Below are 72,089 nucleotides of genomic sequence, written 5' to 3'. Positions count from 1 at the left end.
GTCAGAACATCTTTGTTTTTGTTTCACTGATTGTGTCCATTTGTTTTTAATCTGTCCTTCTCAAGACTCTCAGTATACATGTACAATATTAAATTGCCGCTTTAAAGAACAGACATGCTCCCATTAGTATTTGGCTAATAACTCAAGGTCCACTTACAAACTGTTTCAGGCAATTTCAACCACATCTCATGGTCTTCATGAGTGAAAGAATTTTGCTCATTTTGTTGTGATGTTTTTACTTCAGATTTACTCCTTTATCATGTGATTCCTCTGTTATTTTGTGCAGGCGCTAAACGCCGCATGCTTCCTCATGAACCATCACAGCTCTTTACCTCTCTCTGTGACCTAGAATAGCCCTCCCCTCCACACGCTCAACATGAGAATAAACAGTGATGTATGAAGCACGCTGTGTCTCCATCATCCGTACAAGTTGCTTTTAAACTGGGACTCTGATCCCTATTCATTACGTCAAAGAGTGGAAGAGACGTTTCTATTACCACACCAGATGTCCAAATCAGCCGTGTTGTTTCAGCGCTTACTGTGCCTAGCCTCCCCGGTCCCACCGTTTATTTACATAGGGGAGCTCTGGTGGCCGGGGGGGAGTCCTGACTAATTGTGAGCAGCTGTAATATCACAGGCCCATCATTAAGAGGGCAACGGCTTTGCACACGCATTCATAATCCAGCCTGAAATGGAATAGCACCGACGTCCGCCGACCGCTACTGAATTACCAAATTGTTAGTGTGGCCTAATTTTTACACTTTGTTTATGAAAGACTAAACCGCTCAACATGATTAGCACCCACAATGGTGTGACATTTCTCCAGAGAGGTGGTCGTGGGCAGGGTGGCGGGGTTGGTGGTGGGGGGAACTCAAACTGAACCATCAGAGGGATCCTCAAGTGTGGAGTGAAGAAGTACAGAACTCTAACGGTGTAGAGTGGTTCTGTTAGCTGTGATGGAGGCTTCAACAGGTGGTTAAAAAAAACTGCACTGAATCATTTTCAAATTCTGTTTGTTAGGTGTGAACCAGAAAACAGATATTCAGCTAATTAAAAGTTAAAGCAAAAATAATAAAAATTGATTTGATGAAAAATTCAACCTCACATGTAAACTTATAATAAAGATATGTAAAGCTGGTAAAGTCCATTGCAGGAAGAGAACAGAATAACCTGGAAACTCCCCACCTTGGTTCACTCCCTGGAATTCCAGCTGTTTATAGAACAAACCTGAAAATAGAATGATGAAATGTAGACAAATAATGTCACAATAACCTTCGATTCATTTACTAATGTTGTTTACACGAGCATTGGCAGAGTGCTTTGGGTGCCCTTTTTGTCATATCTCCTTGTTGATATTTGAATTTGTCAGTGCATGTCGGGACTCCAAAATGTTTTCATAATCTGGTTTTATTATAAGCAACACTGGCCAATGTTGAAAAATGAAGTCAAAAAAGACAACAACGCAGCCACCGCGGCCATCCGCTCGGCAGGGCCGGACCGAAGTGGACCACACACAGTGTTTCAGTAAAGCTTTGCATAAAGGAGATATTAGAATACAAGCAAACTGCAAACAAGGCCCCACCACCAGCCACACAGTGCGCTCTCTGTGCGTGTTTTGATTTTTCTAAACAACACCGTCATTGCAATAGCGTGATTGAAAGCGCTTTTTTTTTTATATGGGTTTTTTGGTATTGTATGTAGAGAAAAAAAACAAACTTTGGTTTGTGGAGCGTCAGGAGATTCACATCCTGTATTTCAAAGTGTGTTTTGTGAGTGCAGTCTGTGTTTGTGTGTGTGTGTGAGAGGGTGGAAAAAGAGATGCTACAGCAGAGACATAAAAGGTTTCAATTTCATATTATAAATATTTAGAGTAACTGATAAATACTGTAAAAAAAAAAAAAAAAAAAGTCTGATGCTTTGGAATTTAATTTCTGATGTTGTTTCCTGTGCCCATATTTCTGGTACTGCCAAATAAGCTCTAAGTCAGGTTTGTACTGAGGCATCACCTCACTTTTCCAGTCACACTTAAGATATCTGCCGCTTTTCTGTTTATGCCAAAGGTTTATGCAGCCAGACATACAGGGTTATTTCAAGAGGGCCCTTCTCCATTTTCATGAGAGAACATATGCAGATTATCATCTCTATCAGCGTCCTGATCTCAAATCAGCCCTCCTCATTACCGGAGCTTAGCTAAGAAGACACAGCATCAATATTAGATGACAATGATGGGAAGAGGTGGAGGGCCACTCATAAGCTTATGGGTCCCCCCACCCTCCCTCACAGCACGTTGTTCACAACAGGGGACGAGAGATCCACGCAACATGAGAGGATATGAATCATGACAGGTGACCTGTATGTTCACGGCACCATAGATGAACACTTTAATCTCCAACAGCATTTTATAATATGGACCTGTCCGCCCTGTTCCTCTCTGTAACACAACAGACTGAATATTAGTAGTTCAGTAGTTTCACAGCCTTGACTCCTAATACCACAATGAGGAATCATTTATATTGAATGTATCTGCAAAACATCTGTTGTCTTTGATTATAATTGTTTTCCTGTCTATTCTTGGCAACTAAAGCATGGCCATGTGCTAGTGGTACTTTGATAAAGTTATGGAAAGACTGCGGTCTGGGTTAAACATTGAGAAAAGTCAACACTGAACTGAAGCATCAGATGAGATGTGTGGCTACTTAACCAAACCTAAAATCCTTCCCTACCCTTAACTGTAGTAGAGTGAACCTATGAAAGAAATGGTTAAGGAGTCACTTATTACAATTCATCCTAAAGAGGATATTAATGAGTGAAGCAAATTTTATGGCTATCCTTCCAAAAGTTGTTTAGATGTCTCACTCAAAACCATAGCTGTGAACTTTATGGCGGCACTATGGTGGCACCGATGTACCTATATTGCAAAGATGGAGGTAACTCAGGGTACATAGAACACAGACTCTGTTACCTGTATTTTTAATATGTTTAAAAGAAGTCATTTACTTTTGCCCACTACAGAGACTAAACTTTTAGGTCAGTATTGTGCATAAACTCTGACAACGTATGTTTGTTCATCAGCTGGAGGTCAGAGCATGAGCACTTTTTTGTTTCATCACTGCACCACCAGTTGCAGTATTCACAATACTGCACACTGTCCAGTGGAAGGAATGATCCTCAGCATGACTTTGGCATTAATCTGTCCCTCTTCTCTCTCTACTTTCATCAGAGTAGTTATGCTTCTGTCTGTGTGCTCAGAATGCAGCTACAAAGTGCTTCTGCTGGGTTCTCCAGAGACAGATCAAGGTCAGGCCAGGAGTTGCACGGGCAGTGGGACAGTACAGTGTGTGTGTGTGCTTGTGTGTGTTGGGGCTGGGGGAGGTAGACGGTGAGAGGGACACCTCAGGACCCTGACGGCTCCGGTTGCCTGAGCCATGACCGCCGGGGTGGAGGAGGCTAGCCGCAGATCGATCGTCGCAGAGCTGGATCCCTGCGATAGGGGGGCGATTGGATGCAGCGCGCTGGGACTGAATGACATAAGCCCAGACGTCTAAGTGTCCCATTAGCAAGACAGCCGCCCATGTCCTGGTGCTCTCCTCTCCCCACTTCGCCGATGCTGGCATCATGGAAAATGGCTCAGGTGTTCCCCTCAATTGCTTGAGGACAACTGCAACGCAGAGGGCAGCAGCTGACACTGGGACGGCTACAGCTCTGTGCATGTGGCACTTCTGATCCTCCATATGTAACCAAGGCAATTATATCTTTATGGCCTTTATAAATCAGTTGAGGAAGCGGCAACCCAGAGTGCATGTGTGTATATGTGTGTGTTTACATACATGTGTATCTCCGTAGTTGTGCGTTTGCATATGTTTACAGCTAAACGGAGCAGGGGGCACCCGGGCCAAGTGTGCGCTTTCTCCACATTCAGCTCACAAGACGACACGCTGCGGTCAGAATGTTGCCAACGATTCCTAAACACATAAGAAATGATGACAAAACAAGGAGGCCACACACAGAGAAGCTGCTGTGACACACTGCCTGCTGAGCCCAAACACACAGGCTGAGCCAAGCTTAACTAGGCTCTGGTGAAGGAAGGGCCCGCATGTTTTATTACTCTTCCACCCTCTGCAAATGAGCATATTTACATGTCCTCAAAATGAGCTTTGGGGCTGGGATATCCTGCCCACAGTGTCCTTCAAGCTCTCTGGCATCCCCTGATTATAACATAGTCACCAATATTGCGTCAAACAGGGGATTTGCAACTAGTAATATACTCTGTCAAAAAAAATTACGCCAAAAACTGGTGATCTACATGAAAACAGGAGGCCTTTAGCTGAGGAGCCCATCAAGTGAGTCTAAATTCATTTTAGCTTTCAGCTTAATCTGTTTTTAAAACTGTTTAGCTAAGAGTGCAAGTCTGTTAACCTGTTAAGGGCCACTGCCCAACTACCATACACAGTGCACTGTCTCAGTTCCTCTGCTGTGATTTGATGTTAACAGCCTGCCACAGTTTTTCTAATGCTATCTGTAATAAATAAGTGTCAATTCTCTGTCTAGACTCAAGTTTTGTTTTACTGTGAAGTTTGACGTTAGTTAGTTATAATTATGTTTTTGATTTAAGCAGCACCCATAGCCCCCCTTTCGTTTTGTTTTTTCCCCACACTAATTTGTCATTAATTATCAAAACCAAATGATCTGAAGTGTTACTAGGTCTTTTAAGACCCCTGGGGGTCTGGGCTCCCAGGGTAGTTGGCCACTTCATACAGTTGGTTTTCCAGATTGCTGAATAATCTTGATGATCATTGTAGCTATCTAGCTGTTAGCAACTGTTTCCCCCTCCTTTACTTTTATGGTACGGGTGATTCATACAGTAACTACAGAGATCAAAAAGATAATAATCTTGCAACATGAAAAATGCCAATGAAAAATCCTTCATGCATGCAGCCACAGACGTATTTGATGCTTTTTGTTAACAGAGATGTGAGTTACACAATGACGGAGTGCAGGATGAATCAGTACAGGAAATGCTCTCTTGCTAAGCCTTGCGTGTGGCCAAGAGAGACGGCCATAAACAAAGCTCCTCTTTGTGACTCCTCTTCACTCTCTAGTGCTCTCTTTCTCCCCCTGTCTCTCTCTCTCTCTCTCTCTCTCCCTCTCAACTAATACCCAACTGTTGGTCTGGTTACTAAGAAGTCTCTCACTTATCCTAACAGTCTTATCAAACTACAACGTATTATTAATTGCATTAAAATCACTATTTGCGTATTTCTTCACTTTGAAAGTCTCGTGGCATCAGCGCCACATTGAAGAGGAATCATGTGTTGGGACAGAAATGTGGGACATTTGAGGAAACAAAGTGAAAATAAATACTGTCTGCATCTGAATTATGTAAATAATAAATACGCCACGGAGCATGAACTCCAAACCTCTGAGCAACTGCAAACACCAAAATAGTCTCACAGAACTCTGATCTTGGGAGCAGATGTTCAGGAAGTCATTCTTTTTGTCTTTTGGAGGTCCACAGATGACTGTGAAGAGTACACTCTGGAAGGCTGCCATGCATACAGTAGGCTTGTGCTTACTGGTAATGTAATAATGTAAAGAGTAATGAGTGTATTTAATGGTGGGAGAAGCACATAGATCACCTTTATATACTACTAGGTCACATGATCTGTAATGTGGCATCATCAGTTATTAGCTGATTATATATTCTGCAAAGTAACTAGTAACACTAACTAGCAACTAACAAACAAGAACCTCAAAGTTGTATTCAAGTACAGTACTTGAGTTATTGTACTTAGTTACTTTCCACCACTATGTGCAACTGTACAGCAAAACTTACAGGGCCATGTTCCCACTGACAGTTTAAATCAGCAGTTTAAATGTTAGAAAAGTGCATCCATGAAAGTTTTATTATTTTTAATGTTCATCAATTGACAAATATATTATTTATTTTGATGAATAAGTAAATACACCAAAATACACATGGCAAAGCCATAAGTATATTTCTGTTGTACTGATATTTTACAGATATTTCATCATTATTAGAGAATTTTTTAACTGGATTTTTTTCATCATTACCATTTGTTTTCTGCATTACAATGCATGTTAAAAAAAAAAAAAGGAAAGAAAAGAAGTGAAGCTAGCCAGCACCAGGCTGGGAGACAAAGAGATAACATTGCCTTGATCCTCTTCCCACAGTGCTGGCCTAATGCATTCTCTCTCTCTCTCTCTCTCTCTCTCTCTCTCTCTCTCTCTCTCTCTCTCTCTCTCTCTCTCTCTCTCACTGTAATTGCAATGCAATGATGTCAGCATGACAGGTGAGACTGAACGCGAGACAGCGTTGAATAAGCTGCCGCCACAGTATCAAGAGCACAAAAACGTATCTGAGACACTCTATGGGGTGTCAATTTAATCATGCTTAAACCACGTATCACCTTCCTCCATGATTCCACCATTGACAAAGAATCCTGCATACTGCATTGCACTGAGCGGAGCTACGGCCTCCTGCTTGATAAGGTATCTGTGACTGACACGCTCACTGACACACACACACACACACACATACTCACACTCAACACTTCCCAGCAAGCCACTGACGGATGGTGACTTGGAGGATGTGGACAAGCTCTACATCAGCCCATCCGATGCACGTGAAGACAGGGTAATAATTCATGTTAAAACTTTCTTTGGAAACTGTTTTGAATTAAAATCAGAAAGACTCTGGACTTAACAAAAAAAAAAAAATTATGGGATAAAATATTATAAGAATTCAGTGCAGAGTATAAAGTAACACATATGACTCACTTGTAATCTTGGATGTGCTTTGTGCTCCACCCGCTCTACCTGTAAAGTCACACTGAGTCATAGCAGTGACGCCCCCACCACCCACCCCCCGTCCACCCATCACTGGCCCCCCAGCCCTCATAGACAGTCTGCGGGGCAAACAAGAAATAATTCATACGGCTTCCCACACAGGAGTGGGTGTCCTGTATCGCCTGTCCGCTCCACTGCCTGTCTGTTATCACCTGCAATTGAGGTAATCCACCAGACTATTATACTGCAGCTTATTGTAAAGGAGAATATAGCAGCTGAACCACCAGCTCCACCTCATCAACCCCCACCTCCTCCGTCACAGCCAAATCATACCTCCAGAAAGCTGACACCTACTAGACCAACACACTCGGCACACATTTGCACGGATACTGAATGCATGTGTAGTTAACGACATATCTCATCTGTATGTACTGTGTGTACAGGACATCTGAATACATCTTGTCCCTCATTTCAATACAGATTTATCAGTATGATACATTTCCATCACCCAGAATGAGAACTTTAACTTCAGTAAAAATAGCAATACCAAACTATAAGACCCTCCACTACAAGCAAAACTCCTGAATTAATAAGAAGTAACAGCAGAAAAAGGACTTAAACATTAAAAGAACTCATCAGGTGGCAGATTGGTACTGTCTGTGCTATACTGGCCTTCCTCACTCTGTCTCTGTCACTGTGTAAATAAAGGCAAACCCCCCCAAAAAATTTTAAAAATATATATTTTGTACTAGTTTTGTTCTAACATGTATGTGCAGAATATGCACATACATGCTGAGGTATAAGATGTATGTGCATATTTAAAGAAGAATTGTTATTTTAAAAAGTTATTTAAAGAAGAATTTGTGGTTGTTTTTCTTTTTAATGGCAACAACAAATGAGTTAAAGCAGAAATACCTCAATAATGATCCCTTACAAGAAGAAGTGTTGTATTCACAATTTTACTAGTATCAAAAGTACTCATTAAGCAGCAGTTTGCCTACTTACAGAGGGCTACACTGTTGGCTTATAACTGTATTATTGATCTGTAAATGTGTAAATACCATTTAATGGTCCGACACAGGAAAAACAAACAGATAACCACCTGAAAACGACTGAGCACAACTAACTTTTCAACATATCACAGCTCAAAATGTGCCCTACTGAGCGGTTTAGAAGACCATTAAAAGTTCATCTTGTTGCTGAACATGAAGCGTATTTTGATCAATTTATGTACTGAAGAGCCATTAAACTGACAACAATATATCATGTCTGATCATATGTTACGTAAAAGAAAATCCTTTCTTTTTTACAACGCTTTATCTGAAAAATTCCGATAAAATAGTGCATAAGTAGTAACGCAAAGAGTACAATTTTTTTTAGATAAACAAACTGACTCTTTTTTTAAAACATTTACTTTCTTCTTAGGTCAAAATGTTTCCAATGCTGCACTGGAAATCTAATTTAAATCTAACGTGTCCTTACTGTGTGTTTACCTGACAATAATAAAATATGGATAGTTTCAGAATGAAAAAAAAAAGATCTGCAAATTTCTTTTGAGCCAGGAGACAGAAGAAATTGTCATGCTCTCATTCTGCAATAAAATAGCATTTGAGGGGTTTAATAATTCAACATACTAAGTTGCAAACTCACACAAATATCCATGCTCCCACAGCCTCTCATGTTGCCACAGGGCCAGAGAGTGCATTGTACAGGGAATTGTCAACATTCCCATGATGAGCCTGCAGGCCCTGTGGTCCAGGGAGGTGTCGAGATGAGGTGGGGGCCAAAATTGATTGTAAATGCTGAATTATTCAACCAAGCCCTCCGCCATTTGAGTGAGTTTCTTCGGTTACGTTCAGAAGAGCTTTCATAGCAAAACAGGAGAAGATTATCTTCCACAGGCCCCTGTGGAGGCCCTGAACGCCTCTCATTAATGAGACAAAGCATCTACAGCACAGACACACAGATACAGACACACTGACACAAATTTACACACACACACACACACACAAAGAAATTCTGACACACACACACTCATGTAGACACGCATGCCAAAAGTGCTGCTGACATTGATATCTCATATCTGTACACATACACTGGCAAACCTCCAAAGCATACAGAGCCACTGCACAGGATTACAAAGAAGAGGCAAAAATAAATGAGCGTGAAACTGCTAAATTATCCTGTTTTTGAGTTGTTTTTGAGCATAACAAGTCTCTCAACACTAATCCCGTGGAACACATAAAAAGCTCATCAAAGTGTTGCTAGTTTGATATGCTCCATTCATCCAAGTGTAACTGAGAAGCCCCTCGCTCACTTGAACAGCAGATACGTTTTCAAAGAACAAAAAAAAAAAGGAAAAAGAAAGAAAAAAGAAGGAAAAAAATCGAACGAGAGATGCCAGCTAATCCTTGGCCTTAAGCTGTTAAAATATCCCCGAAAATGTCTGTATTTACATATTTACTAGATTCTCAGAGCGCTCTCACCATCTCCGTTAATAGAAAGACATAAAAAGAGATATGATGAACCCAATCTGTCAGTTCAAGGGCAACATTTGTTCTTCTTATTTAAATATCATTATAATCTCCCCTCAATCACAGCATGTGCTTCATTACAAATAAAATGAGCCGGGGCTCGTGAAAGTAATTAAATGTAAATGATTCTGCTTTACGGTGTTGTGGACCTGTTAATACAATTCAGCCTGACTATGGTTACAGAAAATCCCAATGACCTCATGGCCCATAATAAATCTATCTGATCACATTAAACAGGGACACGGAGCGGGGGAGGCATTCAGGAGGGCAGTAATGTACTCAGCATGAAACAAAATGAGAGGGCTTTGGGATGCCAGAGATATGACTGCAGAACCGCAGGAAACTCTAGCTTGGTGTTGCAGGCCCTTTGGCCCAGGCTATCATTAAATGACTCGCTGAAATTTTAATTCTCTGATCACATTAAGTGCTTTGGGAAGACAAACTCTGCAGCGCAGATCTTGGCGGTGTCATCTCTTCGTGCAGAGGGATATAAAGGTCCTTTGGTATAAGGATGCTCCTTTTTTTCAGTGCTGGTGTCTTATGAAGGCTTAGGTTACACCTTTGCATAAGATGATGGGTGTGTGTGACAGCTCGTTTCACCACCCGGACATCCTCACTGTCCTGCTCATCTCTTAGCAGCATGAAATCAAACAGGTGACAGGTCACCACAAGGAGATGCACACGGGAGTGTATCACTATACTTCTGAGCACATTCGTTCCCTAATCAGAAGCCTGATTCAAACCCCAAAAACTACAAGCCTTAATGCTTATTCTAACGTTAAATTCTAAACACATTAAACTCAAGTCAGCTCCCTAGAGTACTGCAAGTGATCAAAGTGACTTGTCTTTTCTAGTTAAAAAAAAAAGAGGTTTAACGTTGTTTTGTTGGATTTTAGGTCGAGTTTAGCAGCTCTTTAAACAGGCCTGGCTGGTTCAGACACACATCTCTAAAAATCAACCATCCAACCTCAGAGCTGCTATAAGTTTTCTCATCAGGTATGTGGTCAGGTGATCAAACTTCTCAAATATCAAAGCAAGGACAAACTTTAAACCTGCACTACACTTAGGCTGAAAAGTGTTTCCTCGCCTTTCTATCCATGTGATGACATTTTGGCCTGCTTCACAAGGCCATTCAATAACCCACACACACAGAAAATGTTAAGTATTAATAAAAAGGTAATATCTTTTAGAATAGTATTAAACACAGCTGAGATATCTCAGGAGCAATATCCTGCCACAACAGCCTTTCACTTACAAATCCGCGATCTTTAGATAATCACAGTGTACTTTAAGTACAATTTAAACACATCTACTTATTCACACTCTTACTTGCAATACACCCAATTACTCATCCAGATCATGCACATCAACAGGCCTTTCAACAACCACCCTGACCTCATCAGTATTTACAGGTCATGCATTATGGAAACTGGTTTTGAGTATGTTTCACAGGGTCAGTCTTCTGACAGTATTTTTGATATTTTATCATTTAAGATCTTTCTGTATTTCACCCCACTTCCCCCAATAGTCTCACTCATATGAGGCTGAACTCACTACAGCCGACTACAGAAGGTGAACTCCTCGTCGTCTCCATATTCTGCTGACAACAAATGATGCTTGGCAACGGCTGCCAAATCAAACATAAACAAAAGAGAGACCTCTTAACCCCCTGGCAACCCGATGAAAGCGAGACTAACTGAGGTCTGAAGTTTTGGATACTTCATTTGTAGGAAGAGTTTTTTTTCTGGGCCTAACTGATACTAGTTTTATCCTGCTTCAACCCTCTGGGAAGCCAAAGGTGATGTTTTCATAAGAAGATTGTGTAAATAAAGGCTACATGAGGAGAGGACCCCTACCAGCAGAGCATCATGGGAAGGGGCTACAGGCAGAGCCCACACAAGATGCTGATCATGACACCAAAAGGTTAAACATGGACATCATGCTTGTACTAGACGTCTCTCTGACGCTCTAAGTGCAGTGAGATTACAGAAAATATGCCTCTGAAATGTGTACTGCTGGTTCTTTACAATAACATCTCAAGGGCTTTTGAGGGGAACGAAATGACATATGAAATATTTAAATCTCGATCAGAAACAACATAATTTATGCAGAAAATATTTCCATCCATTAATAAGGGATGATGTTATTTATTGCAACTTATGAACAACTACTAAACAAAACTACTACTACTACTGAGTATTAAGCAATAAGCAAACGCTCGTCCTTAACAGCCAATGAGACTAGTCCTTTCGGAAAAGAGGCGGGGCTTGCCTCCGTATATACCCCATACCTTAGCAACGTTTGCTGCCTTGAACCTGAAAGCCGGCTGTGCTAACGTTTGTGCTAACGTTTGCGCTAACAGGGAAAGGCAGCTAACGCCAGTGCTAACTTGGCTCGTAGTAAAAAACAGACAATAAGTGAAGTAACCGGTTACAGATACAAATCTTCAAAACTTACTTGCTTAGTCGGTCTACGCTGATATTCCTCCAAGCACTCTCCTTTTTTATCCTGTCTCTGTAAATTACAGAAATGGTGCGGTACAGCTGGGGAAGCACAGTTCCGGCGGCGATAAGTTTATCCTCCATTTCTGATTGTCGGTGACGTCAGGAGCATCTCAATGCGTATAGGCTTTCGCGACGCTAATAATCGCGTCGCCTGATAAGAATTCACGTATTGCACTGACTTTATATGTAATTGAGCTGCGGGCAAATTAAATAAATAAAAAATAAAAAAACGCTTCGTGTTTGGTCTGAACACACCTTAAACAATGCAGGGTATAGGCCTACAAGGTTTACAAGTGCATATGTATTGTCTTGATACAATACTCTTGTTTCTGGACTATCAAGTGTTACATATACCAAAATCATATTATGTAATTATTGACCTTTTAAAAGTGATAGAACTACAGCAGAAATAGATTTTACATGTGGACATCTTTTTAACATACATTATAATGATTGTTGATTTAACTAATTACATACACATACTAGCATCTTTGTTAAGATGTACTTAGGCTCAGTGCTTTGAGCTAAATGGTAGTGTTAGCACATTAACATGCTAATGTGTTGCAGGTAATGTTAACCGTTATCACCATCCTGCTTCGACATGGTAGCATGCTAGCATTTTCTATTAACATGGGTTTTTCGTTAATTTTTCATATATTTGGTCATGAAGTATTAAATCAATAGAAATTTTGACCTAATGATTGCACTCGACGAGTTTAGGGATCATCAGAGTTATTACTCTTATTATTCAACCTGTGAGGACGTGTGTACCAGATTTCTTGACAATTATTTTTTGAGACATTTTGACTAAAATAAAAAAAAAAAATTATCAAAAATTGATCAGGAAATTCATTAATGCATGTAATTTTGTGCCACTCCATTAAGTTGAACTGTTTGACTGGATGAGGTGCTGGTGGTGCTATTAGAAAAGTCAAGTCATTAGGATTCATCCTCAGGGCACCATGCACATTTGTACCAAAAGTCACCACAATCCATCCAACAGTTGTCAGGGCTCTTCACTAAAAATTAAAACTGTAAAAATGCTGAGTGAGGGGTTCACCGAAGTCAGTAAGTGGCTTCATCCTCTGGGGACCATATGTATATGTACACAATTTCATGGTAACCCATCCAGTTGTCAGTCTGGATCAAAATGATGGACCAAGCAAGAGGCCGGCCAAATGACCAGCAGACATTTCCATCAGTTTCTGTGAGTAAAAAGCTGCACGTTCCAAGAGTTCACATAATGAATCATGCAGTATTGTAGTTTTAGTGATAAATATACAGTGAAAATCTATTTTCAAAGTTACTGAAGACTTTTCAAAGTTCACTTATTTGTACCTACAGTGGGGTACAAGTACTTTTTGAAACGGGTCTTTTTGTTGTTTTTGTAAAAGGTGACAGAAATCTGAAGCTAAAGCTTGCAGTGCTTTTGACCTCTCAGTGGTATTATCTGATTACACTGCTGGCAGCCAAACAATACTATGCCACAGAGGAGCCAGGACAGGAGCTAGACATACTGTACACACATTCACTAAGCTCAGCTGGTGAATACCTTTCTGGCAGCATGCACACTGCAAAGCCCTGTCCCATGTAGAAATAGGTATGAAAATATAAATGAAAAAGACAGACTTTATATTTACATATCTTTAAATGGAAACAGAGCATTGATCAGTCATTATTTTTTAATGGTGCAGAATAAAAGAGGAAAATCCATCTGAAAAGTGATCGTGTTTGAATGAAATGTTACCTGTCTCTACTCATCACTGTACAAACTATGGGAGGAGAGTTGCCAGAAAAGGGGTAGGGTATTATAATTTTTATTTTTGCTGAAGGGAGGACAGACTTCAGAAGATTTCTTTCATGTGTGCTATGACATATCTCTTTACAGTTAGGAACATTAGTAAACAGTTCTGCAGGCATGTTTTCAGTTGAAAACACTGTATGAGCTACTCCTCCACTGCCACCAAGACACTTAAAGTGTAACTAAACTTTCAAAGACGTGACCACGTAGTCTGTGATTGTTGGTTAGGGAGGGGATAATAATAATAATGATTAAACAAAATAAAAATAGAGTATACTTACACTTTAGATCTTTCTTTACTTTGCACCTAAAACCAGATTCCCGAATGTGTAAAAATCCTGGTTGGAATATTTCATAAATGTGTTATGTTATTCTTTTGCATTAAATGTGACAATGGCAATTATAATATGTTGTTATATTTTTATGTTAAATCATTAGAAAATGAGTATGAGGAGTTTGCCATTATTACCCTTAAGGGGAAATTCCATAGAAAACATTGTTTTTTTTTTTTTTTTGTGAAAAACCAAATTGAGCCCCCTCTAATTTTGCTTAATAAAACTAATAGTGTCAGAATTATTCAATTAACCGAGTGGCACGCTACACTGATGTAAGATATATGGAGATATTTTAAGCAAACTGTACAGACATTTCTGCTTTTCCTAAAATATAATTACTTGTGTCTTATGGTTGTTTATTGCTTTATGGAGATGAGGGTTAACCACTGTGTAATTCCCTACTACATGACCTGTCATTACTGTAATAAAGACATTGCATTGCCCTATGAGCATATTGAGAATGAACTAATTGTCACACAGTTGGCAGCTGAACAGAGCCAGTGAGTTTCATCTGACCACAGTGACATATTTGATTGGTCAGAGCTGGGGTTGGTACAGAGGGTGGGGGCGCGGGGGGGCTTCTCCTGTGGCAGTGGAGAACAAACATAAATCTTCTTCAACAATCTATTTTCCATCATACTTATTCACAGGGGACATCTCAAAGTGGTCTTTACCCTTTCTGTCAATGGCTGCCCTCATCCATCAATTTCATAGAGAATTATACCCCAGATCAATGTAGTTCACGACCGCTGAGCATTTGTCGGGGGGTGGTGGAGGTGGTTGGGTGTAGGGGTGAGGGTCGGGTGCATGCGTCACTGCTTATTCTCAGAGGTCTGATAGCTACTTCTTGCTGGCCACCCGCTCATGCTCAGATAATTCACACCATGTAGTGCTAACAAAATAGTGTTTTTCCTCCCCATTAAGCTCTTTTTTCCCTGCAGTTCAGAATGAGAAGCAATGCTGAGAGATCAAGCACACACAAAACGACTCATGGAAATGGCAACGACTGAATTAATGAATGGAGCCACTCTCACAAAAATGTTTTAGCTTTACTCTGGTCCCGTGTGTGCAGGAATTTATGTTTAATTAGATTAAAAACACTTTGGTTGCCATTTTCCACTATGAGCAAATGAAAACACTATGTGAAATGGATCACTGAAATTATGCATACTTACAACAGCTCATACACCAGCAGGCAGAGACCACATCAAACAAAGCTTTTATTTTTTATTTATTTATTTATTTTTGCAAATAGCATATTTGTTCTTAACATGAAACAAAAGGTCAGAACAAAAAAAGAAAAAAAAAAACAACTACATGTCATCAAATAGTGAACACAGTGTAGTTCTGCACACTCTCTGAAACTTCAGTCATGTCCTTGTTATCTGCTGTTGTCAAAAGCCATTACTCAAAAAAAAGAGGTTCAATTTGAGGAGAAGGACACACTAATAATAGGTGTGAGGGACAAGGCCCCGTCTAGCCATTATGGAATATTTAGCAATACCATTACACACCCTCTGACAAAGATATTCAGCCTGGATAATGGATCTATGAAGAGTTGTAGCACAATGTATAATTGCTCCTTCTGAAACATTGATGAATTAAATTAGGGGGTGGGATCAAATTCATAAATCAAATTACAGTACCTTTTCTTCTGCATGCTTAAACAGGACTCAAGAAGTCGCTTTTAGATTGAATGGAGCTAAAGTAAATGAAGTAGACATAATTATGTGTATCTTCTCACTCCTGCATTGTCTTCAATGAATTTTTTACAAAGGCAACCATTAGCTACAAACTAATACCAGTTAAGCCTCAGCAAAACTGAATTATTAAATCTGTCAGCCAATATCCTATTACAGCCTACTTATGAATAGTTGATTTTATTTTGTATAATTGACAAGGCTTATCGTACAGTGAGGCCTTCTGTGGCAGCTTGGGTTTTGAGATGCAGCGATATGTGTAGGCCTGTGGTACAAAAGGCCAGCTCACGTCAGGTTCATTTAGTGCGGTTGGTTGCTTTCCTTACAGGTGGGATCTTATGACCTGTCATAACTGCCTTATGTATGGAGCAGTGGAATATCAGGCTGTATAGGTGCGTATAGTGTGCTTGTATGCTTGCTGACAAAGACTGAATACATCAAAGAGCATTTTATCGTGATCTTTATGCAGCAAAAGGGAAGTTACAGACAGTGAATGTGCGACGCAGGATTTGAATAATACATTTTTTTAAGGTCAGTCCTGTTTTGTAGATTCATAAACTTTATTTTGTTAGAAAATAAGTATAAAGTAAAATTAATTTTAAAAAGTAATGACACAAGCACACATATATAGACCTATTTTCTGCCTAACATTCCTTCCTAATATGCAAATCCCTTTCTTACACACACACACCCACATACACACACTTAAGACATTAAGTCCTCAACGTGGACTGGGCTTGTGAGGGATATTGGCATGTACACGAGATTGATGAAAATTACTTCCAGAGCATTTATTTCTTCTAATACCACTGAAAGAAGAGTGTGCACTCAGGAGATATTTGATCTGAATTAGGGAAACTGATGAAGCAATTGATTAATTGGAATTTAAGCCATCAGTCACCGGAGCCATCAGCAGCATCATTTACATTCCAAACAATCAGCTGATAGCCCAATAGGACACTGAGTATTAATACGCAGGAGTCAATGTGATACTGCCACGTCGCCACCAACCCTTATTGACAAGTACAATGACACTTTTAATTCCTGCTTGATCAAATTGCATATATTTTGGGATTTCCACACCAATTCAATCTATCTTATGAATTTTTAATCTGTAGAAGGAGCACAGGGTTTAAGCAATAGAGATTTATCTTTTTTTTGTGGTCAAACACACTGAAGACAGAAAGGAAAAAAAAAATCCATTTATTAATTCCTATTCCCCATCTTTTGTTTTGTTGTTGTCAGATAAATTGTATCATTAACTGTTTTTAGTCAGTCAGTTTTATAAATGCTCCACAGCACTTCCAGATGAACACAGCTACCTCTTCACTAACACAACCCATCATGTTTCTACTATGTTCTTGCGAAATTTAAGTTGAATGTTATTTGCATGTATTATTTATGTAAAGCAATAATGTTTTTACACAGTTCAACAGTTTGGTCAAGATTGTATTAGATTGTACTAAAACTACCACTTATAGTAACAGACTCTGGACATTTCAACCATTTCTCTACTCTTTTAACTAATTATTTCAACAGTTTAATATTTATAGCTATTATTTGCTAATTTAGCAAGCTGTTTCACTTGTTTATCCATTGTTGAGCTATTTCACCATTACCCATTAGCTATCTTTTCTTACTGTTTACCTAATAGTTTTAGTGAAATATTTCAACCATTGCTTTTATGCATCTGTTTCATCCGTTCATCCATTCTTGATAACTGTTTAAACTTCTCTGTGTAAGCTAACTAGATAGTCTACAATCTTTCCCCAGGGGGGAGCTACTGCCTCCTGGAAAAACAAGTTCCCATCACCTGGCAGGGTATGATTGTTCTGTCACATGCATGCATGCATGCTACTGAATTATCTCATAAAGAAAACATTTTTAATTTTACTTAAACCACAAAGTACCAAATGTAATGTAGTTCAGTTTGCATCCTACACACATACACAAACACACAAAAAAAGAATTAAAAAAAGGAAACGCAGGGTCCACAGGTTTTTGGTCTACATGAGTAAGCTTTTGATGCACTGGCAGTGACATACACTATAGGTGGTGGCTAATTTTAACAACCACCCTAACAAGACCAAAATGTTCTCATTATAACGTTATGATACTGTAAATAAACGGCTTTGGAAACTGATACTTCCCGGTGTGGGCCTGCAACAAAATTTCTGACAGTAAAACAACAAAGTCATGTAACAGGAAATTCTTTGCACAAAAATAGAGACTCTATAAAGAAGCCAGCAAAAGGAAACAACAGCACCAAAAAATGTCAAGATCTACTATGAGTCAGACTATGAGCCACGGTGCTGAGACTCATAAAAGGACACACATAACCTTTAGCTTAGTTAGTACAGACTACAAATAGTTTTTGTTCTCATGGGCTGGCACAAATTCACAGATGCAAACATGAATTACATGCCGGGCTATATGATTCACAGAAGGCACTGATTGTTCTTTCAAAGTGCCCATTACAGAGGCCTATCATTGCAACATCAAGCCCTCCTTCCCATTGACAGTGCTGACGTTTTCCCACTTGGCCTGAACCCCCTACTGACAGCAACGCCAGTAATGCTCCCTCCCTCCTTGCCTCTCTCTCTCTCTCTCTCTCTCTCTCTCTCTCTCTCTCTCTCTCTCTCTGCTGCAGCTCTCACAATGTTAGATTTTGCTGAAGAAGTTAGTCATTAGTTGAAACAGCAGAGTGTTGTAATGAAATCTGCCGGCCACATCAATAGTGTTTACTGTTGCCAGTTTGCTTTGCCCCATGCTTTTTTAATTTATTTGTTTGGTGTGCAGCAGTACAGCATCACTGTAATGATGTTTGCCCCCGCTGACGTGTAAGGGCAAATGACTCAACCCCATGTAATATCTGCCTGCACGTGGATCCCATATCTGTAACATTTAATAAGCGGCTTATCATGAACCCTGTAGGTTAATCATTTATCAACACCTCATCAGATCACACTGATGGATTATTCTCAATAAAAGCACCTTCCTCTGGTTGGTTAGCCACATGGCTGGCTGGCTGACTGGGAGAAGTGCTCTCCTCTGACTGGATTTGTTTTCCCCAACTTAAAGCTCTAATTAAGTAGCCAGGGCGCTAAGTTACAGAGAAACAGCCAGCGGGAACCACAGTAGACAGGCTACACTGCTACAGCAGCAGCAGCAGCAGGCCCACTCACTGCGATCGTTCCTTCAGACGGGTGTCAAAACACCCCCGGTCTGCCTCCCATCAAGTCCCCTGCGCAGAAATAGGAAGTGAGCCCCTGAAAGGAAAGATTAAAGTTTTCTGGAAGTACTGTTGGCAGCTGCACATGCCCTAAAGATAAACTTTATCCGGCCGCATGTGCAAAACTTTGCTGGAGCCATTTGTCATTTTCGAAAGTAATACATTTCCAAGTGGCTTGGAAGAACATGAGACTGGCCACTGCACTGTTGTCTGCTAGTGGTCCACTTTTTTGATGCAGAGGACAGGAATCTAAATTATACCCACTTGTCAAAGGAAAAAAAAAATTGCACTTTCATACATTTGCAGTGTGTCCCTGTGTGTTTTAAGATTTTACCTCAGTAGGCCTTATCCAAAACCTTTTTTTCTAACGTCTTTGACCTCTTTTAACTGCACAAACATGTCATAAATTGCTGAAGGTCACTTACTTATGATCAATATTCTTAAATATTCTACATTAGGTGATGTTGTGGAACCTCTTGGTTAAATGAGCACACCATGATGACTACAAGTGCTGCAAAAAATATAAAATGAATTAATATTATTTTAAAGTTAAATAATTTAATTTAGCAGGTTTTCATCCTTATTGTAATTGTTTTCAGTATCACATTCAAACTCCAAATTCATTGAGATTTTCAGTTCCACTCTAAAGAATTTGGAGAGAAAATTTTAAGGTGGAGGAAACTGATAAATGTGACATATTCTCTTAAATCACTTGTATATGCCACTTAAGAACCAATCTGTTTGTACAAGTTGTTCTTGCATGAAGCCCATTGTCTCTGAGTGCATATGTGTAGAGTTTCAACATACGAATCCAAATGAGCAGTCACAATAAATTGTGATTCCTAGCCACTTAACCTCCCCCAGAACACACACACAGACAGACAAACACGCACACAAACGAACGTACATATACACACCCAGCCAATCCAGACTCTTGTGCCAGCTAGCCATCTGGTCAGAACATGATCATCATATGCAATCTGCCCACCCAGGCTGGCACTGATTCACCAGACCAACACTCCAATTACCCTCATCATGCCAACAGTACAGCAGAAAACCAAACAGTACACATACGCCACAATGGGACCCACCTGTGCAGGGGTGGAGCGACTGCCAAACCGACTTGTAAAGAGAGGTCAGTGTGTCATAGAAATTGAAATACTCAGCTCCACAATTAGATGCATTTGCAAACATAGCACAAGACTCGATTAGCCTTTATATTGTGAGGTGGAAAATTTAGATTGTATGTTACGAGGTTGGATTTGTCTCACTCCAAATCATCTGTCTACATCATCACAATGGATTAGACCTATAAGGTCATGACCTTTGAATGATCAATAAGTAAACATAGTCGATGCCCACCCAGGATGCATATGTGGTTGCTAATGCACAAACATACATGAAGAGAAAGAACATTAATTCAACCATTCATGGAGTACCTGAGCAAGCTTTTGGTAAAGTTTGGTGTGAAATTAAAAGCAGAAGTTTCTAAATGATGGATTTTGCTCTATTATTGAAGACTGACCACTACTTCTGTGGCCCCTATCAGCTGATAAGCCCACAGGCTCAACGCTGATCCATCCCTCAGCCCATCTCCCTTTTCTTAATTTTAATTTTCCCATTCCTAACCCATGCTAATTCATCCCCTCTGCTGTATGATCCATGGACCAGAGGCCTCAGCAGTGCAGAGTGCCAGGAAGGGTCACTGTCAATTATATCCATTTAATACCCACTTATGTCTGCAACGACGTCTTCCTCCTGGGGTCACGCAGACTTCACCCTGCACTTTATCCAATAATCTCACAGAATATAGGCTTGGATATTCCAAAAGATCAATGTCATTAACAAGGAGACACAGAATGCATTTGATTATGGATGTAATTAGTACAGGCTTGAGGGGACTTGCTCCTATGCACAAAGAGGCAAAATCCATTTAGTATCAAAATTGCCTTAAAAATGGACACCACTTTGAGATCATTTTTGCAACTGATGACCACCATAATGCAATTAGTATCACTAATGACAGGGAATTAGGGCTCATATACATAATACTTAGGTCTAACTTTGACAGATAGAAAAGAGCATTAAGTGTGGCTGAAAGCAAGTCATGCTCCAAGTTGTGGTGAGAGGGTTCAATTTACCGTCACCACTTGCACACAGTAATGTTGGATTGGGTGCTTGTCTACTCTATGCCAATTTACCTGTGGAAAAAAAAAGGCAGTCCTATTGGGCAAGAGTCTCTGAGGACCTGTGAAAGGTGACACTGTGGATGCTGCATTAAGAGGATGAGCTTTTAATAATTCTGTCACGGGGCCGGGGAATATCAGGCTGGGATCACTTTACAGCCCAGCTGAACAGAACATCTAGCCATCTCACCAATGAGAGGCCAGCCTCATTAAAACTCTGTCCCCTGCTGACTTTATCTCTGCGTCATCAGATCGCTCTTCCCTCCTCCATTCCTTTCTATTTTTTATTTATTTATTTATTTATTTTGGTCTCCGGCATTGTCTCAGTCAGCTTTTTGACATCACAGACACACCTAGAGGCGTTGCTGTCCATCAGCAATGCACTGGTGTCAAGCAACTAGGTCAGCCACATCTCAAGTGGACAACAACTTAGTCAGAATAAACAATTTAGAAAGCTCCAAATTCAGTTTGAGTTTGCCTATTGTGCACTGGTGGAGCCTTTAACATACCTGCTCCAGACATCAAGACAAAGATTTAAATGACTTTCAGTCACAATAAGCTCTTCGGTTTTCTGCTAATGTTGGTAGAGCAGCAACACATACCTCTTTATTGAGAACAACCTTGGCCTCCAGTGGAAACCTGTTGCGAGGGATGTGAAAGGGAACAGACAAAATGACAGGACTGAGGAGAGTTTCTGTGGCTTGTATTGGATTGCATTGCCCTGAAACTCAAGCCTGTGTGGTAACAGGGTACAGCCACTTAAGATGGCAAGATAGCCACGATGATGGACAGTTTAATTTTTTATATAATATCATCAGCGGGTCATACTTTGCATCAGGGAGAGAGGGGAGACAGAGTTTAAGTTTCTGTGTGTAAAACATTCCATAGCATTGTTTAATGGTTTACCTCACATCATTTAAGTTGATATTAGATTTTTTTTCCTGGTTTAATTTACTGCCAGTGGCTAAGGTAACTAATAATCTATCACCTACACACATAGTTCAGATGTCTGATCTTGTATAAATTTGTGGGCATCAGCTACTGATTATATGTAGCAAGTGTACATGTGTACTTTGCATGTTAACAGAACCTCCCGTACTTCATCAAACATCTCATGATACTCAATTATAGGTCTGTATAGGTCTTGTAGATTAGAGGACCTTAGAAAGTGATGGAAAAAAAGGAGGGGGAAGCCTGCTGCATAATGTCTCTGGCTGATTTTACTTTATAGTAGTCTACTAAACCGCCGTAAATGCACACATGCTAAAATCCTTCTCTGTTTTCCATCAAGCTGCTGTGTAGTGGCTATGTTAAATGTAGGTGGTAAGCTCATATATCTAATTATACAATAGCCAAACATTTTTTGTTAATGAAATGGAAGGAGTGTAATTGAAAACTTCAGCATAATTATTGCTTGGCGAGTGGCTGGCTTCGGAAAATTGCACATGTAGGAAGAGGTCTCAGCAGGGGTACCCATGACTTATGAATCAAGCCATTTCAAAAATCCTTACAGAGCAGCACGTGTACACTCACATGCACACGCCCTCACACGTTATTAGCATTATTATCTTTGTAAAATAGGCAGCCAAAAACAGCAACATTACTTACAGCATGAAAGAGCAAGGACATTGTACAAAATTCATGCTTTCTCTTCTGGATAAACTCTTAGCTTTACCTCACTTACTTCAGAAGGGAAAACACATTCTAATTATTGTATTTAAAATCCTCCTTAAAGCTAAGATTTTTTCCTTCTAAATGCAGAGTATGTAATGGGTTAATAAAGGTAAGGATGCGGATAGCTTGGGACATCACCTCATAGGTCTGTGCGCAGAGAAACCAGCGCAAGCCAAGACACATAAAGCCAGGTCAGAATGGCTTGGCAGCGGCGCTAACAATGTTTGTCACAACTGCCCTCTTTCCATCCCGAGCTAAAATGGGAAAAGTCAGAGAAATATGGGATTACCATGAGTTATTTATGACGCTGAAACCCAAGAGCCCTCTTTATGAAATCATCTCTGTTGATTGGGGTGTTCTTTCGTCGTGCAGCATCTGATATGATTTCAAATGGGTTAACATCAAAGTCGCTTGTGTAAAGTATGAGTAGTTTTGCACACATTCAATCAAAATACAGATCTTTATCGGCATCACGCTGATTGACATGAGCGGACTGTTGTGAAACAGATACTGCGGCTGTCATAGTCATTATAGATTTTTCTGTTTAAAGATACAGCTAGGGGGGAAAAAAAGCTTGTGGCCTTACACTGAGAGGTTCTTTAGCCAGTGAACCTGGCTCACATTGACTCTGGGGGGAAAAATGCCAACCTTTTAATTCTTTTGTGAAGTAAGAATAAGTGATAAAAAAAAAAAAGATTTTAATGATAAAAAGTGTATTTAAAGTGCATTTTAGCCACATTTACATCACGTGACAGGAGTAGAATACATATAACCTTCATAGCTGTATGGAATGGCAGTCTTGTTGCAGCAGTTGTACATACTCAACAACCAGGTCGAAAACCTACACCAAGCTGAGAAATACACAAGCATACAATCAATGGTGGTCCATAGTTAATGAACTTTCTGACCTTTAGGAAAATGTACACTGCTTAACCAGATTCTGTGTATTTAATAATTCAGTTAGAGAGTAGGAGAGCTGAATGGAGAAGCATCTCTCACCCAATATAGTCAAGAATATCATTTTGTCCACAGACAACAGCTGACATTTTATTGCTGCAGCCAACAGAAGGAAAAAAAGTCATTAAGGGGACATCCATTTGTGTGGGTTTTAATAAAAAAGACAGAATGAATCTTAGGCAATGGACTAATGGCAAAATCTATGAGGAAAACTTAACTCCCAGATGAGAGCCCTGGACATTTGAAGTCATTAGTGTGGAGACTGGGGTCAGTAAAGTGAATTTACATATATGGGCGATGGTTGAAAGAAAGTATGTGGAAGAAGAGGAGGTGGACAGATGAGAGGAGATACTACAGTAGCTTGATCTGCCATTGAGATCTTCTGAATGGGAGATCATAGGTACATTATTGATGAGTCTCAGTTTGAGTTTCAGCTCCAGAGGAAATGATAAGGTGTAATGCATTGGTCTACTGTGATCATGGACAGCTTTGTCCTACATACTGTATTGCAGACTTCTAAGGTGGCAACCTGCTGCTACACCATATTTTTTTATGTACTTACCAAGACTACGGTGACAATAATCATCACTTCTGTATTTATGTGGTGTTTAAAAGCTATAATCATTTCCAGGTGCTCCACTTGTCGCATGTAGATTTTTCATGAAGTTAGGAAAGACGTTATTTCTTTAAAATTTATATTTATTATATATTTATTATACTTTAAAATTAAAGAATTTTAAAGGACTACATTAACTATTTAACTTTTGGCTCACCGATGCTCTCTTCCAGTACCAAGTCAGAGCACTGATACCAGAAATCTTCTCAATATCTCTTTCTATGTTCATGCTAAATCTTTAGCATTCAGTTTACTGAGCAATTATATAAAAGAGTAATAAAATGAAAACTTGTGGCCCTTTTTAAACATACTTTTTAGTTCCACAGAGGGAACTTCTAAACTTTTATTTCTTTCTAACTCTTTAGATACCACTTTAGGCAACAAATAACATTTATTTTTCTCTGTATTTGACATACATTCTTTATCTGTTTAACTAATAAACATTATAGAATCTAATGTACATCAAATGAAAAAAAAAATAGAAATCTTAAGTCTAATTTTTACATGTTTCATTGCAAAGTAGCATGAAATATTTTTCATAGTTTGGAAATTTTTGACCTGGACTAGAATTTTAAATAAAATTCTCTGTTCATCTCTTTTCTTTTCTTTTCCAATGAAAATGTGAAAGTGATTGCAAATTCAATTCTACATCACTGGTTTGTATTCCTAGAGCTGATACTGCTAGTTTCTTTCAGCATGCTGCATGCTACGGTATTAGCATGGACATACAGATTTTTTTGACAGTTCCTCTCAGACTGAACAAAGTAAAGACCTGACCCTATCTGTTTGAATGAAAAGCTCTCAGTGTGCAGTGTATTCCAAATGAAGAGAATAAGCCAAATGAGGAAGGGAGAAAAACAAAAACAAACAAACATCAGCCTCCTTATCCAACTTGATTGTTATTGCACTGTGCTTACGGTGTTTTCTGGGCCTGCACATGTAATCAATACCCCCAGGCAATTTTAAGCGTGATCAGTTTGGATGGATTATTGCTTGGCAGGAAGGCTTTTACATTGATCCTCTCATCATGTCAATCACTGACAGTGACAACTCTGAACTCTTCAAATTCCATACATCAGCAAGTACTGTTCTCAATCTGGCTGCATCAAAAACAGTACGAGTCAAGAGGGTGTTGCAGGATCTGCTGAAGCTGGGTTTCTTATATTTTTATGTACTCTGTGATGTACATCAAGGCCCAGCACTATTTCAATGCTCTTCACCATTCATTCTGTTGTTTTTAGAGGCCACAACAAGAGCCAGTATATTTTTTTTCACCCATGTAAGGGTGCATATAACACACTGTATTTACCTATCCAACAGTGTTAGCCTACAACAAAAATAGTATGTATTGCCTTTCAACCCGGATTACATCAGAAAATTGTCGATCATACAGTGGTATGTATCAAAACAGTGCAAAAATGTAAAATCAGCATGTGGTTATTGGTTCTCAAAGAACCTGAACAATGAACCTGAATGTCACATTAGCATTAAATTGAGTTGTTAAAATAATAACAGCTGTGTGTTAAGCTCCAAATCTTCGTATTTCATTCCAGTAGGAACAGATCAAGAGCCCACCTTGCCATATTTGTCACAAGCTACTGCTGGAGTAGTTTTGCAAGCCTTGCCTTTATTCATTCCTGCAGCTACTAGCGGGGCTGAAATCTCATCTAACAAGCAGCAGATAGTAGAGACTGGTTCAAATCAGTGTTGGGAAACTGGGGCTGGCTGGTGAAACACAGACTGAGTTGTAATATCCTCAATTTCTCCCAGCTGGAGTAGGCTAGAAGCATGTAACTGATAGTGTCCGCATGCATATTTTACACTACAGCCCAGGTGTACAGTTTCACCACTTGCAAGGAACTGAACAGATTTGACAAAGACTGTCAAGTGTATAAAATGAACCAATAGACTAAAACTGCAACCATGTTAGAGTCAAAGCCTGTCTGATGTGCTAGTTTGTAAAGTCTATTTGCAACTGGCACATTCACATCAAATGGAGCAGTTATCATGTTTAACATATTTACCAGTTCTTCTGTTCATGAACCCTCTGCTGTCATTCAAACCCAAACCCTAACCTACCCCTAACCCCGAAACACAACACAATACATGCGTTGCAGCAGAGAATTGTATGTATTGGAAGATAAAAAGATAAAAGCCCTTTGTTCCTGCTCACAGAGATCTGTTTCTTCACAAACACTAAATTGTCAGTGTCACTGGGCGGACTGAGCAAATCGGCATAAAAAAGCAGTTTATGTAAGTTGGTGCTTTTCCAAAATGCTGAACCTTTCTCAACTTTTGAAACTGATCCAGCCTAAACACGACAACTTCTTCTGCAAGAGGGGCTGTCAGTTGTCTTTTTTACATCAAAGTGTGTGTCTGATATGGCTTTACATAACAAGGAGGGTTGAAAACAAGTCTAACGAGTGGATCATGATCCAGATAACAACACTGCAATTACTGGCAACTCTATAGGCCCATACACCAATAACACAGTTAAACCAACCGATTAAAGCTGAAATAAGTCAATATTTATCATTGCATAACTCAATTGCAAAACTCCATTTTCTCATAATGGCCTCTGATAATGAGGAAGTTCTCAGTGGTCATGTGACTGAAGTAGAGCCTAATCATTGGACTGTTACAGTAAGTCATGACAGTTTATTGGCATGGAATTCCATAATGGCACAGATCAATAGCAACCCAGGAGACTTTCCTCTCAGCCGGATTTGACACATTTGAATAAGTGCCGCTGAGGGCGAGCAGGCTTGTGTTGAGAGGATCCAATCCCTCAGCAAACAACAACATGTTAACCAGAGTGATTTTCATCTGCCGAGGAATAATCTCAAGATGAGACAAAGTGCAACAGCAGGTAGGAAACCCAATAAGAACCCTCAAAACTTTCCGGCTTGAGGACAAGGCTGCTCATCAAAAGCCATGAAAACAAATAATTCCCATACGTTCTGAGAATAAAAGATACAATCAGGCTCATGCCTTTCTCACCCCTCCTCCTCCTTTGAGATCTCTGTGTTGGGAATAATATAAGGCTTGAGGGAGCGGGTTGTGAGATAAAAGGCCACATCACAATGATGATCTCTATCGATCGGCAACCTTGGGCACACAGAGGAGGTCCGGCATTTGTCACGTCGAAGCTGAACCCAATAGCTGATCCACGCCACACTCTGATGAATTGGCCCTGTTCGCCAAGTTTGTTTAATTGATGACGTGTTCCCTTTCAGGTGGACCACCACTATGTTCCACGCATTCATTGATTTTCCAAAAGACCCCCACCTTTCCCCCGAGCTTCTTGTTCCCGCTTTCTCTAAGCACCTAACTGCACAAGATAAACCTTCCCCCCACCTTGACTAGACCTCGACAACATCGCAAGGGCAGTGTCCTTCAACCTGCTTCTGACCATCCAGTTAGACTTTCAGTGACTGATATACAGTGCCTCTTTGTTTGTACAGAGGCCCACTAGGTGTATCAACTTAAAAGTATTGTGAGGAGTGAGCGAGAGTAAAGGGGTTTTCTCTGCTGCCATTCCTCAAAAGAAGAGATTAGCAGTTAAAGGTTGGACCAAAATACACACATAAACTTTTACAGCAATAATTCTCATTAGTCAGGTGCCTCTAACCCTCTGCATCCTTTAGACTCTCTTTGCACCCTGTGGTAAGTGGCGTTAAATGTAGGTTTTGATAACCACTGACTACTGTTGGTTGCATGCAGTGAAGTCCATTAAGAAGAATTTTGATGTGAGCTAGTAACCACAGGCATCTCCTCTGGTGAGCCGTGCAGCTGATCCCTCACTGTACCAAACTGTTAATGTTTCAAAATGCTCACCAGGCTAAAGTGCACCACGCTTCAGCAACTCTCAACAATCCATACAGGAAAGAATTTGAATTTGTAAACCACACAATCCTATTCCAGGGGATCTGGAGTGCGTAACTTTGTCATCTTGAGAGCCTGCATGAAAACTAACACTTGCTGGAGCAGCCAAGCAACCAGTCAAGCGCTAGGTAGGCAGCGTTTGGCCATCAAAGGGAAATTCCAGCCTAATGGGGTTTCAGAGTTTCCAGTGTATCCCTCTACCATCCACAGAGAACACCGATTACCTGAGGAGTGTTATCATGCACACACACACACACACACGCACACACACACACACACACACACACACACACACACACACCTTTCACACTCTCTTAACTTTGGAGTTAAGAGAGTGTGGATGCACATGCAAAAGTAGACAAGCAAAAGTAAGTGTCTGAGTGAATTTGACAGGAATGAGCGTGATGCTGGATTTGCGGCATCATTATGGGACTTTGAATTTAAACAAATATAAAGGATAGCTAGCGAAGCGCCTCGGCAAGCTATGGATCGCCTCTGGAGCTGAGACATGGGAGTAAAAAACAAGAGACGCAGCAACAACAAAGGCAGAGAAATTGTGCAAAAAGGCACACTTTTGGATTTAAAGCACCTATCTCAGATCCCAGAGCCTTGAGAATGGGATTGGATTACTGTCGGTTAGATTTACTCCTGTGGCTCTTCGCCACTACATCATCATAGGGCCCCCTGCCTCTGGATCAATGGGGATATTTACTGCGCCTGTTTCAGGGAGCCTTTCACAGTAGGCAGGGCATTAAACAAACAGCCGATAGCCCCGTCCCAATGATGGCCTGTCTGTTCACACTGTGCCATGCCCAAATGTCACACATATTCACTTCAAACAGGAAGCACACAAACACAAGTGACGTGCAGATAAAACAAAAAAAAAGAGGCCAAGCAATTTGCTGTGTGTGCTGAACAAAGAGGAAAGCTGCCACATTTCAAGAAAAGAAAAAACAAAAAAACATCCAGGAGAAATGGAAAGGCATGTTATGTTTACTTTTAGATAATTAGCCTTGTAACCCACTCTAAAATTATACTTGTTAAAATTCTCTTAAATGGACACACCTCAAATAATTCCTTGTCTGCATTCCCCTGGTTGCTCATAAATGTTCTGTTTTTAACAGTAAAATGAAATTGCACTTCACATGTTGGACATTCCAGTGTATTGTCTTAACGTCTTAGTGGAAACAATAGCAAAACAGAATCGGATTAACATGGTGAAGTTTTGTTATGGAAATAACAATCCTACAGTGTCACAGTTTATGACCTCATTTAACCCCACGTTGAGTTGGGTAGGCATCATAATTGAAATCACTTGAGGTGAAACAGCCCTTTTTCATGGAGTATTTCTATGAAGCTGCAGCAACAGCCCGTTGAATTATATTATAAATTTGGCAAGAATCGTCACTTAGAGTCTTAAACAAGAGTCTTCACATGCATGTATACTGGCTGTCTGCAAAATCATTTGCTAAATGTGAGCGCATGAGTCGAAGAATGGGTGGAATGTACTCAGCCTCCACTCAAATATGAGCAAAATAAGTGCCTTCATAGAGAAAAACAGTCAGTATGAAATTTCTTCATTACTTGACAATTCCACTGACTAAGCCTGAGCATGATCAGCTGACAGTGCAATGTCAAACAATGGGCTTTCAAACGGCAGCACGCTTTACCGAATCAGCCCGAAGAGCTCCCGAGGGAAGGCTTAACTCAGCGACATCACCACGAGGAGCAATATGTGTGTGAAAGTCAAGGGAAAAATAACACAAAAATAAACACTTATGGCTTGTTGATGAGAGCTGATGTAAGCTGGACTTTGACAGACCAATCATCACTTCAGCTGCAGTGGAGAATGTGCTGGTTGGCTTACTGGTTCCACAGCAGGAGTTATTCAGCATGTTAATGCACTGCAAGAGCATCTTTCTCTTGATAGAAGTGTGAATTTGAGTGTTGAGTGATAGTGTGTAGTAGTTTTAGCTCACACAGATCAGCTGCTCAGGAACACGCACAGGCATCAGTTTAAATTGACAGCACAGGTGAACAGGATGGATTATGACATTTCCAAATCAGATGGTCAGATTTGTTGACGTGGACCAGCTTCAACTCTTCTTATTTTACTTTATTTTTTCCTCCAAGAGTGATTTATTGTCATGTTCTGCAGATTGACATGAAAATGGGTTTAAAGCTGTGGTAATCTCTGAATCTATATGGTGAGGAATTCAGGATCAAGGCTATAGTCACATCTGCCAGTCCAATTGCTACAGATAAACATTAAAAAGTCTTTTGTTCTCAGTGATTAAAGTTAGCATTAACTTTCATCTTGTACTTGATATAGCTGCATGTTGTACACAGCAGGGATATTTTTTTTCTTCCATGCCTGAGAAAATCTGTTGTGATTCTGTTCTGCCTTTTTTTTTTATATTGGAGAAAGTGAGAACATGGGTATTTGTGTGGGAGTGTGTGACTGTGTGTGTGTTCCCACACATGTGGACCATGTGTCAAGTGTACTGCACCAGGAGGGCTGAATGCTGGGAGGATGCCACCGTGGCTCTACACACACACACATGCCGTACACACACACAAACACACACACACACACACACACACACACACACACACACACACACTTGATGACTGAATCCCACATGGCGTACGGCACGACCAGACACAGCACAGTCTCACACGCCAACTCTGCCAGAGCAGCACAGGAAGTTGTCTGAGGTATGAAGTGAAATGGTTTGGCGCACTGCTGTGCAGACACATGTTGTTTTACACATTAAAATATGATGTTTTGATGTACTATTGTATTACACAGCACTTGATGTTACATGAGTTCATTACTGGTAGTGTTATGAAATGAAAATCATGATCCAATATAGAAAAGATAAAGAAATTTCTTTAGGTTTTTATGGTTGTTAGAATTAACAAAGAAAACCCAGTAGGGATAACAGCTTTAACCTGGAATAACCTCATCTGTGTCTGTCAACTATCCTTCACAATTTAACCTTTTGCACATTCATGCAAATTGTTATAAATAAATATTATAGTATTTTTGTGTCAGACTAATGAATATTTTCTTTTTGTTCTGGTATTTTCAGTTCCATTTACAGATTACAGTTCATTTCCAAGGTGTATAAGAAGGCCAACAAGCCATCACATCAGAACACACAAACATATTCCCATAGAAGCGCGCGCACACACACACGCACACACACGCAGAAATAATCCAAAGTAAACACGAGTTATTTAACAATCATTTTTTTTCATAGATTTAAACAAAACTCAAGCGACAACACTGAAATGAAAAGAAAGAAAAGTTTGATCAAAGGCAGAAAATGAAATGAGTTTTGATGAGTGTTTTTTTTTCTTTTTCCCAAGCCACCACGAAATATCTGGAAACTATGTTTAAATTAGCTGTGTCCCAAAAGAAAAGGCATTTTTCTTTTACGAAAATATTGAATAGGCAATAATTTTCAATGAAGCAAAACCAACTAATTTTTAAAGACAGCTACTAATTACTAATCGTTTCTTACTAATTAATCTATTGTATTAAAGGTGAAATATTATACAAATGTTGTTTTTGCACAATTAAAAATAGGAATGATTTTAAAACAATTTACATAAAAATACCATTTCATTCCACTTTTGATGTTTCCAAAATCAGTACGCGGTCGAGTAGGCCCCAAACCCTTTCTACTTATTTAATCTTTTCAGCTTCAAAATATTAAATATTATAATTAATAAATGCTAAAACAGATTTTGAAAAATGTAAATAACAATAGTAATGATAACAGACAGACTTTGTCATGTATTTGATCATATGTATCTGATATTTCAATTTTAATTTATGGAAATAAAAGGGTGACAAAGAAAAGGAGGAACGTGATGCAGATAAGGAAACCATTCAAACACACACCTGTTCTCTTTTTTTTATTTAAGAAGATTTTGATTGAGTGTTGAGTTTGCACTCTGAAGAGTAGCACAGATGCAACAACAGAGGACCGACTCTGCAAATTGTAGGAGTGGTTTGCTGAAAACAATGAAAACAGCACGTGATAGATAGCTCAGTCAAAAGGTTAACGGTAACTCACAGACAAAACGTCTTGTTTTTAAAAAGTGCATTCACAAACATGACAAATACTCTCAACTCATGATGTCTATTTTTATGTGATACAAAATATGCATACCTGTTTTAGATTTGTCTGTATTTCTATACATAGATATTTCTTCAAAAGGATCACTTCTTTTTTCTTTTTACAAAGGTTAAAAGCAGGGTTTGTGTTCATAGCAGCTTCGGATATCTCTAACCTCTTTACCATGTAATGAGATACACATAGTCTCAACAGATATCCAAATAAAACCTACTGTTTTTCTCTGTTGTTCAACTCAAACGACATATTTGTCTTTATTGAGAGAGATATTCATCAGTGAAGCCTGCAGTTTAGAAAAAAAATGGATCAATAAAATGCTTGGGCCATTAAATATATTTTTGTATACCCGCTTTTTTGTCAATATCATAAATACTAAAGACACAGGACAATATTATAAGACAATGCTGGGAGACTAAATGTAAAGATTAAAATAGTTCAAACATTATTTTTTTCAAGTTTTCTAGTTCATGAGAAAAAAAAATATATCAGGCGAGCACAGAAACACTATAGTTCAGTCTTTTCATCAGTCTATCCATGGGCAATCATAAACACGGTTCCCAGGCAAAGGCAAGACTGTCTTTAAACAAACCCATGTTCTTTTCTGTTTTAGTCCTGTCCAGATAAGATGCTTGCCCATCATAAATGAGGCAGGATCCTGGTTTTCAAAGGAATTCATAAAAGCAGTCAAACATACTGATAAAAACCAATAAGTACCATGCAAATCTTGCAAGACGACATATTCTCAAACAAGAGACAAAGTATTCTTCGTATAGGCGAAATATCAAGTGAGGACGCAATGAGTGAAAGGCAAAGACCTCTAATCAATACTAAATACTATATTTCCAAAACCAAACAAAAAATATTTAATCTGTACATAATATAATACGCATGAGTTCAGACTGGATCAGCAGTTTCTCTCCTTGTTGTCAGACTCTTAGTCTTTGCCAAATGCCTACCTTGGAATAATACAGAAAAGTCTTTTTAATTGATCCCAATCTCTTTGTTCTCCTCCATAAATCTGGAGAAGGGGCGGCTGGCCCCAACCTCCAGACCTGCCTTCTCCATACCCGTCATGGGAGGGCTGCTGCCCGTGTGAACACGGTCCATTCCTCCAGGCATGGCTCCCAGTGAAGTGATTCCCGCACCGCCGAGGCTGACAGGAAGCTGGGTGATGCCTCCATTCTGGATCACAGAGATCTCATTGTTTTTCATGGCCAGCCCGTTGGTGATGGCAGCTGCGTACTGGTTCCAAAAGCCTGGGTCCACGTTCATGGCCCGAGCCGCCAGATCCTTCTGGAACATCTCGCTGAACTTCATGGCATCCCCTCCCAGCAGGGCCATGGGATTCTCTACAGACAGTCGCCGACCCCTTCGGGCTGGAGCGTTGTTCCACATGTGTGTTCCCATGTGAACCTAAAATTAGCAAGAAAATAAAAAGAAACATCATGAAAGTGTCATCGTAAGTCACAAATACTACATCCAAACAAACATTTTATGGATGGAAGGGAAAAGGCCAAAATCGAATGAAAAAACAAACAGGCATACATTTTTGGAATAATTTTGTGGTACATAAAATTTTTGTTTTTATTTTGGAAAGTGTTAGAAAGTGACCTAAAATGTACGCATAACACAAAACCATTGAGGTTTTGCAACTACATTTTAGTCATGACACATTTAAATCATGTAACGAAACATTTTTTAGATTTTTATTTAAAAAAAAATGTATATATATCTGATTATATCTGGTTCTGATGATGTGAAATTTACTGACTTATGCTGGAGGTATAAACCTAAAATTTCTGCTTTATTGAGCAAACAGTGAGGAGTGGCAAGAAAAGTGATGGCAAGGGGGAAAACAAAACTCCAGAGGTCTTTAGCCTGAATTTAGCCTGAGTGTTACAACCTCATTCAAGTAAAGTTCTAACTGATGGTATATTAAACTGTCATACCTTCAGGTTGCCCTTTGTGGTGAAAGCCCTTCCACAAATGGAACAGGCAAAAGGTTTTTCCCCAGTGTGTGTGCGCTCATGGATTTGCAGAGCACTGGCTGAAGAAAAATTCTTCCCACATGAGTGGCAGTTGTGCTGCTTAGGAGTGCGTCGTGGAGGCGGGGGAGCCAACATGGGGTTGATGCTGGGGCTCATGGTGGTCTGGGGTGTCGCAGCAGGAACCTGGATGCCCACGGGCAAGTGAGAGTTGTCGCTCAGAGACACTGACTTGCCATGTCCGTTCATCTCCATTTTGATCATGTTTGATGCAGTGCTGGCCAAATTAGTGGTGCTCAGTCCTGAAAAAGAAGTCAGATAAACATTAAAATATACAGGGTATTTTTGCTAACAGGGAGACCCATATGGCTGTGAGGTAGCTGCTTAATTTAGACTTGAAAAATGTACAAGTCACACTTCCCTTCTGAAGCCCCACTACATTAATTGGGCTGATAAAACTTTATTTGTGCATTTATTAGTTCATAAAATGTATGAATAATGTTTTATCAATACTTGCTTCTTCTTTGTCTATCAATATATCATATCTTACCATATATTTCTCTCATGTATATCACTATATAACATTTTGAGTGGCTATGTTCAGCACATTATTTTTTACTAATGTCTACTAAATTAAATCTATGTAAAAATTTAATTCACTTTCTATGATGCATTAAGTTTTAGTTGATTTTGCACACACACACCTCGATCCCTGTTTAGAAACAGCATGTTGAAGTGGCTCTCCTCCTTGATAAAGTGCCTGCCATGTTGAGTGGCAGTCAGGTCAAGGGCCCCGGTGCCTTCAGTAGCAGAAAGCGGAGATGGGGTCTCTGATTTTTCCGACTTCACTGTTGCCAAGCCAGCTGTATTGTTCTCCTGGCCCTCCTCTGCTGTCATGGCACTGCTGTTGTTATTATTGTTGAGTGTAGCTGGGGACTTGGATCGCTGGCTCTCAGAGTGGCTGTGAGCTGGGGACAAATGCTGCATAGAGCCAGAGGACTCAGATAAAGCAGGGCTCCCCAAGCTTTGACCTTCAGCTTCCCCCGCTGCAGACAGGGAATCAGTGGTAAAGCAATCAGTCTCTCCTCCAAAGCTGCTGCCATTCTGTGTAGGCTTCTGACCGAATGAACGGGTCATGTTGGCAGTGGAGTCGATCATCTTCATCTGGTTCTCCATTGCAGCAATGCTGGACATGATGGAAGTCGGTGGGGAGCTCCCAGGTGAATAAGGTTTAGAAGGGTCCACTTCTCCTTCTTTTAAGTCAGGTTCGTCATCTATAGCCTGCTCCATTTCATCCAGAAGGTCATCATCATAATTACTCATCGCATCTAAGCTCTTCTCATCAAAGGAGAGGTCAGTGTCCATCTCCTGCAGGCTTTCGGGGATTGGGGTGTTGGGAATCTGCCCTCCCATGTGCATACGGATGTGCTGCTGCAGCACGACAGCATTCGTGAACTTTTTCTGACATATAGGGCAGGAGTGCTGGACCCTAAGTGGGGGTTTGGACCTATGGACACCAAAGTGTGTTTTCAGGTTTCCCTTGGTGGTGAATGCCCGCCCACATATCTTGCATTTGAAAGGCCTCTCACCAGTGTGGATACGGTAGTGCATCTTGAGAGCACTCTGGCAGCTCAGAACACGATGACAGATGACACACTGGTTTGGGTCAGTCATCTTCTTGTCAATGTTTTCAACGAGCTGCTGCAACTTTGATGTCTCTGAGGTTTGCATAGAGTCTAGGAGGCCACCAAAGGGAAACTTGGCCTTAAACTGGTCTGAGAGCATGGGAAGAACAGGATGGGAGACAGGGTTAGAAACAGAGTTGGGGCTAGTGGTGGGTTCAGTGACCTGGCCACTGCTGGATGATGTGGTGGAGGTGACAGCAGTGGTAAGAACCACTTGAGTTACTGTAGTTGTGGTGGCGGTATTCTCTCCTGGCCTTGTAGAGCAGCTTGGGGGCAGGAGAACACCTTCAGGTTTCAAGAGAGGTGGTGCGTCACTCCCTAGGCTGGGTTTTGGGGACGGTGAAGTAGTGATCATGCCAGAGTCAGTGATGATATTAGGGGACAAAGATGCACACTCGCTTGAGGGTGGAGATGGCCTCTGAGGGGACCTGTTGAGAGGAGTGAGGCTTGGAGATTCGCCAAAACCCCCCATCATGCTCGGCAGCGTGGGAGGCAGCTGGAGCCCAACTGAGGTGGGAACAGTGGGGAGGACAGGTTTGCTGTCGAGCCATGTGGTTACAGGTTTTTCTGGGGGCAAAGACATGCCATATGGGATGCCTGAGCTTGTGGGCACGTTGTCCAGGTACTCTGGCACAGGATAGGGGTTCATCTGAATATGTGGGTATTTCTCTTTGTGCCTCTGGAAGTGGACTTTGAGATTACCCTTGGTGGAAAAACGGTTGCCACATATGTTGCATTTGTAGGGCCTCTCTCCAGTGTGGGAACGCAGGTGGATCTGTAGGGCGCTGTCACTGCCAAACACCTTGGCGCAGAACCGACACTTATGCTTGAAGAAAGGGTCCTCAGAGCTGGGCTTAGTGTCAAACACAGACACATTTGGGGGCTTCCCCTTGCGGTGCTTCATCAGAGCAGAGAGGGGGTCGAGCGCATTGGCTGTGGCTGCTATGCTGGCCAGAGGGTTGGGGAAGATGACGCTGCTGGACGAGCTGTGAGGTATCAGCGGTAAACTGGAGGCAGAGCTCAGGAGGCTACTGTGGCTGAGTGAAGGGGGGGTGGTGGAGTTCCTGGGAAGAGCTGAGCTGCTGCTAATGCCACCACCTCCTGTTACACTACTGCTAGTGCTAATGTTGTTGTTCGTGACTGAGGATGAGCAGGAGGGAATTAGAGATGACAATCCAGTACCACTGGGCTGGGGAAACACCGCATTATTTGAGGATGTGTTAGGGACTGAAGAGTTAGACTGCTGACTGCCACTTTGTGGCGTTTGAGAGAGAGGCCCTTCTATTGCTGAGGTCAGGGGTGAAGAGCCTTGACCATTTAGAGTGGCTGGCAACCTAACAGGCAGCTGATGGACAGGAGGGGTGATGAAGTTGTGTAGCTGAAGCTGACTTGGGACAGGGGGGACACAGGAGGATACAGGCCCCTGGTTTCCAGCAGCGTTGCTGTGATGGTGATTGAGAGCAGGCTGTGAGGCAGACTGTCTGTTCATCAGAGCCACCTGACTGCGTATTTGTTCGATCAGCTGCAGCTGGTGGATTTGCTGCTGCTGGAGGGCCATCAGCTGGTCCAGGATCATGGGAATGGCCATGGTGGAGACCCCACTGCCTGCTGCTGCCCTTACACTCTGTGAAAACTGGGCAACTGCCACCCGGGTGCCATGCAGAGTCTCCAAGGTAACATTGGTGCTTGGCATGGCGTAGCTTGCAACAGTAGATGGGACGACATCATTGAGCTGAGGTAGGGAGCCGTCTGGCTCAGGGGATGTCATATCTCTCTCTTCAGGATCCATATTTTTTTCAGGAGAAAGCTCCAGCTCCATCTGCTCATCCTCCTTTTCCAGGACATTGACCCCATTTAAGGTTGCTGTCTCTGGGACGTCATCCCCCTCACCAGCAGGACTGTGGTTTCCCTCCCTGGGGTCCTCGCTGTCAGCCTGCTCACTAGGGCAGCTGGGTACAGGGGAGGGCTCTGTAGGATACTCCTGGGAGGAGTTAGGTGTGTCCTCATTGTCATTCACTATGAGCACAAGGGGGTTCTTGGTGCAGCTCTTTAAATGTTCACAGAAGTCTGACCACTTGAAGAACTCAGCGCAACACTTCTCACATACATGGGTCTCCTCACTGCCGCTGCGGCTCTCATTCCCGCTGTCGGCATCATCCAGCACATCACCTCGGGCTACAGGGAGGGGAGGGGTTCAGGGGAGTGGATAGGAAAGGAGGGAGGAGGGAGCAAAAAAAAGAAAGAAAGAAAAAGAATTAATGAATAAATAGTCAATAAAGAATCCACACATATTTTGCAGTGCAGTGCTGCAAAGATTTAACCTTTGATTTTTTTTCTCTCTTTTAACATAACCAAAATCAATATTCTTTTTATTTTTTTTTACTCTGAACAAATTGCCCTAGTTCACCAATTCTCAAGACCCAGGTTTGTGCATTCGCACCCTCTCCATAGAGCCAGCTAATAATTTTCTTTGTGCAATCCATCAAATTATGAGGGCCTATCAATTGTGGATACTGCCGCTTAATGAAATTCCATAGAACCTATTGATTTCCAATGTTTCATACAATTCACAGCTGCCTCATCTGTTGGGTACAAATCAGGACTTTGATGGCCCCATTAGGATTCCCCTCTGCTATCAAGCCCCAGTCATTTCCACCTGAATTTCAAATGCCTGGGCCTTTTTCATTTAGCATCGCAAAGGTAGTACTTTAGCCCTGAATCTAAGCAGGGGGACTCTATACTGAAATACTCTTTTGTTATGACGTAAGGGAAAATGTGATGTTGAAAATAAACTTTTGACTTTTAAACTGAGCCATTTAAATTGTGTGCAACCAAAATATATAAACATATATATATATATATATATATATATATATATATATATATATATATATACAATTTAAAATTGTGCCCACTTTTAAATGTTTATTGAAATGTTCCAAAATACAAAACATTCACTTTCAGTTAAGAAATTCGCAGTGCTACTCTCTCCCTCTCTCCCGTGCTCTCTGAAATAAGACTCAACAAATTACATGCTAGTGCCATGGCAGCAAAGTCTCTGATTAGTTACACATGTTTAATCACAGTTGTAGGAAGCCACTTCCTCTTCCACATGCAACCATCAAGTCAAACCAGCAGACGCAAGCTCTGAACATGGACCTAATTCACACCTGATCAAAACCATGTAAAAATGGCCTCCCTTGTATGTTTATTTTTTGTGTTCAAGCATAGTTATACTCTATGGGTGTGTGTGTGTGTTGTTCATTATGAGCAGGAAGTGTGCTCAATCACGGCCACAGCATCCTGCATGTACTTTATTTCAGCGTCTCCTGTTCAGTTTAGTCTCAAAGACCCAGCATATATCTGGTAATACGACTGTTTATCCACAAATTAAACTATTTTATATACACTTTACACTATAAAAAATGTTGGGACAATTTCATAGGCATTTATTGCAAATAAAAGTGATTTATGTCACAAAAAGGTCAAGTCACTTGAAAAAAGCTGCTATACAACAAGTTTAAGTTGATAATTCTTAGGTGGGTTTGTAATTCTTAAAAAAAGGGGCTCGTAGCTACTAACACCAAAAAAGCTGGTTTATAATAATGTTTACCGTTTTTACAAATAATTATTTGTATCAATAATCATAAACTGTGCTTTATTCTTGAATTAAGTTAATAAGAAATTAATTAAAGTTAACAAATAATTGCTTACATTTATGCAAAACCGGCTGCCACCAAACCTGAGCTCTAAATGTAAGAGATAAAAAAACAGAACAAAATTGGCATCACCGCTAAAAACTCCTGGAAAACTCCTACACATTATACACTGCACGTTTGCTCAACACTGAAGGCCTCACTGTAAGTGAGTAATCATGAGATTCATACGGTGCCTATGCTCATTTCAAAGGTTAAAACAGAGCGAGCCATGATGAAGCAGACGTGAAGCATTTGTGCCAATTACAGTGACTCATTAGTAAAGAAATTCATCACTCCTCCAAAGGGGGCATGAGCTATCAGGGTCTGGTGTCTGTAACTTAATTATCAACAGAAATGCTTTGGACAGGCTCCGTGTTCTTGTCCTCACTGGGGGCAGGGCTGACAGAACAAGATACTATTTTACTTAATCATGTATGTTGCCAGGATAATTTAGAGAAAAAAGGTTTTGCAATCAAAAAATAAAATTTAAAATCATGCACATTTTCATTGTGGGATGTGCACTGTATTTATTTTGCAAATACCACCTTCCCCTTGATTTTTCAGCCACAGGGCTGTGAGCTCATTGCAAAAATACCAGCAAGACAACAAATAATTTGTCCGTTTTCTAAGTTTCTCTTATATAAAATCACTAAAAAGCTCACATGCAAAGCAAAAATCGACAAGTGAAAAGGAGAAAGTGACTGGAAACGTCAGTGACACGTGACAGCGGGCTGGAAATCTCCTTAGCCCAGCACTGGACAGCGGGACTCATTTCCATAATTGAGGGTTGAAAGGTCAACACAAATGAGTAGGCATTGTGTTGAGCTGATTAGTTATTAGAATGGTATTACTGTCAATCTCTTTTATTCATTCATACAATTACAAGTGTGAGCCTTTGTATGCCTCTGACCTCACACGCACGCACACACACTGACACGTTTTCTCACACACACATTTGTAAGCCGACAAAGAAAATACACAAATCTTTCTAGAAACACCTAAAAGTGCCACGTATACACACATACGCACGCTCGCTCCTGTCACTGGAGAATACCTATGAAGTGTGTATATATGTGTGTTGCCTACCGTGTTAAATTTACCATGTGGGGAGCTACATTTTTCTGATTAACAAAAAAGCTAAAAAAAAAAACAGTTTTTAAATTACGTTTGGTAAATTTAAAATTTCCATCTTTTTCTTGAAAATGTCCTTCCCTTCTGACATTTTCAGGTCTGTTGTAACATTCATTGATTAAATACAATAAAAAGAACTTTGTGAAGAATTTTAGGTTATGCAATTCTACATCCTGAATAGATGGATAATAGAGACTCATTCAAAATATACACACTGCCAAAGGATGAAAAAGATTCAACAAAATACATAAAACACTGGGATATGCTGCGGTTCCTGTCACCATCATCACATCACTACAATTAGACAATTTTAATGTTATTATATTATCATAACAAGACACTGAGTAACTGTGTGTGTTTGTGTCTGTGATTTGTGTGTGGGTATTGATTTTCCTACAGTATAAGAAAGGAAGGGATGAAAAAAAATCCAATCCGTTCTTCATTCTTTCAAGAGTCTTCATTTACTCTGATGCAAATATGAAGCTGAACGCAGTCAATAGGGGGATTGTAGACATTGAATCTGTGTGTTCGCTATCTTGCTCAGCAATCTTTGGCATGCTAACTGAAACCGCTAATCTGACATATTATATCAGATGAGGTATTCATGCTTTCCACTGATTCTGTGAAAGCCACAGAGCCGGGCATTGAGCGAAGCAATAGGCAATTACAAATTCTCCCATTCTTAACAATTTCCAGATTCACTTAATGAATACACACGCTGACAATGACACTGGGAACATTTACTCTGTGTTAAGGTAAAGCCATCGCTATCTCATTGTTTTTTTAAAAAAAGTTTGCAGCTTGAAGCCTCTTTGTCAAACTGTGATATTTTAAATTTCATTTACATAAATCAAGGTTTTAAGAACAGCACTCTCCAAAGAGCGCCTGCACTTCCAGCCCTCCTAGAACCGCCCCACCTTCTGCCCCTTTAAAATGCATTCTTCTCAAGCATCTGACAGTCTCACTGTAGGTCCAGCCCAAGTTGGGAGGGGAGGGTAAAAAGAAAAAAAAAGAAAAGAGGCCTGCTGGGTTCAACAGTGTTAGAATTCTTGTGCCAATTACTTTTTTCCTCCATTGTGTTCTTTTATCATACCTCCACCATTATAATCTACAGGAAAGAAATCATTATTTAGGTAATTAATTTTATTTTATTATTTTATAATAAATTATTTATTTTCAAGTTTTCATAGAGACATGTTTAACTATGCATTGTGTCCCCCTTTGCTGCATTTTTATTCTGTATTTTTTTTTTCTGTCAGTAGATCAGTATATAAGAGGAACATGGAGTGTTTTTTCCCCATTTTTTTATGAGTCCATCTATAGCTATGTCACATTGTTAAAACACTGCATCATTGCCACTAATTTTACCCCTTATAGAGATTTATTATTGGCATATATTTTTAAATAAACAAAACCTGTAAACAAAAAAAAAAAGATATTTTCTGCTCTTTCTGCTATTGTCCCTGGACAGGACTGTCTCTGCGGCTATAAACACATAAAACGTCTCCTCAAATGATCCAGTGCATCCTCAGACCTGCAGAGCCTCGAGCGCCCTCAAGCCCAGCTCTGTGTGTATATATGTGTGTGTGTGTGTGTCATCGGCCTGGTCAGCCCCACTGCAGAATGGTACAGTCATATCTGCACTAACAGAGAGGCCTTTGTCATTGCCTGCAGATGTGGAGCAGCCAAAACATTAACGATTTGTTTGTGTAAGCATTTGCAATACAGTATTCAATGACGGCACTCTGTCCAGATGACTGTGTCACCCGTCAAGATGGCTCTCTGCCTCTGGATTTACAAAAGGGATAGAGATGAGGAGGAGACTTTAGGATCTAATGTCCACTCATCCTTAGCAGGCCAAAAGAAGTAGTTCATAAATTCTGTCTTGTTTATGTGGAGATCTCTGGTTCGCTTCCTTTAAAATTTACATGGATACAAATTTTCAAATTAAAAAAAAAAAACAAAACACTTTTTTACACCTGCAAAGCAAAACACCATCATCAAACGGACAGATCCCAGCTGTCTTACAGTTCCTCCGTGACCCCGCTCCCTGAATAAATCGTCACGAAAATCATCAAAACAAACACAAACAAAATCACCTTAAGAAAACTCTCTAAAGACAAAATTTACCTCTTCACTTGACAGGTTGTTAGTTTTCTCTTAAATCCCCCAAAAGTCTGCTGTTATGCCTAAAATTAGATAATCCTTCTCTCTCCTTCCTAGGCCTTCCTCTCCATCAGGATCTTTCTTGTTCGTGTGTGTTTTCAGTGCGGAGTAGTAATTAAGACACAGTCATATTTGAGTGTCTTCTTGAAGACATCTTTGGCACAACTATGTGGGTGGTCCACAGGCCTGCACCCAATGGTGAGAGGGGATTAAAACAAAAGCCAAACAAAGCCCCACTGCAGGGGAAGTGGGCAACAACCGTGTTGTCACTGTCAGCAGGGATTTTCTCACTATATTATATATTTTTGCACCTCCTGCACGTTCCTGCCTCATCTTGCAGAGAAAGGCAAAGGTTCAGTGTTTGAAAATTTTAAAAAGAGTCTGACACTGAATAAATGTGATAAATCTCTGAATAAAGTATCAAAAAATGAAAACTGAAACCACATTTGAAGTCGTCCACCTGTTCAGTGTAAGCATGACCATCACGTCTTTCCTGAGCTGTCTCCTAAAAATGTATAATTTTTTTTTTTTACAGTGCAGTAATTTCGGAAAAGATGTGTGATTCTTGTTTGAATTTGGCCCGGTATATCTCAGTCCATAGCTAGGAAAATTTACCTTTGGAAAATCCCCTAAGTAGGAGCAAGCACAGGGGTGTTTATATGTAATATGCACGGCACCGCCCCCCCCTCCCCCCAATACATTCCCCATGCACACCTTCAAAGACACTGGATGCAGAGGAAGCGGTGGACAGATGAATAGCCCCTCGCTGTTCGTACTTTCTAGGATACGAGTGAGCTGAGCTGCCAAGGTCAACGGCACACATGTTCGAACTGTACAATGTGCTTGACATCTAGCGGCAGGACCTGGCTGGCCGGGGCTAGACAAAGGTTAAGTCAGCTAGCTTTATGAAAGCACTCCTAAGCAGATCCCCCCAACACACACACACAGAAACACACACACCCCTGCCTCCACCCCCTCCCTTTCCCCATCCTAACACACACTCACACAACCCCCCATGTCCCCAGGGGGCAAGTGTCCGGAAGGCCTGAGGGGGAGATAATATGCCAGACAAGGGCTTGTTGGCACTTGATTGTAGTTTTTCATGTTCTCAGAGATGCAGCACATTAAAGAGGTCCTGGCTGAGCTGCAGCGGACATCAGTGAAAAATAAAAAAAAAAGTCTCACATAAAAAAGGTCAGGTAAAATTGAAGGAAAAAAAAAACTGAACACACAAAAGGGGAATTTTATACCAAACTCCCTCCTACACCTAATGGAGATTTTCTTAGTTGATGGCTATTTTGGTGAAATGCGCTACAGACACAGAGTGTGTGTCCTTGAGAACAACTTGAACATCACTTAAATGCCTGACTTTCTCCTCCGTTAGCTCAACATATATAGATTTTTAAATCCAAACCAAGCAGCAGCTGACGACTGGAACTTTTGAATCCCTTTGACATTATATGCAATGATATGTCGAGGGCCAGCGATCAATAGTGTCGTCATGAGCTGCACCACACGGCAATAGGCAGCGAAGAATCTGATCATGCTGCAGTGATACGCTAACAGTCTGACATTTGTAGCTCGTCGTGTAAGGTAGCTTCGGATGAGACGCTGTATTATTAGGTTTATTTAAGTGTGTATAGGCTCACTGTGCATGGCCAAAGGCTTGGGATTTTTTCACTGCAACGTCTGTCCTGAAAACAAGCAAGCCAGTATAGTTCTCCAACGAGGACAAGAACATTCCACGGCCACTTCCAGTCTCAGGCACAATGGCATGGACACTATAGGTTCATCATAACACAGTCAGTGTGTGTATGTTGTTATTCTAAAACTTAAGATATGCTTCTATCCTTGTATGGAAGTCTTAAAATGGAAAGACAGGATGGATTTTCCTCAAAACTACACTGCTTTCCCGTCTTGGTGGATCTGCCTTTAATGCACTTTCTCTTTCACAAATTGTAACAGTAATTTCTAAATGAAATTCTATGTAAATCATCCGTATGTAAGATTTTTTTCAGGAAAAGGATGTTCACTTTTCATTCCATGATCCTACAGGAAAGCAACCTGATGGATGTGTCGTATCTCGGACCAAAATCTGAGAGAGGTTATCTCAACACTGGAAGCAAGGAACAGTGTTTGTGTTCAAATTATTAATTGCCCAGAAATGACAAGAAAAAAAAAATCTGCAGCCTAAATTGGACAAAAAGAGCCAAGAGTCATCAGTGTGATTCCCACCTCACACCAAACATTTCCCCATGCAAAGAGAGCTGCTCCCCAGAGATTACATCACACATTTCTATTCTAAAGAAGCCCTGTGAAGTGTGTGTGTGTGAGTGACTGACTGTGCGTGTGCGTGTGTGTGCGTGTGTGTTGGTCAACATGGGCCAAGCTACAAAGGTATAAATAATAGCAGTGATTTGTTGGGGACACTGATCGTTACGGATGCTCAAAAACACATGCATCTTTCTAATTTAGAAAAGAGAAATAAAAAAGGACAAAGGTTGGAATTCTGAGAAAATATTATGATCTTCAAAGTAAATTATTGTCTTATTATTGAGGGATTTTAAAGTCACACAAAAAAATTGAAAATTGAAATTGCTCAGTTCTTAAAAATCTTTGTATATAAAATCTGATTTTACACATTAACATTAAATACAATAAAAGTAAAAAAATATACATTATATACAATTAAAAAATCTTATACAATGTGATTTCTGTACTAAAATGTAAGGAAACCAATATTCCCACAGTTGTCACGTTATTCCTATATTTCCTACAACATGTTCACCTTGCTTTAGATCTGACTTTAGCCCTATACTGATCCTTTGATTGCAGAAAAAGCTGAGTACAGAATAAAAGATGAATGAGTCTTTTTTTTTTGGCGAGGACGAGCTCTGTCAACCGCTCTTGTCGACATTGTGAGCAAAAGGGAACAAATCAAGTGTGCTAAATTTATGTGAGGGGAGTAAACAAAAAAACATTTCCATAACAAAACCAGGCTACGACCTGCAACAGAATCCGCATTTTGCTCCTCGGAGAAACCAGACAGGCGCTGAGGGACAAAAGACACCGATGCCAAAATAAAAAGATAAAAACATTTTTTTTTAAATATCTGTGTAATGAAAAAAATACACATCAGCTACAAGATTTACTTCTATATGTGCGAAAATAAGAATACTACAGCTGTAAGAGAGAATGTCAGATATTTTCCAACTTCTCAAACTGTATGTGTGTGTGTGTGTGTGTGTTTGTGCGTGTATTTTATCTTGCGCGCACGAACATACAAAGTCAAGATTTCAAAGGCGTTTTTAAGATCACAAATCTGGCATGTAGGGAAATATGAAATCAATTCTATTTCGAAACAGGCCTTTCACAAAAAGGCCTCCAGCACATAATAAGAATGCTGCCAGTGTAAACTGTTATAAACGGTTGTATGCATTAGTTACATTCATCTGAAAAAGTCGTCTGTCAACTAACGGATAATGTGATGCAGGCTGTGCGAGACGCAGGTCAGGGTGGCAGATTTTTTGGGGGGGAATAAAACAAACACTTCTTCATGGACAACTGTGCACTTCCCTGTCGATAGAGGGGAGACTTTTAACTTAATAAATGTGCCATAATAGATTTCCTGTAAATTACTGCATCCGCGTTTAAGAAATTAATCTTATCGACGACCCAACAATAATCCAAATTAATCCAAAGGACTTTTCATTTAAGGTCAAACTTAAAGAAGAGGAGTTAAATCGCTCCGAAAGCAAAGTGAAGGGAAGAAACAACACCAGCGCACAGCGGAGCTGCGAGGGGTGGGAAGTTGTCTCGGTCTGAAAGAAGAAGACCTGGACCTCAGCTGATCAAATCCACTCACCGTGCTCAGAAATCACCCCGGCTAGTGCGGGATCCTCGTCCGACTTTAGGTGCTGCGGCTTGGCTTGCTTGCGTCGGGACATGCTGCTGGCGTCGGTGCTGGCGATGCTGCTGCGTTTGCGCTCCGAGATGTCTCTGCGTTTTGCAGATACATCAGCGAAGAGCGAATGAATCAACACACCAAAAAAGTTCGCAAATAGTCTGGTAGCAGAGAGAGAGAGGGGGGAAAAATGTGAAATTAGCCGGTGGTGCTGCTGCTGCCGCTGCTGTTGCTGTGCGTTGGATTGCGCATGTCGGTATAATAATTATGATAGTGAATAATGCCTCGCGATTAATGACACCGTGTGAAGGTGGGGAGGATTGGCTGGAGTCCAGCGGACGCGCATTGGTTATGGTAATGAGGGACGGACTAAGCAATTAGCCGCTTCACTCTCAGACTTTATCCGTCTCTTTTTCTCTTTACTATCCAACCTCCCCCCCAACAACACCACACAACACACCAAATCTCTTGTTATGCCCAGCTCACGGGGGGGTCTCTTCAACGGGGAACGTCAGACTTCTTTCTTTCACCCCCTCCACTCCTTCTCCTCCTCCTCCTGTCACGGAGCGCACTGACTCTCGAGAAGTGCTGAGGACTCACAGCCGCGTTTCTTCACCAAGTATCGTAATGTCCATCACTCTGACCTTTATGATCCCACTTTCACATCAGAACTGCAGAAAGCGTCTTCTCATAAAGTGTATCTCGAGATCCCGGCTCAGTTCTCGCTCTTTCAGTCTCGGTAACTTTTTTTTGTTTTCTTTTCTTGTGTGTGTGTGCACAGGGTGAACACGCACCTTCTTACTTGGACTCAAATGAAGCGATGTTTACAGTCTCTGAGGTGTTTCAGGACTTTTGAAGTTTACTCTTGATGAACATCTTCCCCGTAAAGTAACCGTTGTTTGATTTGATACACGGACACAGACAATCAGAAAAGTGGACGGAGACCAGTAAAGTTCTTGACAATAGCGATAAATTGTGAGCAGGGTTTATTTTGTTTTGTTTTGGCTTTTTTTTTCTGTTTTTCTTATGGCGTAGCTCCGCTCTCCAAACTTTGACGCGCGTCTTCCGAGAAAGCGGTGCCGCGGTTAGCAGCCCGTCCTCCTCTCAGCAACAACAGGAACGTCAATGTGATCAAAAACTCATTTGTCCCGTGAAAGAAAAGTCGCTTCAGTGTTGTTGATCGCAATGAACTTCTCCTCCTCTCCCCGTGTGTCTCTCTTTTCTTTTCCTTTCTGTTCTTTTTTTTTTTTTTTTTTTTAGCTCCCGGTTGCGCCTTTCGCCTCGGTGCGCTCTCCAAAAGTGGCTTTTCTGGATAATCGGTGACCAAAGCGCACAAACGCCGCTTGTTTTCCAAACCGAATCTTCAGTCGGCGTCTTCCCCTTTTCAGTTCGACCTGCGGGTTCACATCGAAACCAACTTTGAAGTTATCTCCTGGCAGCCTGCTAGCAGCGTCGCTCTCTCGGCGTTGGGCATGGCTCCGTGTGTGTGGGGGACTGCGCTGTGTGTGAGTTAACCCCCAAGCAGAGGTTCAGCCCATTGCTTGCAGCCACCACTAGGATGTACCACCACGTTACTGTTCAATGGATCGTCCTCAGACTCTGGTGTGAACACCCAGATTTGACCTCCCATCATATAATATCTCACAGCTCTTAGCAGCCGCCGCCTGTGAGGGACAGGCTGTCATATTAATCTCACAGTGTGTTTGTATTTCTTTTTTTATTTTTATTTTTTATGAGTGCGGTGATCTTGTGGTTCCACGGTGGCGTTTCCACCGTAACGTCCCACCTTTATTTTAACTTTATTTCTAGTTTATGGACATTTCACGCACGGTGGTTACCACTGCAAATGTTTTTATTTTTATTATTTTTTTATTTTGCCCTGCATTGACAAATAATCACATCCCAGTGATTTATTGTTAACAAACAATCAAATAAATAAATATATAAATAAATAAGAGTCCTTTTTTACACCGTCCTGTAACAGTGTATTGCCTATTTAAAACACATTAACATTATGCAAACGCGTTTTAATACTTTCTTAGGTAGTTTTTTCCCCTCTCTGGTTAAAATGTAAAGGAGGCGAAGGGAGAACCGAGGTGGTGCATTGATGGCAGCTCATTGTGGTACTGAACAAACATTAACCCTTTACTTTGCAAATTGTTATTTGCGTTGAAATGTCGGAACGCATGGGGTCACAGTTTGGTGGGGGAAAGGACTGAAGGGATTAAGCCAAGTGCCATGTAAAAAAGAGCGAATACACGCCTCATTTTGATTGATAAAAAAAATCATATTTTGTTATAAAACACGTCTGTTAAATTAGTTGTAATGTTGTACCATATCAAGGAATAAAGCAGGGAACATTATAACGTGGTTATCGTGTTTGCTTAGTTTTTCTGCATAAATTAGAACAAATTTTACTACAATGATGGATCCTGAGCTTTTTTTTCAGTTGTTGGGGGGTGGAGGTGATCTCCCCCCACACCACCCCCTCCTTCCTCTCCCTCCTGTCTGTTTGACTTGCCTATTCCCCTGTGTCCACCTCATATGAGAGACAAATCTGTTGACAACAAGGTCATCCTGCGAAACAGCAAACTTTCTTTTCTTCTCCTTCCTCCTTCTTCTTCCTCTCCTTCTCCCTCCATCATCCCTTTGGAAGTTATGTCCAAAAGGCTGTTATTATCTGGTATTAATAGATGCAGCCCCAGGAAGACAAAATCAGCTATTGATAATTGCAAGGAGTATACGGCAGCTACTGTATCGATCGGCGTGTCCTCCACTCCCCTGGTACTGAGAGATAAGGAGACACACTCTTTAGAGCAATATAATTTCTTTTGACCTATCTGCTTGCTACAGACTTATGATGAATAGCCAGAGTGGCTGAAGTCCTTTATCACCAAAGTTACCCCCTTGATATAATATTGATTCTTTATAACTAGCTCGCCACACAAAAATCAAACTGTCCACTTGGCCATCATCATCATCAATATCATCACAAAGGCGGAGGAATGAAGATCCGCGCGCTTCTAAAGACGAGCCTTTACAATCTCCTCTGTAGGCCTAATCTTTATTTTGCTGATGATGAAAGGAGAGGGGAAACGAGGCAAGGTGCCATTTAAGACGAGGTGCCATTTAATCCGGTATACACCACACACACACACACACACACACACACACGCACACAGAGAGAGAGAGAGAGGGAGAGAGAGAGAGGGAGAGAGAGAGAGAGAGAGGGAGGGAGGGAGTGAAAGAGGAAGATCCAGTGAGATCAGGATTGCCAGACAGCTTGGACCTCTGGGAAAATAATTAATTTGGTGTGAAAATTTTTGATCCTGTCTCAATTTAGACTAAACACAACCTGCCTCCAAACACATCACATCATTTTCTACAATTGATATGAGAGGGTTAAAAACAAAAAAGGTCTGCATCTCTGTGGAAGTGTCCGAATGCCTATGAATTTGGAAAAGCTGAATGCCATATAAGGCCAAATTGATAGTCATTTAATTGACTGGAGAAGGAAAGTTAAAAAAAAAAAAAACATAATGCGTGTTTGTTTTATGATACAGCTGAAACCGGATGCGCCTCGGAGGCGTCTTTTAACCTTAAAGGACGGGCTGTTCTGCTGCATAGCTGGAGCCCCATAGAGGCTATTACAACGGGGCCGCTCTCTCTATTCACCGAGAGAGGGGAGAGCACTGCTGGTGGAAGAGGCGGGTGGGGAGGGGGGGTGAGGGTGAGGGGGGGTTACCAGGGATAGAGGGAGGAAGGAGGGAGGGTGGGAGAGAAGAAACGTATAATCACCCAAACAACCATTTTTACCCATTTTACCCCCTCTGGATCTGTGTCGCAAGGTAAGAAAAGGGCTACTTGGCTTCTATACTGGCCCCTCTCTGTATCATAAACTGCTTCGGCTTGACTTCTGTGAGAACTCCTCTCCTCCTCTCTCACACTCTGCAGTCTGCCGAGAGCTTATCTGTCTTTCACTGCGGATACGGTGAAGGGAGGCCGGACCGTGAGGAAGACACCAAGAGGTAAAAGACGCTCGCAGTTAGAAGTGATTGCTGTTATTATTGTTATTATTATTATTATTATTCTGTCTCTGCGCGTCACTGTAAAATAAGAGGTGCGCCGCCTTTAAAAGTTATCCATTAGATATCTTTAAATAGGGAGATCTAAACGCGGCATTTTATATATGTCGCTTAGATTGTAAACCATGTGATTAGACCGCTGAAGTAGCGCAGTCTGAAATATTGCGTCCCTTGCCTCAGTGTCCAATCAGACGTCTTTGCGCCGCCGCAACTGGTGCCAAGACGCATTTACACACACCGCAGGCTACTGTAGCAGCCTATGGCAGCTTATGGCATACCGCTGAGGATTTGATCTGCACCAATCAGAGACGAGATGGAACTTTTTTCCTGCTATTGAAAGATTGTAGAAGTGAAAATAAACCGCAGTGTTCCTAAAATATTCTTGTAAAGTCGCGTAGTAAGATTCTAAAACTCATTATTGGGTTTATATTGGACGTATTAGTACATATTGGCATTGTTTTATCTCCTGTCTGTGGCTTTAGAATATCCCAAATGCTCATACTGTGTCTATTGCAGTACTGATACCTTTTAATATTTCTATGCAATTAATTGAATATTCTTTTTTTTTTCATTTGAGACTAATAAGCATAATTGTCGACTTTTAAGTGACCTATAACTTGGATTTTATTATTATTATCCCTTATAGCACCACAGTACTATTCATCAAAGGTTCCTGTTGAGGCTTACAGTGTGTCAGTGGTACTTAATGGTGACTTAAACGCAGACGTGCTTTTTTATGCTGTGATAATCAATCATTATAATATTTCTTTCATAATTCTCTGTATCCTTTCAGTGACTTTGAGACTTTGTCCTAATGTATTACATATAATTATTTTTCTCTTACAATTCTTTACAATTTTATTTTACTATTATTATTATTTTTTATAAATATTATGGTGGCATGTGTTACTTGTCAGGTTTGTGTCTTAAGGTCATTTCAGTGCTGGGAAGTGTGACTTTAGGGAGAGCACATATTTTTTCATGATCTCGTGTGAGACTGTCATTATAATATTCCTGGATTATTCTGCTGTGACTTTGGGTACAAGAATTGATTTTGATACAAGAAAACACTCTATTAAAATTTGAAATAGGATCACTAGAGTTATGAAGACAATATAGGCTTGTGCTGTTTGTTGTGTCTTAGGTTAAGGGTCCTTTCAGTGAGGTGGTGGTAAAACCAGGAGGCAGGAGGAAGCCACTCTGAGTGAAACAACAGCAGCTGCTTGTCTGAATGACATGATGAAAGAGTGTTTTTTTTTTTTTTTTGACATGTTTTCTAGCTTTGCTCCACACCACTCATCCATTAGTTGGATATGTAAAACACTCACACACACACATGCACACACAATTTGATACATAATCGTGGACATCATGCATAAATAATGACTATTGTAGCAGGGGCTCTACTGAGCAGCAACTGACTGTGATCCTGCCCTGAAAGTGGAGTGTTTCACTCTCACATTTATCACAGAGTCAGAGATTAAGAGGCATTTGAATCCGTCTGATCCGTGAACTGTTTTTACATCAGGCATCAGGGAACTCGAGCATAAATTTTCGGTTATCATATCATGACCTGCTTATCTCGCTCCAAATGAGGCAGGCTGAGATAAAATGTGACAGGCAGCTTGTACCTGAGATGAGTGAAATTTGATCTGACTGGTCCAATCAGGCTTAATTGAAATGAATTGAATCAACCCATTTCTTCTGCTACTGTAATTAAATTAGTAGCTGGGGTGTAATTGGACATCGAGTTGGCACTCGAGAGGAGATGACAAAATGCTCATTGCTGCCACCAAAGGACTATGTGTCAAATTCAGTGTGAAAGGCAGCGCACCAAATGCTGGCTGACACACTGACAAGGCTGGTGCTTTGCGAGAAGACTCTACAAACAAAACTTACTCAGATTATCTGCCAGGCTGAAACACTGCCATATGAAGGGAAATGTGTGGAGATCTGCATACATGTGATGAAAGCAAACGTGATGTACAGTAAAAGCGAGCATATTTACAATTTATACAAGCCATCAAAATTTAAACTCTTGTTATTGCTTTTATAATCCAATTTTTTTTCTTTGCTGGAACCTTACAATTGATAACTCAGTCCCATAATACTGAAGCTGTTTTAGCTTTGTCAGCTTTTGCATTAAGGAAAACCTGCTTAATCTGTAGCAGATAAATTCATGAATGTAAGAAATAAAGGATTAACTGATAAAAAAATTAAACAACTAAAGGAAGATCAAATTAAATGCTGTCACTGTCAGAAGTGAATAAATGATATTTGATTTTTAATAAAACCCCAACACTTTCAGACTAACACTCTGGCCTGACCCTCCTTGATTTAAAATATAAGTTATTATTACATTTTCATTTTTTGATTGGAGACCCTTGTTTCAAATATCTCACATATCAACTTGGCCCACCAAACAGGAAGGGACGAGGTTTTACTGCACCGAGGGCCTTGGTCATCTGTGGCTCTAATGCCATTTCCAAGAACAATGAGCAGAAAAGGGCTAAAGCTGCACTGATGACACTTAATCTCATTGGAATTCCTTGTCAGGTTTGACCTTGGAAAGATATTAGCCACTCGACAAGTGACTGTGGGTGTGCGTGCGTGTATGTGCGCGGGTGCGAGGGGAGGGGTGCTTATGTGTCTCCGGCTGCAGTGAGGTGATTTTTTTGGTTCCTCTTTGTGTACACGTGTTTGCCTCTCTGTGTTATATTACATGTCTTAGTAGCAAAAACAGGTCAAATGTGCCTAAGAGCAATTTTTGGTTTACAACTGTGCCGTGGTCGTCTCTGTCAGCGTAACTGTGTGTTAGAGAAGCTTTCCTGTATTTGCATGGATGTGTAGTGCTCCTGATGTGTTGCAGAAAGCAGGGTAGAGAGAGAGAGAGAGAGAGAGAGAGAGAGAGAGAGAGAGACTGTGCATGTGCCTGAGAGCAGCCAGCGCCAGACCAGTGGGCTGCAGGGATCTGTGGCCCAGTGATATGTGTGCCACATTGTCTGTTCAATAGAAGCCTTTGAATTTTTAAACAGCATCAGTTACTTCATAATGTCATTGTTTTGGCACCATTTGCCTTGCTTAATCCTGGTAAGTGTGTATCTACACTGTCTTGCTGACAGTGCAGAGGTGTACGTCCATTTCCGTATGTGTGTCAAGAGCAGGGGACATAGATAGATTGCGTATGTTGCATTACGATCCAAAGCTTTGAGAAGTTAGCATACTGGTGAATGTAGGTTAAGCAGCCACTGTTACGTGTCCTTTGTAGTGATTAGACTGCCATTAGAGAGTGTGTGTGCAAGCAGAGGGACATAAGTGCATGCCTGCGCAAGTGTGTGTGTTTGACACCATTTGAGAAAAGATTGAAAACAAAAGATTAAGAGAATTATATTCAACATTCACAAGGTTCCTCAGACATTTTAAGCCAGCCAGGTTTTAACAAATGCGCGATCTTGCTAAGGTCAGAAATGTGTGTTTCTACACTGTTTGCTTCTGAAATGGCGACCTCCTTTCTGTCCACGCTATCTTCTAGAGCATCCGTTTGATCTGACTGTTCCCACCACAGCAGTATATACAACACGAACACGAAGAGGTCGATTGCAAAAGACTATAAAAACATTCAAAGATTCAAACTGAACTGGAACTAGTAATGATGCAGAGATGGTGTAAAAATAGTAGTGTGTTGCCCCTAAGTGAGGGAAAAAAATTTTTTTAGACCTGCTTTTCCTGTTTTTGTCTTGAACAAAATGAATAAACCAGTAAAAGAAAATACGAATTGTAATAATGAAATAATAAATGCCGAGAAAAGAAGTGACAAAGTTTGAAACAAACTTAAAAATTCACTGACAACTTTTTTTTTTCCGATTCTTAAAGGTACAGAAAGGTCTGTGAGCATGTGTGTGAAGAATTGCCAGGATAAAGTATTGTAAGAACAGAATTGCTTATGTGAGTAATAAAGCTTTTGAAGAGGAAGAAACAAAGGGCTTGATCACTATGGGGAGGTGTTAGCTTTAGCTATACACAGATTTTATGTTCTTCCATGTACAGTGCTGGATACACCAGCATGTCTGCAGTCTTTCAGCCTTTCTCCCTTTCTCTCTCTGTTTCCGTCTCCAGGGAGAAATATTTGCACAGGGAACCCTCCTCTGTATAGTTTCTATGCTCTTCCTTCTTTGTCCCTACTCTGACTTATTTATGGTAACCCGCTAATGAGCTATACAGTCTTTTGTAGTGAGAGACAGCATGTGTAAACATTTAGATTTTTTCCCTCAAGTACACGGCGAGATCCACCAAATTAAAAGGCACAAAGTGAAATGAAATCTCGGAGCAACCTAACACCTGATCAAATACAAGGTTACCCATGCAGTGTTTTGTGTTTTGCCGTGTTAATGCCCTATGTTGCTATCAGTCTGGCTTGTGTTTTGGAGGACTGCCAGCCAGTGGAGGAAGAACACCTATTTTGTGGAGAGGTAATTGCTACACAGTAGCCTCTGATTGCCAGGGTCTTTCACTGGGAACGGCCCCGGCTCCCTTTTCACTTGCACCGACAGCCTGATTACAAATCATCGTATTGATTTGATGAGTGCAAGATGTTTGCTAATAACTGTTCTCATACCATCTGTTAATCTTTGTTGTGATTAAAGAGGTAATCCCAATACCCATTATTCCCAATGACAAGAGTTGGGATCGTTCTCTTATACAAGCTTTAGCCCCCACACGGGCAAGGCAGGGCTGGGGGGGGGGGGGGTGGGTGCTCGAGGGGGGTGCAGTACCAAGGATATCAGTGATCTCCGAATGCAATTGAGAAATCTGCTCTACCTTCCACATAACAAAGGTGATACAAAGGAAAAAAAGGAAAAAAAGAATTGCACCCCAAAACTCCATTACCTCGTATAATCACGCAAAATGATTTTTCTTAAATATGATAATAAATCACGGACTGGATCAATAGCCTGCGGACCAACTGCTATGCCCTGATAACATATCAATCAATATTTAGTATTTAGATTTTAATTAATACCTCGGCGGAGCTTGGAGCCTGTTAACACTGAGAGAAATATAATCTGTGATAAAAATGGAGCTAAAATAAAGGAACTGATAAAAGCGAATGCAGTCCTCTTAGCATTCCACAGTTGTTCCTCATATCTGTCATTGATCAGTCAATTGCTTAGTTGTGATTAAGGACCCTTCAAAATCAAGCTTGGTGTGTGTTTGTGTGTGTGCAGTGCGCAGGGGAGGTATGAATGTGTGTGTTTACATGGTGATGTACTCATCGATCATGCTTTGTAGGGATAAGCTAAGCTTCAGTAGCACCTGCTGCTAACCGTGCATACAGAAGATTATGGACTAACATAATGCGTTGGAAAAAAAAAAGCAAAAAAAAAAGCTCATACTAATCTTGAAGAGAGATCTTGGAATATATCTGTGATGTCTAAACTGTTGTAGGTTTATGAGACAGTGTAACACAATATAGTGTAGTGTACTTGCTTTTTGTCTTAATCCTAAAAGTAGTAATCCTAATCTTCACACTCCTGCATGGTTACAGGTTTCTGACATGTGCTGCGTCTCAGCTTTGGTGGGTTTATAGTTGATTCCTTGAACTTCTCTGCAGCATACAGTGAAGACCAAATAATTGACTGTTGTGCAACTGTGACAGTGACTTTATAGTGACTTTCATAATGATGCATTTTAGCCACTGCATCTCAAATATGCACGCGATGGCCACTCTGTAATCTTTTCTTAAGGTTTTAAGTGTTGAACACGGGACTGCCAACTGCTTTTCAATTGGATTTACTCTTGTGGCATTTGTAATTGGAATCCTTTTGCTTTATAAAGAGATTAAAATAGATAAATATAGAAACAGAGAGGCAGAGTTTGACCATCAGGATCCTCATGGCTAACACAAGATTAATAAGACACATTGATCAACAGGATTCTGTCTTAATCCTCCTTTGAACCAGTGCATTTGACTTGTAATCTGTTGACTTGCATCTTTCCACAGGTCCTTCTTAGATAAAAATAAATAAATAAAAATCCGGAAACCTCGTCCCACACTATTTCTAATGTGTTTTTTACATTAGTATTATGTTGCACCATACACATGATTTTAGAAGAGACTGAAGGACTGTGCAGGCCGTTGGCTGAAGGCCATGGTGGGTCCCTGGTCCCTGGAAAGTCTAGCTAGTGGGACATGTGCGTGATACTCAGGGTTACAGCTGGATCTAAGTGTTTCAAGGCTGTCTGCTGTCTAACCTGGGTCAACAGGATATTAGGACAGGGCAAGCGCTGGCCTCAGCGGTTGATGTTTCTTTTAATCTGATCCCTGACACACACACTGTCACATTGGCACGGACAGGAAGACAGATGTAGATGTAGTTGATGTTCCACCTACCAACAATATAGAGTAACAATGATGCAGAGTAAAGATGAAATTTTGTGAAAGATGTCGGTAAATTTCAGTGGAAATCCCCAGAAATAATAAGATAATGTCATAACCTTGATATAAAAAGAAGGTGGTGATAAGGCAAGGAAGCGTTTACTCACTCAGTACAGCACAACCATCAAGTTGTGGTTATTAGTGTTGAGCTGGCATATGAGCTTAACTCTGTGGTAAAGCTCACACACCATGAGACTGGACTGGATTGGCCAATCCTTATTAATCCCTTCTTACTGTTAGGTGGACTAGGTGCCAAGGGGGCCCTGTGCAGGGCTGGCATGGGGTGTGTTCACACAGTGAGTCAGCTGCAGTTGGCATTACTGTAATTAAATTAGTGTATGTGTGGTCGGACGCACTTCTTGATGGAAAATCAGCTGTACTGCTTTCCGACACTAAAGAAAAATATGAAGCTACGGAAGTGCGCTTCAGGTGGGAAGGTAGACTGAATAAAAAAATGTAACCTTTTTTTTCTTTTCAAGGAGGAGAGGATGGGAATGCAACACACAAAATTTAATGAGGGGGGCAACAGGATTTATGGGCTTAATTTTGAGGAACACTAACATTAGCAAGACCTCTGGTGTGAGAGTGCGGCTACCAGTTGTCTTGGCTTCCAACTTGTAATAGTCTTCCATTACACATAGTCTAATTAAAGTTATACTATTGAATGATTTTATATTAATGACAAAAAAAATGACTTCTTGCAATTGCAGAGCTTGTAATGATACATGCTAACTATAGTCCCCCTCTGCTCTATGCAGCATTTTCAACATGTTTCAGCTCATTGTTGCAATTTTACTTTTTTGGTTGAGTCTCACTGCTGTCATCAGACCTGTTTCCAGCAGCAGACTGTTGTTTTCAGCTAAAAAAGCTCAATAAACCAACTGTATGTCAGCTGCTCAACATTAAACAGCTGATGGACAAAGTTAGCAGCTTGCTCATGGTGAATAAAGCAGACTGAAACAGAGCTAAAAGGAGAGTGGATATTTAACATACATGTGCTGGGTTGACAATTACGCAACCCCAAACTAAGGCTAATGTTACTTTTGGTTTGTTAGATGTGTAAATAGGGACGTTTTTGCAAACATGTTCACCATATCAACTTTATAAGGGGATAAAATGTCAATTTGTGTGAAGCTGGTTTAAGTGTTTTGACAGAGATAAAGTCATTGTTACATATACAACCTTTACCTTTGTCCAGACCAGTGAAAATAACACAAATCCTTGTAGTGCATTAGTGGCACGAGGGACTGATGGAACAATTTAAGTCTTGTCTGGCTAATTATTGTATGTCCATATGGAACAATTTGTTGTTTTGACAGGTCACTACCTTCGGTAGAAAGTGGGAAATTTTTTTTTAAATTCCCAGATTTACAAGAAAAATTGAAAAGAAACTATATTGTCACTAAGTTAAAAATAATAATAATAAAGAATAAAAACATGAGAAAAGCAATGAATTCAGTGAAATAGAAAGACTGAAATAAAGTTGAAGGCGAGAATGAAGATGGTGGGTGGAGGAGGATGACGGACAGTTGTGGAGACAGGGTTGTTAGTTTATGTAGGCTGTGGGCTGAGTCGACTGGAAAATTTTGATCACTTTAATTTACTATATCCAGTGTTGCTTCTCTCCCTGTCCAGCACTTTTATCAAGCCCTGTGAGCCCGTATTGATTTTTTTATTTTCTGCCCAGGATAAGAAGACAGAGAGTTAGGGAGCTCTGGTGAATGGAGAACTTTCCTCAGATTGCTGCTATTCTCCAGCTTATTGCATCCTGTCGTTTGTAGTTTCAGATGATGTCCAGTACGCCACGGCTGCTCCAGCCAATAAACAAGGTGACTAACAATGGAAGAGGGCCAGGAATGAAGAGAAGGGAGACAGGCTAACCACCACAGCACACGCAGATAGAAACAGGGGTGGAAGAGGACATTTTATCTCCAGAAGTTACCTTTTTTTAAACGGCCATGTTGAAAAAGTATGCACCTTAGAATGTGATGAGAGCTGTTTTTGTTTGTATTTAATAATGATATTTTTTCCAATTGTCCTGGGAATATCAAAGGAAAATGGGTAATAACCCCCATCAGACCTGTTTTTTATTTGTGGAGTTAAATTTATATAAAATGTATTATATCCATTTAAACTAAGTTATATGAAAAAATGATGGGAAGTTATGCTGTGTAACATTTTCTTATGCTTTTAATTCCAAATCGTGATATAATTTAAGGAAAAAAAGCTGCTTTTTGTCTGTGAACAATGGGGCAGAGTATGATGTATTACTTGCCTGTTTCTCAGTCCCACAATATGCTTTCATAGAGTTGCCATCTTAGAATTTAAATAGTTATTCCAGGACTGAAGGCAAGAACACTATTTAACATTTTTGTATGTTCTTGCTACGGGTTCATGTGTGCCTCCCTGAGCAAAATTAATTATCACCTTTGCCCCAAAGAAAATGCAATTAAAAAGTAGAGGTAATGGTTTTTTCTCCAAAATGAAATGTGACAATAGTTTTTTCCCCAATTCATTGCCTTTTTTTGATAATGTGTGCATCAGACAAATTGTTGTAGTATTCCATAAAATCTTAATTTTTTGTTTGATTTTTTTTTCTTGTGGCTGTGTATTTGCATTTCAGAATGTTAGGTTAGGTTAGGTTAGGATGAGAGGATGAGTGTCTGTGTGTGTTGGAGAGAGAGAGAGGGGGTAAAGGGGTGAGAGAAAGAGAGAGAGATTAGTGACAGTCTGATAAAAGATGTCTCCAAAACCCTAATTAAAATTGAATACCCCTGCAAATGCAAAGCAACATGCAATCTCCAGGTATTTCATTTAGAGCAACTATCTCAGTGCGAGGCTGTTTTTTATGTCTTTCTTCATTGCACACAAATAGCTATCCCCGCTTTCGTTTTATTTTTCACACTTCCACATCTGCTGCTGTCTTTGTCAAACCTCACGTTTGCCCTTCTCTCCCTCCCTTGATGTCAGACACAATGACAAAATAAAATCAAACTGAGTAACCCGTAGTGTGTTTCTTTTGTTTCCCCCCCCCCCCCAAAACACTTCCAGGGTTCAGTTCATTAAACTGCTGAAAAAAAAAAATCAGGGCTTCTAATGCAATAGTGAGCTCAGCGCCAAGTTCTTGTATTTTGATAACACAATCGCGCTCGACAAATAAGAACAAACTTAACTTTATTTCTTAACAAATGCTGACATTGGTAACACTTTAACGTGGGTTTTATTATTCTCTCCAGTTCAAACGTTGTTGTAGGAATACAGTGACATGCCTGCTTCACAAGGCTGGGTCAGTTCATTAATAAGAAATATACTGGACTGACTTAAGTAATGCCTGACACAGTTCAAATAAGAAGATTACTACTTTAAAAATATATATAATACATATTATTCTTTTCATAACTGACGGTCATTCTAAGAAACTTTCCTTGCTTCTTGTCATTCCTCGAGTTGGGTCCTGAACTACAAATGCATGCAGTTCCTAGTTCCTCCTGTCGTCTCCTTGTTACATCATTATAACTGAGGCTCATCCTCTGTCCTTGCTCTTCAAATATCTCCTGTAGTTTTGTGAGTAAAACGAGAAGAGTGACTGCACTGTACAGTGGAAAACCGGGTTTGAGATCTGACCTGTGTTGTGGCTGGAGTAGCACTTTCACTTCCTACTGTCTGGACTCAGACTGCCAGCCATGTGATCTCATTTTAGAGGAATCTACACACACACACACACACACACACACACACACACACACACACACACAAGCTCATCAGCGTCATCAGCAACTGGTGGCCTATGGTTAACCCACCAGTTTGCATGAATCAGACTCTCACATTGGTTTGGAAATGTACGGGGCTGATGTTACTGTCACTATCTGATGACAGCTGGTCATTTCATCCTTCATGCCTTAAATGTCTTAAATATCTTTTGCACATTTTTCGATAATAGTTAAAAATTTCACTTTGTGTTTTCATGTGTTTTGCTCAATGAAGATTTTCTTCCTGCTCTGGAGGGAAAAACTGCAAATGTGTTTATAACTCTCTTTTCATATTTTAGCATGTTAAGTGTTATCTAATGCTCACCTGGTAGACAGGTGCATATGAAGATGAAGTCAAGTAAAAGAAAAAGCTTGAATTCCTTTATGGTTTGTCGCAGATACAATGTTTTGGTATTTGATCAGGCATCAAATGCATCATATGAAACACCAATATCTTTATCTAATATCTTTATATTTATAAGAGTGACGGGTTGCAGTTAGAAATCAAAAGGGGAGCAAAGGATACAGTTAACACACTGGTAGCTGATACAAATAAATGTAATAGAAATCCATGGGACATATATATAGAAAAAGTCCAACAACAACCAGTCTAGGTCTCAAATCCAGTCTAATATTTCGTCATGAAAAAAAACAACAACTAAATTTTAGTTAAAAAAAAGAAAAGAAAAAACAAATCAGCTCTTGGCAACTGTAGTGTAAAAAAAAAGGCTGTATCCAGTAGCATTAAAAAAAAACTGCTTGCACCTATAATCATTTTTACTTGGCTGCCTGCTGAAAATGCAGAGGAAATTGCTCTGGCTTAAGCTAGCGTTTAGTCATAAGGTTATGGTCAATTTGGTACACTGCCAAAGCCTTGCCCCTGAGTCACTTTACTGTATGTATTTTTTTGTCATCCATTCCCAGAACACCAGTTGAATCATACAGCAAGTAAATAATCCCCAGCGCAGAGAGTTTAAGTTGGTGAGCAATAAACATGTGTCTCGAGCATGTGCTTGCTTTCCTTTAAGCACACAGAGATGCCTCTTTTTAACCTCCTCACTTTCCATCTGGACAAGTATTAGCTTTGCAGATGATATCTTTTCATGTTAACTATCGATTCCTGTCATCATTAGATTGTCTAATAACGAGGACCTTGCCTTGACAATTTTGCTAAATTTGCCAGGAGTGACAGGCCCATGTGTTAAAGACATGTTTGCTTCACTGTGGGATCAATAAACGCTGTGTGCCAGCATGAGAAAGTATAGGCCCTTACCAGTGTTATCGATGCATGATGTATCACATTATGAAATATACGAAGGAGGAAGCTGCCCACAAGATTAAGGAGTCCTCATAAATCAATGAGGAGTATGAGCATTAATATAGTGCTGCTACTCTCCCCCTCTGGACTCCCCAGGTTATTTTTGCTTTCAGGCTGAACACATGATGCACGTAGACGTGCTTTTGCGTGAACTAGGAGAATTAGATTTGCCTGTTGGTGTTACAATTCAATATCTGTCATTGAAAGGATTCTTTTCAGTTCTATAGCCAAAGGTCTCTCATTTCAGGCCGCCATGGCACTGAAAACTGGGCTTCTTTTGAGATTTTAAACTTGTGAACATGTTAGAATAACTTACACTTCCCTCATGGTGGTAACAGTGTGTGTGAATGTGTGTGTGTGTGTGTGTGTGTGTGTGTGTGTGTGTGTGTGTGTGTGTGTGTGTGTGTGACAGAAATCTTGACCTTGAAAGTCAGGGTGGAAAAGACTGTGTGACTGCTTCATGTTGGCAGGAAATGTTCTGTCTTCAAGTGATTTCACTGTTTAAGCCCATGCTGAAATTTAGCCGACGTCGTTCAGCGCCTCATGTTAACCCTTCCTTGAGTTTGTTTGGCTTCAAACTGCAAAAGCCTTGAAGAGATGACAAACCTCTTTTTTTTTTACTCCTTTCCTGTAAATTCATCTCAGAATTACTCCTCTGCCCTGCATCATAAACATGATATTTGTATGCCTGGTAATCATTCTGACCACATCCAGTTGACCTCATATATAAACTGAACTCATAAACCTCATTTCCCACGATGCACGTCAGGCCTATATGAGCTTCTCATCTGAATATATCCCCACTGTGGAGGACAACAGAGGCGTGTTGTCATCTATCTGACCCTTGAAGTGGCCAGATGAAGGGCAGGGAGGAGGAGGGGCAAGGGGTGGAAGGGAAACTCGGGCCAAGGTCAAGAAAGCTAATTTGTTTCCTGCGTCCCCTGCCATCCCTGAGAGCAAGACCACACACTGCCCGTATGAGAGGGGCTTTAATGTGGTTAAGGGTGCATAGCATGGACTTGAGCTCATCAGCTACTGGGTTCTGTATCACGTAGGAAACAAAAATGTGCATGTTTTTGTTCCTAAATATCTTTTTTTTGTAGTGAATATTGAGAAAACAAATGTGTAAAACCAAAAAATCATCATATCAGAGTTGGTTAAGATGCTGATTGGACTGATCAGGACAGCTGAACCACACTGAAAGCTGCACAGGTGTGTGTTTTGCTGTTTTAGGGTTTTCCTTTTAGTGTCATATAGTTTAATATGATGTTCTGCATACATGACGACTTGCACCAGTATTGGATATTTAAACATACGCAGTGTTGGAAGTAATCGCATGTGTCATACTATGTAAAAAATACAGCATCACTGGTAAAAATCATCTGTTCAAGGTTTTTCCCAAAGCTTACATTTCAGATCTGTCTAACATTAAATATTCATGACTAAACAAGCAGCAATAAAAGAACAATCTTTAAAAATAAATAAATAAAACAAATAAAACACCTTTAAGCTTTATTTATTAAGGATGTAACTCAAAAACAGGTAATCTGCTTCAAATGGACTTTATCTGATTCAAATGTTGCTGAATCCTGAGTGGTCCCAACAGAACCCCAACCACAGAGAGAGAGAGAGAGAGAGAGAGAGAGAGAGAGGAATAACTAAAGTATCAAAGTACAGAAGTACTACCGGTCAAATGTACTTAATGTATTAAAAATACAATTATTCATCATGCAATGTAGTGCCTGTGCAAGTTTTATATGACTTGCATTAAAATATTTGGTTGTTATTACTGATGCATTAATATGTACGCAGGATTTCAGTGCTGTAGCAGGTCAAAGCAGAGCTGTTTCTAACTATTTTACTATCACTATGGTAGTTTAATGTATGACAGGATTTATATTATGTATTATTATTACAGGTTCTGCATGTATAATCATATATTCAAAACTAACCATGGCCGTGAAATAAATATCATAATAACAATAAAAAATACAGTTTTTGATTGAAATGATCTAAAATGTGTTGAAGAAGTGCTACAAGCATGAAGTATCTGAGTAAAGTACAAATACCTAAAAAAAAGAAAAAACTGTACATGAATAAATTATTTTAGTAAGTGTACTTCATTTAAATTTCTTTCCTGTAAATCTCTCACTCACATCATGATATCTGTAACAGCAACTGCTGCCTGTGTCTCGTTACAGAGGGATCAAACTACTTTTCCAATATCAGTTCAAATTGTTAACAGACTGTAACACTCTGTTAACAAAGCCACTTTTACCTACAGACATATGATATAAGTTTGTATAATTTTCATGGTTTTTAGTTGACATTAAAGTTGGCCACCTCCTGCTGTCCGTCAAACACTTGCTGGATTATACGACATGAGACGCTGGTTTTGGCAGCGCAGCTCCGTGTCGGCTCCTTTTAACAGGCAAAGTCAAAGAGGAAATGAATGTATTTGCCACCTCAAGGGCACACATGGTACCTCCGTCGAACCTATAAAGCAGTGGTTAATCACTGTCTGCATAAAGCTGTAGCCTTCAGTGGGGAAAAGCCATCAGCAATGGAGAGAAAGAGTTTAAATTACCGAGCTCTCAGGTTTGACAAAGGCCAGACCCTGTAATTCACAGTGCAGAAGTGTGTTTGGGGAATAAACATTTATTTCTGTATGAGTATTTTAACACTGGCAAACTTGAGAGTTTGTTATATTTAGGTTATTATCAAGCTTTAAAAAAAACAGCGTAGATATAATCAGAGAAGTTTTCCAACTTTGTGATGGATGAATATATAGATTAATGGATTCAAAGTTACAAAGGAGATCAGTTTTTTTTTTTCTTTTTAATTAGCACCTGTGAGCTGTTTCCTATTAACACTGTGCACATTAAAAATCCCTCTGCTTTTTCTAATTAAGTAAAGTGGAAACAGATTAGATGGCTTCTTTGAACAAAGGTCAGTGGTTGCACTTTGTTTCGCTCCTCTGTTTGTTTGTTTGGCCAGCACCAGGAGAGAGTCTGCCACTTCTTCCCAGAATGTCACTTCACAATCACTGTTTGTTTTACGGAACAGCCTTTTCTTACCCTTCGTCTTCATCTCCTCTCAATCTTTTTTTTTTTTTTTTTTTCCCCACAATGTGATCAATAGATAAAGATGTGCCTCTCACTACTGTCAGCTTTGCCAGTTTTTCTTTTCCTTGCCTATAAAAGTAAAGGTATACTGTGCTCCACAGGTGGGGAGCAGCGAGGGAGAGACTGATGTGATATAGATTTTCTGCTGATATGATTTTAAAGCATGAGGAATGTCAGATTAAAGCTGGACTGATGAAAGATAGGCATCAATCAGCGACATCTCTGGAGAGGCTGCAAAGCATGACATGGTTGTCAAGAAGGAGGAATAGGGTGACTCATCCCTCCCTAATCTCCCTTTCCTGGCCAATTGATCGGACTTTCATATCCATTAGCGTGGCTTTCATAGCTGCTGTAATGAATGGCCAGGCTACAGACATACTTCAAGACCATACTTGTCGCTTAGACAGAAAAAAAAAAAAAAAAAACGACTGACGTGAACAGTGTATCTGTGTGTGTCTATCATATGGGGTGATTGATATGTAAATTAGATCCCAGCCCTGTAAATATATATAAATATATGAGTAATATATATTTTTTTTGTTTTGTTGTTTTACTTTTTTACTTTTTCTAGACAGTGCACTTACGTTTTAATTCCCACATTCTCCCTTCACATGTGAAATGCATCATTGTGAGAGGCACATAATTGGACCTTGAAACTTATGACATATAAGCACTTTGTGTTCAGACAAGTTTTGTGTTGTCATTTGCATTGAAGAAGAAAAAATGTTAAACTTGGCATCAAGTTTGGTCTGAGCAGTGTTGTGTCAGCAGCAGGAAACCACATATCTAAATTCATTATTTATATCAGTGGTTCGCAAACCTTGGCGTTGGGGCCCCGGCCAGAGGTCACAAGATAAATCTGAGGGATGATTAACTCGAGTGGAACCAGAAGAAAAAAAAATATTTCAAAATTATGTTTATTTTTTTCAGAATTTTCCTGTAATCTTTGCCATTATTCTAGTGAATTACTGGTTTACGTTATTTCCCCAGAAAATGTCTCAGTGAAATGTAATCAAAACAGCCACATTTACATTTATTCACTTGGCAGACGCTTCTCCCCAAAGTGACTTACAAGTGAGGAAAAACCTGATGAAAAGTATCATTTTAAATGATTTTGGCCTTTGTGTATTTGTCTTTTGTGAGACTGTTGTGAATTCATTTTGGTATCAAACACTGTATAAACAAATACTCCAAAAGTCAGACTGTAGACCTGTGGCGTGAACATAGCCCTCGTCACATTCCAGGTCACAGAAATCCTCACTAACTCAGACGTTTTCTGAACAATAAGCAGACCCCTCTCCACTCAAGATTTTAAAACATGATTCATCTCAGTGGGATTCTTATTGGTACACTGTGGTATGATTATCACCAACACATTCTTTCAGCCTGAATGCCCTCCACAACACCTCTGTTAAAAAAAAAAAAAAAAAATCAGAGTTACGCATGAGAAGAAGCTGACAAAGGGAGCCAGACGGGAAGGAGAGAACGACAGAATTTAATAAAGTTCAACAAGGCAGAAAGGATTGCACAAGCAGTGAATAGAGATTCTGCTTTTTTTCCCTCCTTCTTTACAACTTCTGCCTACTTAAACACTTTTACACCCCATCCTTTTATCTGCGTCTGCATTCACTGAGAGGGGAATAGCTGGACACAGAGAGAGACGCTCATTCTGTTTTTTATTTGAATGTTGACCGAGGATGGCCACCATCTGTGCAAACTGTCTGACTCTATGACTCTACTGCATCTCCAGCCATAAATATCAGACGGAGCTTCACTTCTCAGATAATTCACACATCGCAATTTATCCTCTCTGCTCTGCTTTGCCACAATTTAGGCTTTTATCGCCATTCTCTTAAGTTGACACAAACAGAAGCACTATATCATTTTCAGCAAACAGTGATTTCTAACATCATCTCACACCCTCCTGTCCCATTTACTGTGGCATCTGGTGCTTTTGTTTTTCTTATTCCTCGTCATAAAGAAAACCTCTCCAGTCTTTCCAGAAACCCAGCCTACACTTATCTCTTGCTAGGAACTTTTTTTTTTCCCCCCGGTCACTGAAAAAGCCTTCCACTAAGCTCAAACACACAAGGGGAGTGGTGAAAATGGGGTAGATGACATTGTTTTCAGTGATATGGATGTACGGCTTAAAGACAAAAGTGTTGGTTGAATGTTGTCATGTCAATAAGCCATCAGTCGTGCTGCTAACAATAAGTTAATGATTCCCCAGCAGTAATACATTTATGAATAGAGAAGTGTCTTCTTCAGCCCAGCGGGTGTGCCCATTAAAACAGAGCATGAACAAAATAATTGTGATTTGCAGATAAAATCCACTTTAGAATAGGATTCCGACTGAGGAATTGTTGAAAGAGGTGTAATTTTCCACTAAAACGTGACACACTCTCACAGGAGCCCTGCTAATCAACTTGAGTACATGTGTGTCTGTGTGTGTGTCTGTTTTGAAGTCTGGATCTTTGTACTATATAAAAATGTAATGATAAAATATGTTTAGTGAGATACTATTTCTTTGTTTAAAGCGACATTCTTTGAAATTTTTCCTAAATAATTACTAAATAAATACTTTTTCTTTCTAAATACCCACAAAACAGACTCTGCTTCATTAGGAGTGTTTTGTTTTATGTTTCCAACAAAAAGCAGCTTGTGTGGAACACTTTTAATAATGCATGAGTCTCAGTCTGGACTTAAGACTTAAGACTTAATTGCAGCATGTTGGTTCAAGAGTTACACCAGCATCAAAAGCAATACTGCTATTTAACAAAGGTCTTGCCAGATAGATATTTGCAATATGGCAATTATACCTTTGGAATCATTAAATGAAAGAAAACAATGGATCCAAAGAATTTTCCTTGAAAATGTCTCAGACAACAGTTTAGTGCCCAGTATGTCAGGGGTTATCAGATCATCACAGGACAGAAAGTAAGAGATTGCCAAATTCTACCATACAAACATATGTTTTGTTCTCTTTCTACTTTTTATTTTTATTTTATAATGCTGTGTTTCTTCACCAACACCTAGTATGAACAGGTCACAAATTATAGAAAGGGAGTGTCCTCCCATAAACAAATGACCCCGCTGGTTGTTTGTGCTAACAGCTTAGTGTTATGTGACATCTAGGCGTCATGTGAGCTGGCATTTTTGGCATTTTGTTTTTCTTTTTTTAGCGCAGTGCCTGTTGAAATTTGCTTGTCTTGTTGGTTTGCCAGCATTGGTCAAGTGTTGCCATGCAAAATTGCCCAGTGTAGAAACATTCTGAATGTACGGAGGCCCCTTGGGGTTGGTGGGTGAAAAACAGTTTATAAGTTTAAAGTCGATCAAATGAGCTTTTGTCCAGAATATCAGAACACAGACAGGCAAACAGAAAATTGTCTGTTTATAGCTAGATGTCCCCAAATATGATACAGTGGCTGTGATAATTGTAATGGGAGGAAAGAAGGAAGTCAGGTGAAGTTAAAGTTGTTCACAAAATACTGAACTTTAACACAGTAGACCATGGTTTGCTTCCTGTTTTAGCAAGTCAGCGTTGTTTCTTTTAACCATGACCACAATAGTTTTATAACCATAACCCTGTGTTTTGTATTGTAACCATGATGGCGAAGGTCCCCTGTTCTTGAACAAGTGCTTATTTAAACCCACGCCATGATATTTCCTTAAACCTAACCAAATCTTTACCATAGCATTGTCACATCATAAAAGGCTTAGCTGTTTATTTTTCAGTACACTGAAAAAAATGTTTTGTTGAATTTACTCAATTTTAATGTTGAAAGTGGTTGCATGCAATACATTCATCTAAATCCAGACATATTTTTTAAGTTGGTTGTACTTAATATTAGTTTAGTAATTTCAAATAAATTATGTAAGCAGTTTCAGCACAAAAATTCTGAGTATTTGTTACTCTGATTTCCTTAGTAATTCTAAGTAAGCCCATGTTTAATTTACTTAAATTCATTATGTAATTCATATATTGTGGCTAGCTAATTTGTTATTGTGCTTTAAATTAAATTGTTTTATTCTACTATGTAAAATATGTTAATTCAATTCACAGTTTTATTTAAAACAATCAAAATGCATATGTAGATGTGGGGGCGGCCGAGAAACCCTGTACACAACAATGAGTTGTGGCAGACTGGAGCAATTCCCAATGCCATTTTATTTGAAAATAAAATGGAGTCTTGAAAAAAAAAAGGGGGGGGGGGTTCTCAAGAGCACTTCTCAAGAAGAATCAAAATAATACAGAACAAAAGAATTTGCTCTAAACTGCCTTTCTGGTTATACCCTTAAAGTTTGGGCCCATGGCAGGAGCTATAATCTGGAGCTGTGTTCAGGAGCTGTGCCTCTCTCCTTTAGGCTCCGGCCACCACAGCCTCCTCACTTTTATACTGGTGGACTGCACCAAGAAATCAATATCAATTATCTCTTCCAGCACACTTACAATAATCCCAATACTAAATAACATATTATCAAACAAAAGTTCAGTTAAACTTACTTTAAAAACACATATTTATTTTTAAACAAGATACTTATACAAGTCATTTCACCACAAAAGACAAAACACCCCTCCCACTCTACCACACTTGGTTTCTTCCCCTGTGAACCCCCCTATTTAACCAAATGGACCGCTCCAGCTCAGGTTTGGCTGTTCCTGGTCTGACAGAGGAAGAAGTGCAACAAAGGAGACAGGTCAACAAAATTTAAATTCAATAAATCAAATACACGATCACAGTGTGACTTCTCTCCTTCACCCCCTCCTCTAAATGTTCACACCACACACATCACCACCAGCACTTCACACCAGGATCAACATTCTGATAAAATCTACCTAGGAACATGTAAGGCACATGTGTAGCACATGTGCCTTACTTTAGTGTACGGGGTCTCCCTGTGACAGTAGCATAAAACAATTTAATTATTTTGATTCTTCTTGAGAACTGCTCTTGAGAATTTTTTTTCCTCTTTTTTGCTTACTTTTATCTTTCTGGTTGGCTCAATGTGCATTTTTTACTGTGAAGTTTTTGAACAAGACTCTAATTTTGTCAAATAAAATGGAATTGGGAATTGCTCGTCTGCCACAACTCTCGGCCACCCCCACATCTACATATGCATTTTGATTGTTTTAAATAAAACTGTGAATTGAATTAACATATTTTACATAGTAGAATAAAACAATTTAATTTAAAGCACGATAACAACGTATGTAACCACAATATATGAATTACATAATGAATTTAAGTAAATTAAACATGGGTTTAGTTAGAATTACTAAGGAAATACAAAAAAGTAACAAATACTCAGAATTTTCATGCCGAAAGTGCTTATATAATTTATTTGAAATTACTAGTACAGCCAACTTAAAAAATATGTCTAGATTTAGATGAATGTATTGCGTGCAACCACTTTCAACATTAAAATTGAGTAAATTCAATGAAACATTTTTTTCAGTGTAGAGATTTTAACAGGTTGTTTTTTTTTGCCATTTCTCTGGCTCTGGGGCACTAATTCAGGGAATGCTCTGTATATGGTTGTTGAAGTTAGAGAATGTGAAAGTCTGTACAAGCAGACAAAAAGGTGGGAACCAGTAAAGAATAGGTCTGTATTCTCAGATGCATTTCAAGAATCTACACAGTGAGTGCACATCATTTATTTGACTTTTGTTTTTAATTTCAAGAAAAAAGTCCAAATACTGCAAAAAAACAGAGAAGAAATCGCAGCATCCATGAAGCGTGCAACTTATTTGTCACTCAAGCTTCCTCTCTACTGAAGATACGAAAAATCAGATCAGAATTTTTAACATACAAATGTAAATGCAACTTCAGAGCATGTAAACATTTTGAGTGAGTGAAAAAAAATGACAACGGTGGTGGTCCCTGGTATATCAGGGATCTTATCTTGTTGCCCCATTTTATCAACAAGTTGTTAATGAATACTCCTGGTTATCAATGAGCTGGTGAGCCAAACTGACCTAAACTGAAAACAAGGCTGCTGTGATTGAGAGATGTCAATTTGCCAGAACTTTTATGCCTCTTAAGTAGGCAGCTGAGTCTTTGAAATGGGAAGATAGCCATGCTTTGGTGCTTTGGCCAAGTAATAAAACGTCTAGACACCAACTAACATGAATTTCCCTGAAGAATTAGTGTCATCAGTGTGAGAGCCCTGCCTTGGACTCTGGGGTGCAGTTTGAAATACTGTCTTTTAAATCAATGCTCACCTCTCCACTCTTCCTTTAATTGAGCTTTGTGGCCTCCTGTCAAGACCTTTTGTCTGAGAAAACAGTCAAGTCCTTAGCTGTAATGAAGGTAAATCAAACTTTTTCAAACTACTTTCTGTTTAACTGTGATTGGCTAATGCAGCTGGTGATGCCGGAATCTACAAAAAGTTCATTTTTGGAAGTTGTTTTGCAATAGAACACTTTT

General features: G+C 40.0%; 1 protein-coding gene and 1 long non-coding RNA gene across 2 annotated transcripts; one reads left to right on the top strand and one right to left on the bottom strand.

Annotated features, from left to right (window-relative positions):
• Positions 1-32,164: 32,164 nt before the first annotated feature.
• On the bottom strand, positions 32,165-48,444 carry sall3a (spalt-like transcription factor 3a). Its single transcript, XM_041045030.1, has 4 exons — positions 46,910-48,444; positions 35,069-38,224; positions 34,329-34,666; positions 32,165-33,792 (listed from the first exon to the last, which is right to left on the bottom strand). The coding sequence occupies exons 1-4, from the start codon at positions 46,989-46,991 to the stop codon at positions 33,361-33,363; spliced, it is 4,008 nt and encodes a 1,335-aa protein (XP_040900964.1). The 5' UTR covers positions 46,992-48,444; the 3' UTR covers positions 32,165-33,360.
• A 2,276-nt stretch (positions 48,445-50,720) lies between these two features.
• On the top strand, positions 50,721-60,069 carry LOC121186301. Its single transcript, XR_005894435.1, has 3 exons — positions 50,721-50,796; positions 50,903-50,976; positions 59,251-60,069. It is a non-coding gene; the product is annotated as an uncharacterized LOC121186301 (long non-coding RNA).
• The last annotated feature ends 12,020 nt before the right edge of the window (positions 60,070-72,089 follow it).

This window comes from Toxotes jaculatrix, chromosome 8 (assembly GCF_017976425.1).
Source record: "Toxotes jaculatrix isolate fToxJac2 chromosome 8, fToxJac2.pri, whole genome shotgun sequence".
NCBI classification, from domain to species: Eukaryota; Metazoa; Chordata; class Actinopteri; family Toxotidae; genus Toxotes; species Toxotes jaculatrix.
This window is presented reverse-complemented; position numbering and strand designations above follow the sequence as displayed.

Excerpts from the sequence above, each read along its gene's own strand:
- sall3a (XM_041045030.1), bottom strand. The coding sequence starts at position 46,991 with ATGTCCCGACGCAAGCAAGCCAAGCCGCAGCACCTAAAGTCGGACGAG. Across the intron at positions 38,225-46,909 it reads CGGGGTGATTTCTGAGCACG|CCCGAGGTGATGTGCTGGAT; the intron begins GTGAGTGGATTT and ends CCCTCCCTGTAG. Across the intron at positions 33,793-34,328 it reads CCACAAAGGGCAACCTGAAG|GTTCACATGGGAACACACAT; the intron begins GTATGACAGTTT and ends TGCTAATTTTAG.